The sequence below is a fragment of the Spea bombifrons genome, chromosome 1 (assembly GCF_027358695.1).
Source record: "Spea bombifrons isolate aSpeBom1 chromosome 1, aSpeBom1.2.pri, whole genome shotgun sequence".
Taxonomy (NCBI): Eukaryota; Metazoa; Chordata; class Amphibia; order Anura; family Pelobatidae; genus Spea; species Spea bombifrons.
This window is the reverse complement of record NC_071087.1, coordinates 101000296-101064828: the sequence shown is the minus strand read 5'-3', so window position 1 is coordinate 101064828 and position 64533 is coordinate 101000296. Positions and strand designations below refer to the sequence as shown.

Genomic DNA, 64533 nt, shown 5'->3' with positions numbered 1-64533 from the left:
TTTTCTTGTCAAACTAAATACATTGAAAATATTTATTTACTTATGGGATCTGGCTAGTTTTCACAATATTTGACTTCTGTGTTTGGGATATGAAAAAGTTAATTATTATTAAACCTCAGGGGTTTAAAACAGGGCTGAGTCACTTTCTTGTTGAGTCACCATTGCCTAATACTGAAAATCTATTACATTCCACAGGGAATTTAGGGCGCCAGCCAGACACTCAGATCATTTTTATACTAGCTTGTATTACAATAAAAGCTTAAAATATTCATATATATATATATATATATATATATACCGGTGTGTGTGTATATATATATATAATTACACACAAATTAACCCCTTGTGATCTGGAAATGTTATATTTGTTCATTTTAAAGACTGATTTTAAAATAAGCCAGAAGAGTTTGTTCTATGGCCATGTTAGGAGCCATGTCTCGCAAACTTTATTATAAGTACCTCCATGTGTTCCTGGACTATCTTAGTCTGGACTCTTTGTAAGTGCCCGAGTGTCACGTGTATATGAATCCCTATTGGCATGTTTTATGAAATGATTGCATGCCTTAGGTGTGATCTACTCAGCAGTCCTTCCTGTCTTAAGGGTTGACTTAGTAATAAAGTATGAGTAGTCCATTTCAAAGCACCTTTCAGATACAAACTTCTCTGCTATGTTTAAACTATTTTTCATGTCACATTGAATCTCAGTTTAACCATTTTTAAAGGAAACATTCAGCTTGTTGGGTAATTCTGATTGTACCCAAAAGTTTATCCGTAACTGTTGCACTTTATGGGCAAATAGTAATCTAATAAACTAATAGTAGACGGTTACTATCGGGGGTATTTTTATAATTAAGATAACTGATGGAAAACTGGAAAGTTGTGCCACTACCGAGTCTTGGTTGGACAAATGTGTGAAAGAAAAATGATACACAACAATGAATGGCTTAGCTTCTCAGCCCTCTATGGGATGACAGATGATTAGTACAGCATCCCTTTGAAACACACCTTAATCTTTACCAGTTGTATGGTTTTTTTATTATCCTGCCGAGTTTAAATACAATAGAGCTGACATCTCCATATAGTAACTATACGACAAAGTGAGAAATCTGCACAACCCAACAAATACATACTGCAAATGCTATTTAAAAGCACATACCCAAAACAAAAATATTGAGGAGTCCATCACAATATCTGATCATATATTACCTACATTACGTTACCTTTTACCAATACATTAAGTAGGATTTGAGTCCTTTCTAATCATAACATGGTTGTGTTGCTTATCATGTTGCTGAATCACACTGATGTTACAGTGATGGTTTTTTTTTTACTATTAGCATTGGCTTCTAAGTATTCATACATCTCGTCTAAAACAATTTATTTACTATATATATTAACAAAAATCTTAAATGTCGTAGTGAGTTCAATGCATTATGTACATATTTTTCATTATTCTGATTTATATTAAGGACATTTCATTAACACCTGTTATAGCCAAGTGCCATAAAGCCAGAGACAGCTCCTTTTGTTCTTGTTTCCAGCACCTGCACGGCTTAAATAATACAAACATATTCCATATTCACTAATGACTGCTAACAGTTTCCAGAGTGACCTAAATCTATAGGGGGAAAGAAGATGGGCCTGGGGAGCTAGTGGTATATTGTACATGTAATGCATAAATGAAGCTGTTAATATATTTTAAAATTATATAACAGCTAATATATCTTGCAAGCAAAGGCTTTGCTAATTCTTTTGTGACCTCTTGTCGTTTTGGTATCCAAAAAGTTAGTATTTTTAGTTTTAGGTATTGTGCCATAATTGACTCTACTTTCCTCTGTGGACGAATGCTCAGAGCCTTGCCATGCTTCCCATCAAACAAGCATTAAGACTTGCCACTGACTTGTGCCAATTCTCATTGCCAGTATCTTTTAATCAGTTGTCTGACGCCTCCATTTACAGAAGATAGTGGTCAGGAATTTAGAGGAATATTTTATTATTTTTTGCTGTACTGGCACTTCATCTGGTCTTTGGAGAGATAGTGAGATCCAGCAGATCACTGCACGTAGGCTGACTTATGACTCACATCGTGATTGTTGGAGATATCTTGTGCTATTTATTTGTGCAATCTGTACCAATGGTAAAAAAGACTTATTTTCAACCTCATTTTAATAGAGTAATACAGTTTCAGAAAGGAGGTCTCTCTCGTCAGACTGTGTTTTAGTAGGGCTACGCTTAGTAGCTGCTTTGCAAATGGGTTTAGTCACTAAAGCAGTCATTTGTAAGAGAGTTGCACTATGCATTATGAAGGGGCAATCACAGGTTTGCAAACGTTGCAAGAAATGGGTTAGTTGGTCCTCTATCATGCACAGCCCATTTGGAATCCCACTGATTTAGCTATGCATGATACAGGTATAGTTCAGCTATTCCAAACTTGATTAGTCTTGACCTTCAGAATATATAGAAATTGTAACTTTCCTACAAACGCACATGCCAATTCTTACTTTAGAGGATGTGAGATCCAATTACCCTACTTTTTCAGTATTGTACAGGCCTCTAATCTCTGATTCTGAGCAGCTCAGGGTCCCCTTTGCTGACCATCATTGTTCATATTGATTAGCAATGAATGACAAAAATTGTAATTCATCACCATCCTTCACCAGCTTGTGTCGTTAAACCAGTTTGAGTGGTCTTCTTTAAACACACATGAAAAGAGTACAATTTTGTTAAATAAAACATTTTTAAATTTTATCATTGATGCACACTAAACTCAATAGCATTAACTTCAATGCCATAGATACAATTCTTATTTAGAATAACAATGTCTTCTTAAGAGATGTCTTCCATATAAATGCTATTTTTACAAATGCTGATACTTAAGGGATTATTCTCATTCTTTGATCTCTTGTAAATTATTTCAATTTTCTTTCTTCTTTAGTTCAAAGTTTAGGCACAATGTTTTGCTGTGATCTTCTAAAAGAGGTCCCAAGACTATCCTTTATAGTAGGTAGCTAATTTAGATAAAACTATGAGTTTCAGATAGAAATAAGAAAAATCTACCCAAAGTTCCAGATTACTTTCAGTAGAAGTAGTTATTGTACATGTATTAGAGAGAGATCCTTAAAATTGTTTTTCAAGGCTTCCTAAAACGTAAAGACCTTCACTGAAACTGGGAACACCACTGAACCCATGTCAACATCTCAGAGACAAAATAAGCCAAATGACACAAGGTATGTGAACCATAGGCTCAGAAACGATATGGGATGCAGGACTATGTAGTGTGCCAAACACACTGTGACAGGTCTACATGACCTAGCATTGGCATGGCATTTGCTATTTTAAGTATTTTGTATTTGTGCAACACACATACGAGAATGAATTTCTGCAATATAGAAACCATATGTACCATTATGTGGAAAATGGACCCAGCCAGTCAAATGAAATACAGACTGCATGTGTTCAGTGCATATTACATCTTAATCTAAAATATGATAACATTCTTGTATATGTGTCCTGACCTGCAATATATCTAAAATGACCTCTTAGTAATGTACATGCTACCGAAAGCTCTCTTAGGAGAAACCCTGTATAGAAAAACAGGTTATATTTATGTGCCTATTCACCTTGGCTGTATGTTTTTTTTTCCATTGTTTCCATATTTTCAGTTTTGTTCAAAGCTCCACAGGGAACCATTGTCAGATTATAAAGTGCACGACTTCAAAGCCTACCAGATGCAGAAGACTTTAATAAACACAACTCAGTTTCTATTAGGCTGGTGCGTCGCTAATTCAGAAAGGCATCCACGCAGATTGGTGATGAAAGTACATCAGCCTTTTAATGCAAGAAGCATTGCCTATTCATCCATTCTGGATCCTCTTCCCTGCCAGAGGCAATGTCTCCTTTAATATCCCCATCATTATTTTTCCTGTAATGTTTAGATAAGCCATTGGTACAATTGTGAGTAAATTATTCAATATAAATTATATAACTAGGCTGACCAGATATCCCTATTCATGGCACATACTCTTATTAAATCTTCATCAGTCATATAAAATATATATATATAATATATGGGGTTATGTATATATTTGCATGCACCCATATTTCATTTAAAAATATTTTTTAGCCTTAAAGTCTACAGAAGAAATGATTGTTTTCTAGGTATGTATGTATTATTGTTTGAATCGCAATAGCAAAGAATATAAAACACATACTTTAAAATAAAATCAATAATATTAAAATAGATTACATTCATAGTGTAAATAAACACCTAATTTTCCTAAGCAGTAGTTTTGTTGCAGTAAGTACGTATAAGGTATATTTTGCAATTCATTTTTATTGCTAGTATTAAATAGAGGTCATATAATAGTGCATGCAGTGTCCATGTAAAATATTTAAAAAGTATTTGTGTTAACCAAGGTTACTCAAACTTTGAAAGGTTTTTTAAACTTAATTTAAAGAAACAACATTGAGTTTTAAGTCAAACAATATCCAAACTATGCCTATAGGTTATCTGTGATAATATCTCTAATCTCAGTTTGGATTTTATTATCCATTAGCTAGCAATTCTTATTATGTACTGATTATTTTACTATATCCAGAAAATGTTTGTATCTAAGGTTGTACATAGCACATTACTCTACTATTTTATTTTTGGGATACATAAATACAGATTGGGTTTAGGTATATAGACCGACCTGGATAATGTAAGGCTATATTACACATATTCTCATTCACAGCTACATATTACTGAGCACTGTGTTAGGTCACTCACAGCTTAGATAAAGATATAAAAGAAAAAAGAGATGGAAATCTGTGGACTGGAGATCTCAGAGGTAGGGAGAACAGATGGTTTATTTCAGAATCCGGATTATGGGTATTAAAATGATAGATTGTATGATTATCAAAACAGGTGGGTTTTGGAGAACATTTAAAGTTAGACAGAAAGAGGTAGGGAATTCCACAGAATAAGCATACCGTGAATAAAATCTTGGAGACATGAATGGGAAGGAGTTGAAGAGAGATTCAAGTTGCTGGAAGAGTGAAGAGGACAGTTAGAAGAGTATTTGTATATCATAGCAGATATATATAGAACACAATGTTGTTAAGACATCAGTAGGGAAAAAGTCAGAAGTTTAAATTTAGTTCTGGAAGGAATAAGAGGTCACTGCGGGGACTGGTACAGTGGATCAGCAGATGAAGGGAGATGTGGTAAGAAATATTTTGCAGGTGAACGTAGCACAATTTTTTGAAGAGGAGAACAGAGTTGGGTGTATTGTCAGAGTGGCAAACTTGGGTAGTTGGGGGCATTCTCAACAGTAATGGAGATTTTAGGAATTGAGGATAGAAGAGATGGGGATAACTAGAGGCTCAGTCTTGTGAGCTTCAGGTAGTGGGATGCTGTCCATGATTCTTTCTGTAGACAGTCGGTAAAGAAAGCTAGAAAACAGCCCAAGAGGCCAGGAGACATAAAATAGATTAGCATGCTGCCAGTATAGTGGTGGTACTAGAATACAAAGGAAGAGATTCGATTTCAAAAAGAGGAGGTGTAGACAGAGAAGAAAGGGCCCCAGAACTGAGCCTGAGACAAATCAACAGACTCCTGAGAAGGACTGGCACTAAAGGTATGGTGAGAAAGAGGTAGTATCTGAGCCAGGAGGCAACTGTGTCATGGATACCACCAGAATGAAGAGTTCACTAAAATGTCTTACTGAGATTGGTGGGGGCCAATACAAAATTAGATAATACGTCAAAATAGCACTGGAACTGCACAGGAGTGTTACACCAATGGAGGGTAATCAGCAAATGAACATACCATGTTTAAATAGACAGTCCCGGGAAAAAAACAGGGTCAGGAAAGGTGATAAAGGTCATCCAGATTTAGTGACATCACGTGCAGGCCCCTTGCATGAGAAAGGCAGAGACACAGTCACATGATCGCACAGAGCCATGGTAAGAGGATGGCCTGCTGCAAGATAGGGATACAGAACAAGGTAACGGGGAAACAGAATGTGGACCCTCTACCTTGGAGGAGCGCCCCACTGGAGGATGTCGCAGGACAACCATAGGAGGTCTCCCCAGTGCCCTGGGAGCGGGTGGCCGTTGAGGTCAATGCGGGGAGTGTCATAACACAATGGCTGCTTAGAGGTCAAGTAAGAAGAGGCCTCTTGTCTTAGTGGTGAGGAGACTGGAATTATGGTGAAGGCTGTCTCAATAGAGTGTTATGAACAGAAAGCAGATTGGAAAGATCAAATAGAGAGTGTTTTAACATTTCAGAGGGCACAAGTGAAGAAAGTAGTGAGGTTACAATGAACAGGTGTGAGGCTGGTGGAATTCTCATAAAAATGCAATAATGGGTACAGATAGGAATAATGGGACCAGGGTAATAAGTGAAGACAAGGTGAGATGTTTATTGCAGTGGGGTTGTTAGGAGGTGAAGGAAAAACAGTGAATTTGAGAACAAGAGGGGACATGAGAGGAATGGTAACAAGTAGGACATCATTATGAAATGCTAGAGTAAGTGAGAGGAGTAAATTAAACAGAATACTGGGTAAAAAGGGGATGGGTTTTCAGATTCCAAAATGCTGTACTAAGCAATTTTATTTTGTGCATTATCAACTTACTGATTGTCATCAATAGTCTGTGAGACTGTGGGAGGTCAAGGTCATTGTATGATTGTCACTGGGAACCGGCCCCTGCTGTCTTCCAGTTATTACAGGTAACTAAGCAGAGCAAAGTGTGATTTTACTGCATACCAATGTCTCTGTCTTTAGACTGGTCTAGTGCGATTTGCTCTAAAAACCCTTTAGAGTGCACATTAGGCATTAGACTGGACAGATAATATAAAGAAAACAATGTACACTGTTAAGCTTTGATTCATGGTAACTTAACCATGCCAGAGGGCTAGTGTTCAGATCATGAATCATTGTCTCTATCAAGTTATTGGCCTGTATAATATACAGGCAGATTTATCCCATGTAGTTTCTAAAACGGTCAGTTTCAACCTTTTTTTTTATTATTTTTTTATTTTTATCTAACAATAACAATTTGTTATGTGTGTGTTTTAATAAGCTTGCTGACAGATTAAAATGTTTTGAAAATGATTTCTGCCGTCTGGTATTCTTGTGAATTATAAGAAGCCAACATGCTGAGTGTTCATATGTTTTAAAGGGAACCAGAATCATGCCATAATCTTCGGGACAATGTATTCACTTTATCACAAACTCCCAAACACCTTCGTTGGGAGTGTGACTATAGAGTAGATTTCTAATTAGGAATATGGGATATGATGTCATATCTCGGCATACACCTTCACTACACAAGGAGACAATGTAGTTGTAATTGAGGTCTGTGCTGCAACATAGCAAAGACTAAGAGATCTTAATATGTATAGCTTGGATGATAGAAGAGAGAGAGAGAGGGAATGTTATATTAATGCTTAAATACATGAAGGGATTTAACAAAATGTTCTTATCTGCTGTCAAATTATATCTTTCTATGCTTTTATGGTGTTTGCCAGTAGGAGTGGATCATATATTTTCTATAAATACCATCTTGTTGCTTTACAGATGTTTTTTTTTTTGTAACTCAACTGAAAACATGATTGTGTAATTATATAATTTTCCTTTTTGCCTCATAATATAGCTTTGTCTAGAGATTTCCCCTGAGGGGTCAAACACCTGGATGGCAAAAAAGACAGAAATAATTTCCCTCACTCTTCTCCTATTATTACTCAAAACAGTCCCTTAAACTGGCCCAGACATTGCTAATGGGAACATACGTTGCTGCTGACTCAGGTACATAATTTACCCCCTTCCCTTGTTTCCTCAGAAGCCAAGTAGTCTAGAATAATGTTGCCATCCAAACCCCATGTGTATGTTTATCTAGATTGGACAAAGAGGAACAGGACTGGTCAAGCAATTGCCGTTTTGACTACTAGAAGCATTCCTCTCAGGGCTCCTTTTATCGACTTTCAGTGCAGATCACTGGGTCAGTATATTTCTAGGGCAATTACAAAGGGTCAATATATCAGCAATATATTATCAAGCCCTCCCCTATTAAAAAAAATCTACTATCATTCCCTGCTTCAGATTTTTGTAAATGCATTTGCCCCCCCCCCGCTAAATGGCATACAGGAGATGCATTCGGGGGAATGCACCTTGCTGCATGCGGTGTACCTACCTCCCGTTAGATCCGGTGCTGGCTCTGGTGAATGTTACACGCAGGGGTCTGTTTTGACCACAATGCTGATTAATAAAGTCTTCTATTGATTTCGATGGGAGCACTTTCCTGCCGCTGACTGAATGCTTAGGCTATAAATCAGTGACAGGAATACTACTACCACCGATTGACTGCTTAAGCAGACAATCAGTGGCAAGAAATTTGGAGGAAGATTTTGCACCATTGTGCAAATTTTTTGACCGGTAAGTGCTTTTTTTGGGCCTAGGAAGAATGCATATTAAAGTACTCACATAGTACTTTAATGTTCATTCTACTATTGTAGGGGTGTCGTTAAACTGTCCCTTTAACAATACTTCCTGAAAATGACTGTGTTATTTGTCTGAAAAATATAAAATATAAATACAGCCTCAGATGTTTTACTTAGAACTTGGTGAATCTTCTTCATGTCATAACATCCCTGTTAAGATGGAAATTAAAGTCAGGGGATTGATCCGTCTTAAGAAATGTTACAGGAAATGAGAATCAAGTGCTCATCTTCCAACTGATGAAGGGGAATTAGTTTAGCACTCACAAAATGAAAATCACAAGAATAAGATCAGAAAATAGGCGAATTAACATTTTTATCCAACCAAGGAAACTGAAATTTAAGTTGTTTCAAATAACCTTGAAAATCATTTGTAATATTGTATCGCATGAGACACATGGCTGATGGTTAGTTTAAAACATAGCAAACATGTTGGATACCTCCCAACAGTCTCTGATTTGTGGCATAGTCTTGATTTTCAGGCACTCTCCTACTGTTCTGTGTAGCTGCCTAAAGGTCCTGATTTTGCAGGCAATGGCTATCATGGGCCGATTGGGGAGGTCCTCTGATCTCCCCTGATAAGCCCAGGGAGCTGTATGTGCAAAAATCACAATTTATCATAAGAATAATATAACTCATTTTTATCTAACAATGTTCCATAGGTGACTTGAATATATAATGAAAAGCCACTGGGCAGGATGTTTGCCTGTTTATTATTTAAAACATTTTAAGCAATAAAATACACATGAACCAGTAAACTGCACGGATACCTCTTTAAAGAAATGCTTATTATGAAGTTAATTTACACACTGCCGCGACATAAGATTACAAATTACATTTTTTATTTTATTTACTGCACTTCTTAGATTAAGTATTTAATATACCAATAATTCATCTTTATTACATTGTGTCTCTGTACCACAAATAAAAGTCAATTACCGTATTTGCTCGATTATAAGACGACCCCGATTATAAGACGACCCCCCAAAATCAAAATATTAATTTAGGAAAAAAACAAAAAGCCTGAATATAAGACTACCCTATAGGGAAAAAGTTTTACCAGTAAATATGAATTAATGTAAATTTTTTTCATGTTTAATAAAAGCTATGATTGAGAAAAATATATTTTTTAAATTTCCTTTTATTTGCCAACCTGCCCCCCCCAGTTATGCCACTCTGCCCCCAGAAATGCTTTATACCCCCCTATTTGCCACTCTGCCCCATGATATGCCTTATACCCCTGTATGCCACTCTGGCATATAGGGGGTTAAAAGGCATATCATGGGGCTGAGTGGCATATAGGGGGGTATAAAGCATTTCTGGAGGTATATAGGCATATCATGGGGCTGAGTGGCATATAGGGGGTTAAAATGCATTTCTGGAGGTCCAGAAATGCATTTTAACCCCCTATATGCCACTCAGCCCCATGATATGCCTTTTAACCCAGCATGTACTGGCTGCCTTGGCTTGATAGGAGTGTGATTGCTGTTAGCAGTTTGATATATATATATATATATATCAAACTGCTAACAGCAATCACACTCCTATCAAGCCAAGGCAGCCAGTACATGCTGGAACCTGGGGATGATAGCAGTGGGATTACAGCCTCCATATGCCATGCTACAACCCCCACCCCCCTTACACATCCATGCTATCACACACACACTCACACTCATTCACAAACATTTAAATACTCATTCATTCCATTAATCACACACACTTCACACATACTCAAAAACCCTCCCCCACCCCCTCACCTGAACTGCAGATCTCCCACTCGCAGACTTCTGCAGGGGACCGGCTGTAGCAACTTCTCTGGCCCCGCCCCCAGAGGAGGGAGGGGGGAGATAGAGTTCTGTGAGGACGCTGCAAGCTTCCTGCCCTGCTTCTAACAGAAGAGACGCTGCTCGCGACCGGTAAGCAGCATTTTTTTGGGGTCTGATTATAAGACGACCCCGATTATAAGACGAGGGGTATTTTTCAGAGCATTTGCTCTGGAAAAAACCTCGTCTTATAATCGAGCAAATACGGTAAATTAAAAGTTATTCTAAAAAACTAGTTCAAGATGCCTTTTTTTTTTCTAAACCATACAAATCAACTCACATTACATGAAGACCTATTATTTCAAGCCCTATTTCAATACAATGACTGACACAGTTTGCCTGCGTTACTCATCACATGTCTGAGCAATGTCTGCTATCTTGGATACATTACATGACAAGTCCTGTCCAGTATTTATGCGTCCATACTTTTACCTGGAAAATTCACCATGCAAGTCCTGACCGAGCTTATTGACGTAGGGAACAAGAGCTTGAATATCTTCTTCCTATTTTAAATAGCTATTAATGAAGAATTCGAGTTCGGAGCCAAACATATCTGTAATTTTCTACATGGGCACAAACAGTGTATGGCAGAACACATGCCGGTGACTAAGACATAAAAACCATTCTGATCTGTACCACTCCCCTTACCATATTACTATGTTCCTGGCATGACACATACTATCTTTCCTGATTCCTGAATAATGAAATAGGTGATATAGATGATGCCATCGGCCCAAGTTGTTTCTGTTGATCACAAAAACATGCTGTTTGCTGCCTTAAATATACCTTCTGCCAACTGAGCCATGAAACTAGAAATGCATCTGACCTCATATATCCTTTTATTAACTCTCATATTTATGTCTTAGTGATAGCCCTTAATAAGGAAATTCCTGCTGCCAAGACCAGTGGAATTATTTTGCCACCCTAGGCATAAAGCTCCTCTCTCTAGCTCAGGGCTTGACAAATTTGTTGTGAATCTAGGCGCCAGGTAAAAAAGTTAGGAGCCAGGATTTTTTTAAACAGTTGGTCAGGAGTGATCTGATCATCATCAGCCCACTTACTAAACTCACAGCATTTGACCTGGAAGCACCCTGGGCTTTCAGGTCAGTGCTGGTTTTTTTTTTAACCCTTTCAATGCTGATGTTCCATTGGAGCACAGCATTGACTGATATTTAGTCCCCACAAGCTTGTGGGGACAAATGTTAACCCCTGCAATGCCACGAATGTGTCATACACAATTGTGGCATTGAAGGGGTTAACGCTGCACTGTCGCTCTCAGGGAGCGATCAGGCAGCAAGGGGGTGACTCACGGGGAGACCTAAGAACCCTCTCCCCTGTCCCTGAAGCTGCCTCTGGCAGCTAGCACTCAAATTGATGGTCTATAGACCAGCCATTGCAGGGGGAGTCTCTGGTGACTGCTGTAGGCTTCCATGCCTACAGGAGTCATCACATGGCTTGTGGGGGCTTGTTTTTGCTGTTGCTGGTCTGCCTGGAACCAGGCAGACCACCAGCAGCAGAGCCCCGTACAAAACGGGAATTAACACCTAAATGCCGCGATCGCGGCATTGAAGGGGTTAACGCTGCACTGTCGCTCTCATGGAGCGATCAGGCAGCAGGGGGGTGTTGTGTCAGGTCCCCACACTTGTGTGGGGACCCAATCAACACACAACCCCCTTCCCTGAAGCTGCCTGTGGCAGCTGAAAACGCGATTGCTGGTTTTGCAGCAACCGCGTTTTCAGCCTACAGGCTCACTCCGTGGGAGTGATCTCAGGCTCGGGGGCGGGCTCAGAGTGGCTGTGCTGTCTGCCCAGACTCCTGGGTAGACGGCAGCAGCAGCGCCCCCGTGTGGTGACTCAGCCTCTTACATCCACATTTTTTTCTGAATGTAAGAGGCTGACAAAACCTAGGCGCCAGGACAAAATTCTCTGTCGCCATGGCGACCTGGCGCCTGGGATTTGTCGAGCCCTGCTCTAGCTTATTTTAAAAATCATTTTCTGAACTCTCTCATCCATACATACTTTTTTTGAAGAAGGATACAGCTCATTTGTAGTGATTTAGAGGACTTAGGGATTATGGCGGAGAGAGTGGAGGAAAGACTATTTCATCTAATCCTCCAATACCACCAAGTTAATGTGGTCTCCCCTTGTGTTTGTGTACAAAACGCATGGTAGTGTTGCCAATTTTGCAGTATGGATTGAACCCAGTCCAAGCATTTGCCCCATGTTTGTGGCAGCCAATCCAGGCCTGGATGATATGGTACTAATAAATATTCTAGATAATGACCCCAAATTCTGGATCTATTACAACTACATCAAGGGGCAGTTTACTACCTATATCAGGTGGACCAGACATTTAAAAAAAATATGGCATGGCAATCAGTAAACAAACAAAACAAAGTAATCTTACAGCTACATAATCAAACAAAAGGTCAAACTGCTTACACCTAACCACACAGCTAAAATGGTTGGGCCGCCACCCTTGTTTAGTTAGTATTATTACATTTTTTTAAATATTAATTGCAAAAAACAAATAAATCACATTTTGTTGTGCCAATGCTTTAGTCCTATTAAATTAACTCTTCTGTCATCTGGAAAATCTACAACACAGCTCAACAGCCAAGTGGTTATGTGCGATTACATTGCAAATGTGCAATGAGTATATCATTGTGAGTGGGTCAAACTTTTTGTTACAATGTCTGTGTATGTGCAATGATACTTCACAGTCACAAAGTACAAGCGCTTGCCTTTTATTTAGGTGAAAGTGGTATTATTTCGCCATCTAGTGGTATTTCAATATAACACAACTGTGATTTCATACTGATATAATGGATTAAAAGCCAAGCACAATTTTAGTATTTTAAGGTACGTTTAGTCCTATGGTTGTTAATTCATAATGATTAAAATGTTCAGTAGATGCCAGGAATAAGACATGGCTGGAAGCGTAGCTTTATACCTAATTTCCATATGTCACTGGGTCTGCATGGGACTGTAATACCAGTGGCATTACAAAAAATGGTGCACCCCTGCAAGACTTACCATGGGGGGCTCCAAAGTTCCTCCTTTAAAGTTATGCTTAATGGGGAAAATGGGTCAGCTGACTTCACGTGATCCTGCGCACTTACATTGTAGCACAGGGTCATGTGTCTTAAGATGTCCCGTGCCTCAGCGCACGTTTCTACATCAGGTGGCCCGCAGCACTTTAAAAACTGATGAAAAAAGGCAACGTTGGCTGGAGGTAAACCGCCAGAAATGAACCACTGAAGGAGAGGTTTGCTAGTGCTGGACTACCAGGTACACCAGCGTGGAGTCCCATGGAGTGCCGCAACCTGGCCAGGAGCCCTATTAAGTAGTCTGCCTATATCCCTTATTGACACAGCTCTTTAGGTCCAATTGGAAAATTTCCTGGTGACAGTGGCATTGTTGTGTGTTATAAATTGTATTCTGTAGCTTTGACAGTATATTTAGTAGACTTGTCCATTCAGATTCCTACAAATTAAAATTTTAAAAGTACAAGGTACCCCAACGAAACAAACGAAAATGAAACAGGAAGTTCAGAATTTTAGTTTTTTTCCACTTACACTCTCTCACTTTCTCTCTCTCAAACTCTCTTGCTCTCTCACACTCTCATTCACACTCTCTACCTTCTCTGCCATAATTTTCTGTGTCCCTGTCTCCAAACAAATTAGCAGAGAAAAAGAGTTACAGAAATGCTTCTCTTTCTCCGTGAATTCATTATTCTGACCTCTCAGAATACTTCTGAAAAAGGCAGAGCCATAGCGACAGCCTCTCCCTTGTTCCTCCAATCCAAGTAGAGGGTGTGACCACAGGTTTCACGCTTTAGCGGAAGTACTCTGGGAAGCCTGGTTCATGGGGAAGTGGGCGAAGAAAGGAGACACAAGCAGAATCGGACGAAGAAAGAAGACACAAGGAGAATTGGACGAAGGAAGAAATCAGAAGAAAAGGAAGAGGAGCTGTGGGAAAAAGTGTGAACGTGAATGAGAGTGTGAGAGAGCTTGAGTGAGAATGTGAGAAAGTTTGAGAAAGTGAATGAATTTAGTTTCTGAATGAACCGAAAGGGAAGGAAACTAAATTTGCTGTCTGAAAACGTATGGACCAAAAACAAAACGGAAAATTTGCCTGAATAGTTTTTTGATTCATTTGCACAAGCCATAGTTGTAATATTGTTAAATTCAAGCAAAAGCCCAGTTGTAGTTACCTAATTTTGTTACAAATATTCTTCATGCCAGGACTGTTACTTTATAGCTACTTATTGTTTTGTATGTTGTATGTATAACTGTTTATAATATATCTGATTCTTAAGCATGAGGTTCTGGAACCTCACTAGACATCAGGAAACAGATCTTTCCAGAGTCAACATTAGCAGTAGGAGCTATGAGCAATCCTGGACCGATAATTATGGGTGACTAATGCAGTAAAGTGAGATGGGGACTGGGAACTCTGCATTTATAAACAAATTCTATTCAAGAAAGTTTGATTAACTATTTATTTCATCCAAAACGTCTAATTTATAACTGGCTATGATCATTTTGTTCCTTGGTTCTACAACAGTTTGATGACTCTTCCTAAGTGATGATAATAACTACACTATGGTGCTAGTATAAAAGATGTAAAGTTGAAAAGTAATTTGGTCACCATTGCAACCAGAGTGGCTCAGGGAATTAATTCTTTTAGTAGGCAGACCTTTATCGAGACTCTGGGGCTGAAGTATACATAACTCCCATGACATCAATGCATGGTCACATGATCCTATGAGATAGGCAGTATAGCAAGATATATTTTAGGAACTTAGGAAATCTCCTAGTTGTTGTGGTGATAAGATCATGTTTCATACTTTGTTATAAGAATCAGTTTTAATGCATTTGCCCCTTCCATCGCCCACCCTCCCCCAGCTATATTACAAGCAGAAGATGTGTTCAACTCCAGTCAACTCCAACACTTTTGCACAGGGTAGAAGTGGCACCTCATGGCTGGGCTACCTGCTCAGTGGCCCAATGCCCCCCTGCTCGTATCCCCACCTCCCACAACCCACCCAATTGCCAAAATACACACGCACACACATGTTTACTCAGGCTCTTACATACTCTATCTCTCACCACACTGGCTGTGCCTGCCATATGTGGTGACTCCATCGAGTGTCTGCATCCCACAGAAATTTGGCATAATGTTAATGCTAGACCATCTGTTCTTCCAGAAATGTGACTGGTATCTGCTTTGGCATTACAAACTCATTACAAACGTTTAATAATGGCTTAGCTGATGCCATCACCTACAGATCAAATCAATACATTCAGATGTCACCTAACATTTCATTAAACAATAATCTGTTTTCATGCCCCACACATGTAGTCATTGCCTACTTTCCTGGTAGCTATAACATATCTAATCAATGCGTGCAAGCAGTAACGTTTATCACATGCATGCATACCAGCAAAGAACAATTAGTTCTTTGTGTGTTATATCATACCATTAGCACTGGGTCATCTTTATTTCAATAAGAGCCTAGGCAATCCTGACTTGTTGGACCTATATTTTATGTATTTGCATGGACAATACATGCCTATGTGATCAAATAAACCATTCTTTATATGACAACTTACCCTAACTCATATTAACCAGACACTATCGCCATATCTCTCTAATTTTTGAAGTTACAAAGCTACATGCATGTTTAACTATGTGTATACACTATATGTATGTGTGTAATTAGTGTTATTATATTAAAAGCCTTTATATGTTTTCTCAGTGAAGCTATTTATATATAATTAGTTTAAGGAAAACCATGCATCTGATCGCATGATATATCAGCAAAAATAGAACCTTACAAAAAGCATATTTTTTTCCAAATACTAAAAGTGCCTAAAACCAAATCAATTTCTTAAAGCTAACTCATATATAATTTATCATATATATACAGTATTGCGCAAAAGGTTTAGGCAGGTGAGAAAAAATGCTGTAAAGTAAGAATGCTGTCAGAAATAGAGATATTAATGGTTTATTTTTTATCATTTAACAAAAAGCAAAGTGAATGAACAGAAGAAAAATCTAAATCAAATCTATATTTGGTGTGACCACTTGCTCACAGCTTTTTAAGGTATATGGTTCCAAACTTCTTGAAGAACCAACCAGATTTCTTCTGAGGATTTTAGTCTTAGCTGCTTCTCTCTCTCTCTCACATGTAATCCCAAACAGACTCGATGATGCTGACATCATGGCACTGTGGGGGTCATGCCATCAATTCCATGTCTCGTCGTTCCTCCTTGACTCAGTTCACTATGGCTCATCTTTTGTTGCTGTGTCACAAGCTGTATAAAGGACTGTTTGCCCTTTTTCTGACATTAGAGCGCTACAGCTTGTGTTTTAATTAAAAAGGTAGTCTTTTTTTATGCACCTGGTATGTAACTTCAACCTTGACACTAGGAACACGTTCGAGTTGCGTCCTTAAAAAATGACTAGGTATTGTTAGTTAATCACAATACATAAATCGAAATGTCCCTTCTTTTTAGAATGTTGGTTGTCCTCAAACTTCCTAAGATAGAGTGATTACTCAAACATAATGTATTAACAAGTCCCTAAAAAAGCAATGACTTTATCAATTTGGGGGAAGCGAGTATGACATGGTAGAAGATGATTTATTATTTCTCGAGGGCATGAACGCACCACATCCTCGATCATTTAATGGCTCTTTGTTTTTAACATCCAGCAACCGGATGTTCAGTTATGTGAGTGCAGAATTCCTTATGGATGATTTTTAGAAAAGTGACCCAAAACATTAAGTATACTATATGGACAAAAGTATTGGGACACATGACCATTACACCAACAGAGACTTTGATGACTTCACATTCTAAATACATTAAAATGTAGTTGCCCCCCTCTTTACAGCTATAACAGCTTCCACTCTTCTGGGAAGGATTTCCACAAGATCTTGGAGTGTTTCTGTGGGAATTTGTAAACATTCATTCAGTAGAACATTTGTGAGGTCAGGTACTGATGTTGGACGAGAAGGCCTGGCTTACAATCTCCGTCCCACTTCATTCCAAACGTGTTCGATGGGGTTGAGATCAGGGCTCTGTGTGGGTCACTCAAGTTCCTCCACACCAAGCTCATCCAACCATGTCTTTATGGGCCTTGCTATGTGCACTGGGGTGCAGTCATGCTGGAATAGAAAAGGGCCTTCCCTAAACTCTTCCCACAAAGTTGGAAGCATAGCATTGTCCAAAATGTCTCTATATGCTGAAGCATTAAGATTTTCTTTCTCTGGAATAAAGGGACGCAACCTCTTAAAAACAGCCCCATAACATTATCCCTCTTCCACCAATCTTTACAGTTGGCACAATGTAGTCAGGCAACTAAGGTTTTCTGGCATCCGCCAAACCCAAACTCGCACACTTGAGTGCTAACCAGAGAAGCATGATTCTTCACTCCACAGAACATGTTTCCACTCTTCCAGAGTCCAGTGGTGGCGAGCTTTACAGCATTCGATCCAACGCTTGGTGATGTGAGGCTTGTATGCAGCTGCTCAGCCATAGAAACCCCTTCCATGAAGCTCCTGCCGCACGTTGTTTGTGGTGATATTAATGCCAGTAGAAGTTTGGAACGCTTCAGCTATGAAATCAGAAGAGTGTTGGCGACTTTTAAGCACCATGTGCATCAGCACTCTGTGACAGAGCCGTAGCTAGTTCCTTTTGCGCCCCAGGCAAGAATGGGAAATTGTGCCCCCCAGCTATTTTTTTTTCAGAGGGTATTTTATTTACACTGACCTTACACACTGTCTTAACACACACCTGTCCATAAGCACACACATACACGCTGCCTTTACACACACCTGCCCATTAATACGCATATACGCATACACTGCCCTTACACACAACTGTCCATTAACACGCATATACGCATACACTGCTTTTACACACGACTGCCCAAAAACACACATATACGCATACACTGCCCTTACACACTGCCTTTACACACACCTGCCCATTATCTCTCAAATACACATACACTGCCCTTATAGAACCCTGCCTTTACACACATATACACACACACACCAGCTTACAAACATACAAATACCTACACTGCTCTTACACACACACACTGCCATACACACACCAGCTTACACACACATACATATATACACATACACTACGGTTACACACACCTGCCCATTAACACCCATATACACATACACTGCCCTTACACACACACCTGCCCATACACACATGTACCCATAAACACACATATACACATACACTGCCCTTACACAAGCCTGTGCAAACACACATGTATACACATACACTGTCCTCACACTCCCCTCCCCTGACACAAACACTTATATACACACACAAATACCTACACTGCTCTTACACATACACTGCCCATAAACACACACTGCCTTTACACACACAGACACTGCTCCTACACACACACACTGCCCATACACACACCAGCTTACAAACTAGATTACACAGAAATATACACAGCCCTTACAGCCCTTTCTCTCCATCTCTTACTTTTCTCATCATCCATCATCTTCTATCTTTCATCCTGTGGACAGACCTCACGCTCCCTAATGTTGGGTAAGTTAGGGGGGGATTGTGGTCTCCCCAACCAGTCCTGGAGGCTGCAGCTGCTGATCAGGCGGCTGTGCGCCCCCACACAGCTGTGCCCGTGGCAAATGCCTCTCTCGCCTCACCCTTCCAATGGCCCTGCTCGGTGACCCCGCTCTGTGACTTTACGTGACTTTGCTGCTGTTCCTAAATGCTTTCACTTTCCAATGATATCGCTTACAGTTGACCGTGGAATATCTTGTAAAAAATGAAATTTAACTTCTTGCAAAGGTGACATCCTATCACAGTACATACATTTCACAAATGTTTGGAAATGCAAACTGCAAGTACTTGATTTTATGCACCTGTGGCAATGGGTCTGATTGAAAAACTTGAATTGAATAATTAAGACGTGGGTCCAAATACTTTTGTCCATACAGTCTATGTAATTTACCAGATTAAGGGGCACAGTAATCTTTGCTTATTTTATACCTTCCTCTCTTGTCATCCCATTCAGTTTCATTGATAAACTGTATATACATTTCATCGCATATGTTATATGACATTAGTCATTTAGTTCTGAGATGGCACATGTTCCAGTTCTGCTATTGGTCAATGGATATTAATGTCTGCATTTTTTTTCTGTTAACAGGTGTAAAAACATAGGATTATCAAATGTAAAAATTCCCTTACGAAATGGGAAAACGAGAAATTTAATATACACAAAACCAAGTTGGCATGTGGATAATCACTATGGCTTGCCACTAAACCACACAGTATGGCTCATGTGTGTAGACTTAAGTACTGGTTAGATAATTATACCAATACACAAGATCAGTATGGGAAAAAAAAGATTAATCTCATTTGTGGAAATCATGACCCGCAGATCATAAAATGTAACGTATATATTTTTTATAAACACCAACACAACTACCTTTCTATATTGAGTCAGTTAAGATAGTTTAAATATTAGTAACAAGTTATTACAACTTCTCATAATACCACTATGCTTTGCAATAAGAAGAGGTTGGGGTATGACTATTTTCTTATTAAGATTCCTACACAGTGCTTTCACTTTTCATTTTATGAGAGCTCTGAGACTAGTATGTTCACATGCTTAAGGATTTTTCAATTTGTTAACATAATGTATTTTTTTGGGTTGGAATTGACATTATCCTTAAATTGCTGGATATGTGAGCAGAAGAAGAAAATCCCATCATTGGAAATTGCCAAAGAGGGACAATTTTGTTTTATGGAATGCAGAGGCAATTGTACAGTCCACTTGTGGAAGAGGAAATGTGGTCACATAACACAATGATACGTGACCCCACAGTAATAGTGTGGCTGCACAGTGTGCAAGAAGGTATAAAAAAAGGATCAGGTGAAAGTAAGGCGGTAATAATGTGATTTGTGTGATTTGTGCGATAGAGTGAGTGTTTGTTTACATGAATGTGTATGTTGCATATGTATGTGTGTGTGTTTGTATTGGCATGAGTGTGTTTATGTTAGAATGAATGTGTATGTGTGTGCATGAACCTGTAAATGTAAGTGTATGTTAGCATGAGTTTGTATGTGTGTGTAAGCTTATTAGAGTGAGGGTGTAAATGTGTGTGTGCTAGTACATATTTTTGCGTATGGTAGTAGGGAGTTCAAGAGGCCAGGGCCAGAAGGTGCCAACCTTCACCTGATGGCATGTGGCTAAAGCGGGGGCTGAAGGCAAGACTTTAGAACACTTGCATACGCATTTTGACCTTGAAAAAGAGAGGGACATCGGAGTAGAAAAAAGGAACAGAGGGATTGGGTTCTAAGGCACTTAGGTGGTATGTAATTGTATAAATGCACCGTGCCACTAATATTTCAAGCAAATAAGATACAGGCCCACAATACACTATGGTTAGAGTAGGATGTGAACCATGGCTCAGATAAAATCATGCACAGCCACACTTGTATATAAACTAAAGCTTGTAAATGTATAGTGTATGAGGTGCGTGCTCTAACAAAGTGCCACCTTATATATTATATTTAGCCCTTTATGCCAATAATAAAACTACAGGGCCGGACTGGCGATGAGCGAGGGCCCTGGCACTTTAGGGCCAGCGGCTGCCTGATGGTGTAAGCGCGGCTGATGGCTGGATCCGCGCAGCTGCGCATTATTATGGTCATGTACCGTGCAGATGCACATTATTATGGTCATGTACCGTGCAGATGCACATATCTAGCCACTGTCCGCGAGCGAGTGTGTGCCGCTGTCGGCACAGCTGCCCGCCGGGCATTTGCACAGTTTCCCAGAGAGCACATTTCATACTTGCTATACAGAAACCTTTATAGGCCAAAGTAACCAAAGCAGGCTTTATTCTCATGGCACCGCACTAATAATCAGCGCATGCATTCTTATGCCTATATACTCAGGAATATACATGAGTAATCAGTGCTGCTCGCGTCTGCCCTCCTTCAGGGAGCACTGCATGTCTTGCCAATAAACGTTTCCTACAGGAAGCGCGAGGGGGAGCGCAAGACGCAAAGGAAGCCTGCAAGCCCCTCCCCCTTCATCACATATATGTGAAGCCCCCTGCAAGAGCAGATAGGGATTTGGAGCTGAGACCCCCCGGCAGATGTCTGTGCTTCTCCCCCTTCAGTGTGTCTGTCTCTGCCCGGATTCCTGCTTTGTAACAGACCCAGCCGAGGGTGCTGGGATCAAACACAGCCAAAGAGCAACAATAAATAAAAAAACAACAACTCAATAGCTGTCGGGGCCAGAGATAAAATAAAGGCAGACAATAGGGCGGACAGACAGCTCGACAGCCCGGTTCCTTTGTTGTTCCGAGGTTGGGGTGGGGTGGCCACGGGAGACGTCACTTCGCGAAGAAAACTTCTTGCACCTATTAAGCAACCGGTGCCCCGAGTAAGAGGCGGCAGGAGCTCTGCGGCTGGCCTGTGACTGCCATGGAAAGCGCAGCCCACGGGAAACTCGGCTCACTACTGCACGTGTAACCCTACACTTCAACCACGGTGAGTGGACCCGCGGCTTTCCTCGGCTCGGGTGGGGAAGAGGGGCACGGGGTAAACTTCCGTAACCCTTTCACTGCTCGGTCCTTTTAGCTCCTCCTATGCCTGTGCTCCTTTATTAACCCCAAGAAGTCACTGTTTGAATGAACTTTAATATCAAGCCCCGCTTCTGTGCCCTTTATGATGGATTCCTTTTGTGGGTGTCACTGTGTATCCCGTTTGGTATGTAGGGGTTAATGCAGCTGCTCTCACACTGACTCATATGTATTAACAGGAACGGTGAATCAAGAGAGATTTCCGGCACCTTCATAGCGCTGACAGCCTCTGTGGAGCTGTTCAGTGGGGTTGGAGGTCCTATTGTTATATTTGATTTATATAAAAGGTACACAGCGCTTCTTCCAATACATACATACAAAGGGTGCGACAAAACTAGAACTGACAAACCGGTACACTAGGTAAAGACGGCCCTGCTTGCGCTCTGTAGGGAATAGGCTACTAGCTGAAAGATTGTACAATTCTCTGAAGTAGTATGTTTTGAGATTTTTTTTTAATATTGAGGGGGAGGCTGAAAGCAGGAGGTTAGGTGGAAGTGGATTGTAAGCTTGCCAGCAGGGCTCTCTCCACCTAATGTATCGGTTTGTCTTAGTCTGTCAATTCTTGTCTTGTCATACCCCTCGAATATATGTATTGTATTAAGCGCTGCGTAAATTGTTGGCGCTATATACATAAAAGATACTAATGATAAGTAGGTTCCAGAGTTATGGTGTAGCACTAGTGAAGTCTGGCTAGTGTGGAAAGGAATAGGTGATAGGTGAATCATAATGACCTTCAGAGACAGAGGATGTGGGGGGATGTGTACAAAGATCTCAGGTAATTACCTATTACACGAATGGCAACTTGAACTTACATGGTATAAGCATATGGCCATCTTGATAATTCGATAAGAACTGTGGGCTGGATGGTTCTTATCTGCCATTAAATTCCACGTGGCTATGTTGATAAGATGTCACCAGAATGACTTTTATGCATGACCACAGAGTCAGATGAATGCAGTGAACATGCAATCTGTGTCGGGATATCTGCGAGGAGTAGTCTTTTGTGCTTTGATCTTTTGTTTTGATTATGTCTTGTTTTTTTTTCTATCTTCTTGGTCTTCTGAAATGCATATATTATAAAGCTATGTGTAGGGCCCTTCAAAGGATGTCATATTACTAGATCAGTGGAGAGGGAATAGAAATGTATCTTATTGGCTACGGCATTGTAGCAAAGCCTGAAAAAACGGTTAAACAGAACTAAAATGTTAATACATAAAACACCACGTACGTCTACATGCTAGCCTTTCAAGGTGTTTCCAAATGTTGGCTCCGTTCTTGTTATTTTGGCAACACTCCCATTGTCCTTTTTTCCACAGTCCCGTCCTATTTGGCAATATCTAGTAATACATCCTCTGCTATTAATTGCTCAGATTACATAACTACACAGTGCTCGGAACAAAATTAAGTCTTTGCAGGAAAGTAAAAATAAATCATAATATTTTCTTTACAGATGTTTATTTTGATATAATGTTAACAACAAATTCCGAACATCAAATGTCCTGGATGACACACCGACAGTCCATTGTCTTGAAACTACCATTGACAGATTAATGTTTAGAGATGAGTCAGTTTTATTATTATGGAAGAAGTGAGTTCTGTTTACTAACTATACTTACACACTATACATAAATTGATACATTTTATCATATTCTGCTGGTGGCCAAAAACGTTTCCCCAAAGTGTTTGACTTTTCTTTCTTTTATATTCTCTACTCTGGATTTGATCGCTTTGTCATTTTAAAAGTGTGAGTTTTCAGTGAAGTATATTCTAATGTGAAAGCACGGCATCCAACCCCGGCCACTAGAATGTGTACAGATCTAGTCTTCTTGAAAATAACATATTTTTTAAGGTATCACTATAATGTATAATAACATAACCCAAACTCACCCCTAATATTGATACAGAACTAGTGAATATCGTGTTTCATAGAATTGCACAGGAACCAAGTGCTGCTGGCCCTACAAATAAACAAGGAGACAAAAAAGCAAGATGTGGAACTGACATGGTTTATCACAATTACGATATGTGTGCATCAGTCCAGTTTATGATGGCTCATGACAGTTCAACAACATTGAGACATTTTATTTTATACGAATATTAACAAAAAAAATGAATTTTGCCCCCCCCATGTTTGCAGAAGTGTGCTTGCATGACCTTATATGGAGCTGCCGTGTTCCATATTAGTATACTGTATGTTGCGTATACATTGCAGTTCTTCCGGTTTGTTCTTCAAAATTGAACACAGCAGTGATTGGGAAATCCTCAATTCTGACTGTTGCAAGTAAAATCTTCATTTAGGGCTGTCTTTTTCTTTGAAGTATATTAAACTTGAATTGGCAGCAAAGGCCGTAATGAACAAGGGGGTGAATCTAGAAGAAATCTCAGTATCTATCGGTCAGCTACTGTATCTCCTGGTTACCGATTGGCTTTACAATTGAATAAAATATATTGTTAGGTTTAAAATGAATTAATTTCATAGGAAATTTGTATTTTGTGATTGAAATAGATCCATTGTCAAGTTAGCCGGGTTTTCTTTCCCCCTGCTAATTTGTACACCTGGTCTCCCTCTGTGAGCGGTTCCCAATCTGGTTAATAATAGGTTCTCTTATTATTGCTCTTGCGTTTTGACCAGTATAAGAAAAGCAGACTGAAAGTGTTAGAAATCCCCCTAGACTATTTATTTTCTGATAATTGTAGGTTTGCAGTAGACTAGTAACCCTCTAAATTTACTGCATAACTGGGCTGAAATCTGAGGTTCTAAATGAGTGAATTGGGGGAGTAGGTCAGTAACACCCACCATTATGTTGTGATATATTTTGTTATTGTGCCATTTTATTTCACCTTTACATGTGAATGAACACTTCTTACAAAAAAAAAGAAGTGTAGTATAAGCCCATTTTACTACTTTATGTAATGCTTTCAGGGATCCAAACAGATGTTGTAATTTTGAACTTATCAAACCAGATGGTCTAGAACGCAATCAGTGGCTCCCTGGCTTCCACGAATGGTGTCCTGTTACACGGTGTAAAAGCTTTCTTCAGTTAATTATAAAAGTATATACAAAGAAAACATTCAGCAGCAGCGGGTCAAGGGATGGATTTACCAGAATATGTAGCCCTTAATACCAGGAATAATACAAATAATCTTGTATTAAAATAATATTTAAAGAAACACAATCATTAAAAACTGTATTGCATAGCTAAAATATTTTGAAAGCAAGAAACATAAGGACAGGATTGGCCATCTGGCACACTGGTGAAATACCCGGTGGGCCGCTGGCCAACAGAGCTCCATACTCACCAATTGGATATGCCTGGCCGCACGCTACATGGGTATAAAAATGTAACGTGTGGTAATTCTTAGGGCTTACCGTTGGCCACAGTTGAGATGTGTTCTGTGTTGCCGCCTCACTAATATAAATGAACCATTTCTTACCGAAAAACAGTTGGCTGGATGGCTGATCCCTGACTGGTAATGATTGCCCCTGTAATGGCCATAACATCTGCTGCTGTTCTTGCCTGTTGTCGTATCCGGAATTATAGAGGAGATACTATTTGCCATTTTTCTAAAAAAAAAAAAAAAAAAAAAATTCACTCCTGCACCTAATTCTTAATGTGTAAAATGTAAACAGACATGTAAAAATTGGCAATGTGGGATAAACAGGCTAAATGTATTTCTAAAAGCTTGGAAAATGTATTCAAACCCTTTTAATGTCAGCGTTGGACAAAGCACTGTTATTTCCACTGATGATTCAGTGTTTTCCCTCAACATATGTCAGAAGATGTGCTGGTGATTTATCTGTGTTATGGAGCTGTAATTAATGTTATTACTTGTGCTCTGGAGCATCATGTACAACCTGTCAAACTGTCTGTGAATTTATACCTTTCCTAACCGGCAGAGGATAACTATATGGGAGTAGGCTTATTACATGGACTCTAATTTCTGTGAAAGACAGACTATCCTAACCAGGTAAAGACATCATGCATGATGACTGTGTAGAACATTGGGACAACCCCTCTACCCCCCCCCCAAAAAAAAAAAAACAGTTTCATGGTAAACAAAAAAAAAAAAACAACAACCCAGTTCCAGTGCAAAATAATTGCGCTCTATATACCATATGTGAACATTGTTTACTGTAATATGAACACTGGAACTAACCTAAATCTCTGAATCTCTAGATATCTAGCATGGAATTCAACAGTAGACATTTTTTGTGTAGTGGATCTTACGTCCTATACTTTCCTTCAGAGTGATCAAATATTTAGTTCTGTAAATTGTGTGTGTGTGTTAGGCAGGTGTATTTCAGCCATTTATATGTTCCCACTGTTAACTAAGCCCAATCATCTAGACAAACTGACTCCATAGAATAGTAAACATAGAATGGTTCAGTCATAATCGCCCAGCTGGACACTCTAACAAATGAAAGCCTGTGAAGGAACGGGCTTCATTATCACTGCCATAAAGAATCAGCTCGGTATGTTTGAGCAGGGAAAGTCACTCAAAATATCACATGACTGATAATTGCAGCTTCCAGGTCTGCAGATGAAGGTAGTTTTATTGGAAGAAAATGGAGAGAAAAAAACATGTTTTTGTCAATGCTATCCTGTGTTACTATATACAGCATTGTGTTCCAAGGAGAAAAAAAAAAACAAAAAAAAAAAAATATATATATATATATATATATATATATATATATATATATATGTGTATATATATATGTATTCTCTACGTTTAAGGTTTGTGCTGGGTCTTGCTATATTTGAGGGAATAGCTTAGAGACAGCCCCACTAAAGAAGACTGCATATTAAAATAGACTGTAAATTTTTTAATAAACCTTCTTCAGAATCGGGGAAAAAAATACACTTTCCATCGCAGGCAATGTTATCTGCCTTCCTTAGTGATCCGATGATTCTTGTCACTGGCCGGTTGTCGCGGATTGCCTGCGGAATCTCCCCAAACATTTGCAAGGACCCCTCAGCATATGCATTAAAGTTCATACGATGGCTGGAGTGTCTCTCTTTAATGGAAAACCAATAGGCAACAACGTGTTTCTACCAAGCTGAGGAGAAAAAAGATAAAAAACGCTTTTATATATAGGTCATGTTTTCCAGATCAATTGTAACCTCCTAATAAAACAATTATTTTTTTGTGTTGCAAAACGCTAAATCAACAAAATCACAATTTTTTCCCTACAGATAAAATCAGTACCTTTTTTAGTAGGTTAAGCAGGCAATGTTTTGACAGCAGCATTCGTTTCCTGGTGTGTATGTGCTGGAACGCTCTGGTATTCTTTGACTAGAAGGTCACTCACGTAACAAAGGGGTCTATAGCTTTGAATCCTAATACCGGACCATAATTTTCCTACGAGAACTGAAGGAACTGCATTTTCTGACACACTGGAATAAATGACACCACAAATTGTACGTAGGAAATATTCTGATAATTATACCCTAATAAGCACTTCTCCTAAGTTTCCTTAGGGTCGTTTCCTCTGCGCCCAAGTCCCTACCTTACTGGTTGCACGCGTACCAGGTTAGCATGTTACACGTAAGCTTGCCATGTGGTTGATGCAGGCCCATACACTTATAATATAGAGTCCCATACTTTATATCATTTCGTTCTGGGGCAAAAAAAAATCTTAAAGTTCTGAGTTTAGATCATTCTTTTGTTTTTTTGTTTGAACAAGTTCCTAATTCTACTGTATTGCCTGATTCTGTGATTTCTAACAGATGTTTGGTTTTGGCCCATCGGCCAAGCTTTTTAACTGTTCAGCATCCATTGTAATATACAGAACGCCGCAAAACATGTCACATGTTTACAGTTTAAGGCATACATTTTTGTTTCAAAAAATGCATAGCTGCTATGAGCAATTTCCTATAGAATTATAGGAAGTTACTCTGTAACACGATAGCTGTTAAACTAGCTTTTGGTAGCAAGTATGTTTTGGCAGCTTTAAGAAGTTATGGTGAAGGAACATTCTGTATTCCGCTACATGTACACTGGTATAGAATTACAACAAAAACTTCAAGAAAATCACACAATAGAAAGGTCTTCTGCTTTTTTCTGTCGCTTAATGTTTTGGATCTGGTGTGGCTCTAGTTATCTAATTCCCTGAAAGTAGTTTTATTATGTTTTTTTTTAAATTCTCAGTAGGGTACCAAGCCCTGCACGGGACTGTTGTTTTAATCCCGATCCCGCTGAATTTCTGACCATTACTGGCCGCTCCCGCAAGGTGTGTGTTCCACCAACATATGTGTCCAATCCCGGCCGCTCCCTTACCTGATCTGCAGATTTCCCACGCACTCCCGCAAGGCTGCCTTCGCGTTGCTCGCACACAGCGTGTCTTCTTTTGTTCCGCCCAGGGACCCAGCGGAGTCACGTGAATTTACGTCACTTCATGTGACTCTGTTGGGTTCCTGAGCGAAACAAGAGAAGAGACGATGTGTGGGAGCGCGAAGCCAGCCTTGCAGGATTCCTGGGACCCGCAGGTACTGTGTCTGACTGCCCGTAACACCCGAAAAACCGCCCCCACTCGCAAGTTTTTTGACCGCGGGACCCGCGTCCCAATGCAGTCCTCTAGTACCAAGCAATGCATGCTAAGTGGGCTTTTGTTAACTGAAGCAGGATGATGATCCGTATGATTTTTACGTAGTACAACCGGTGTTTGCTACTGTTATATATCAACTTTTCATGCCGGACGTCAAATTCCAAGGTGCAGTATAAGACGAGCCGTACATAAAGCCAGGCTATTGTTGCAAATGCAGACATGTTTTTTTGTTTTTGTAACAATACCCGCCTTGTGTAAAGACATAATTTGCTGCATAAATATTTAGATCATTGTGTCACACTACATCACGTATGTTGCAATCAGTGTCGTGTTGCAATTGCCATATTTCTGGTACCTAGGAACTAGCTTCTCAAATAGCAGAGGATCATGGGTAAGTGACTCACACGAAACATAACAATAACCCAATACTGACCCAATACAGGGTTGCCATGGTCTAAACTGTTATACAAGGCATATTTATGGAATATGCCTGATGTATGGATTTGTATCACTGCTGGTTATCTAATGACCACACAAACCATTTCACTGCGTGTAGTTTTGTTATAACATGTTTCTTAAGGTGCTTGTTCTACTTGATGTTTGGGTTTTACTGATGTCACTATTGCAGTGTAAAGAGTGTACCAACTATGAGCTTTAGAAATTAAAGAAGCTTTGCGATGGCTTGAAATGCCATTTTTGCATCGTTCGACTGCTACAATGAAAGATTGGAAGTAAATACTTTAACTCGCCCTTCTCGGAATCTCACAGAGCATACATCCATTATGGAAAGATGGGAATACTTAAAAAGATGAAAACCTAAGTTGTTCCTGGGTAGACTAGTGATAGTTTGCATTTTAACCACATTGCAGATTTCTCACTCATGGCTCTGTTCCTCCATGAGCTAACTCTTTCCACAAGGCCTTCTGCAGCGGTGTTCCATTTCTGTAACATAATCAATGTTCTCCCTACAGCCAGGATTAACCGAAAACGCTTGGACCACTTGCCAAATGCTCAAAGCCTATTACACTGGGCAGTTCTCTCAGTACCCACTGTACATATTTGTGGGAAGTGGGGTTTTCAACAGTGTTATGGAAAATGTTGGTGCTTATGTTATTGATTAGTTAAACTCATAACAGGATTCAGATTTTAGGATATAAACCACAGCGTTCCCTTGATTTTGTTATAGTTCTATAACATAGAAGTTGAGAAAAATGTTAGAAACCAATTCATTTTAGAAGACGGTTAATGTATGTCCGTAGCTAAATAGGTTGGGTCAACGGGTTAAGAATGTATTTTCTCCACAATGGTCTTAATAGGTAATGATTTTTAGTGTCAAGAGACTTGCGTTTGACTAACACAAATTAAATTCAATTTGTCAGATTGGCTGTGGGTAACTTAAGTGCCATGTATGTCACTTCTGAGGTTTGTGGTTCTAAATTCTACAGAACATTTGGTCGGCATGTCTGTAGTGTTAAAGTATGAGGTCCCCACTGGATCTTAGGTGGCTTTCAAAATTGACCAGGTTTATTACTAACTCGTTGGCCATTGCTAAGAATTTAATTTAGGACTTGTGTATAATGATTGATGCCAAGCTTTGGGGAATTCAACAGCAACAATACCTACAGTAAAAATGAAACAACGGCTTGTTAAGCTGAATATGATCTTTCTAACCCGAACAATCAGTGATATACTCTGGTTGTCTCTCTGCTCCCAATCATTAAAACAGTACACATGCACAGATTAGACAATGCCTGGGCTGATCTTGGGCTTTTAAAGATGCATTTTGTAATAAGTGTATATCAGACACATTTCAACTTATCCATGAGTACTACTGCTGCCAGAGAAACCTTGTGTGGTCTTAATTATCTAAATGCTATAATATTCATAAGAGCATAGCTTTTTATAGAACTGGACAGCAATTTTTCTTCAATTTGCAGTTTTCATGGGGAGTAATTTTCTATCGTGTTGTTCTCTAATGAATTCACCAACCTTTTCGATGGAATGGCCATGATGTGAACTCAGAAGATGATCCCTACTGCAGCATTCACTTGATCTAAAATGTGTGCGCCTGCCCCAATACCGCTATTGTTTGTGCCCCTAGAATGGTGGTTTATGTTGCTTTTTTGTATTTTACATGTTTGTTTCTAGTATTGATTGTACACACATTCTATCCCAGTGTATTACTTGTATAAGATGCTGGGGTTTCTGCTCTATGTCGCAATTTGCCTAGTATGTAACACAAGTACTGTTCTTAAATAAACTCAATCAAATGTATGCCTCTGTACTTATCTCTTTGTGGATTGTGAGAATACTTTCCCTGTTCAGTTCCTGTGTCATTGTAGAACAAAAAAGTGTACTCGATCTCCCATATCCAACTAGCTGGATCTGTATGCACACACCCTGTAGCGTGCTTGGATAATGTGCTGTGACGTGCTAGTAAATAGAAAACGGCAGGAGAGGTAGTAATCTCTTGGAACTGATCTGTACAAAACAATTTCTTCCTGGATTTCCTCATCTAGCTTTTGGCAGTCAGCGCATTTCATATCTGGAAGCTTAGGTCCCTTTCTCTAATAGTAGGGGTATGTTTTCCCTGGACCATCATACCCCGCATCATACATCCTGGTTGAGGAAATGTGGTCTTGAGGGACTTGCACTAAAGGGTATAATTATAAAATGTAAGGTGTGTCATTTCATACAACCCACCTGCGTGCATTAACATCAACAGGCTGTGACTAAAATGAGGGCACACCTTTTACTGGGAAGTTGTGCCAGATAAGGATTGTACGTCTTTTGCCCATATGTGCGGTTCTGCTGATGTCTCTTGTGACGTATGGGATAGGTGATTGACATAAATCAAGTTGTCATGTGACACAAAAGCAGGTAAAGATGCCATAGAAACTGAAAATGCTTGTGTATTGTATTGCACAAGTGGAGCAGGTTTGAAAGCTCATCAGAATTGATCTCCGCTTTGAGGAAGTCGCATACGTGAGGTGAAACTTGTCTGCCAATACCGGATTAGTGACTAACCACTGTTATTTTTAAATAAAGGCTATTTCGTTGTACCTAGAACTATAATATAAGGTACTACATTTCTGTTAAAGTTTGTTTCGTTTACTTATCTTCTGAGGTGTAAGCTGCTGATCGTTTACTATCCCCTTAAAGACAATAGGCGGTCCCTAAGCCCATTGAAAACAATGCATTTTGAGACCGTTATGAATGGTATGAATTATTTACCCTTTATGAGGGTCATCCATCAACCTTTTAGGTAATTAAACTTTTTTCACTTTTTGTCACACTAAGCGCAATTTTTTTTTAAAAAATTGTATTCTGTACTGTTGAAAATAATTTGCGTTGCCGTTTTGTAAATCTGTTGGAAGAAATATGGTCTTGTAATAAAAACCTCTGGTTCTCATTACACTCTTCCAATCCAGTTATTGCAAAATCCCAGTTTCATGTAATTTCTGTAATGTGGAGAGCTGTTAATTTTGGAGGTGTAGGCTGGAGGCAGAATACAATAATACAATAAAACATATTGTTTGTGTTTTGGACTCTATTTTTTACATGCACTCCAGTTCATTTGAATTCATGGAAATTGGAGAACGCACTCTTTTTAAAATTAGACAATTAGATTTCTCTCTCCACTCCCCGTGTTTGAAATTCCATATGTAAAAGGGATTATTGCATCACTTTGACTCTTTTCTTCTTACAAAGCTTTGGTTCATAAATCATAATTACTGTGACTTTTTTTACTTTTTAAAATCCATTATTCCTTTCCCACAATTGTTGTTTTTTTGTAAGCACTGGGATATTGCTTTCAAGGATTATGACTCTTTATCCCACGAGTACCCAAGAGTATCTCCTAGCAGCGTATTTGTAATACTTTATCTTGCACATATGAGCATGGCTCATTGATCATCTTCCATTTTCTATGAATTATGAATACCCCAGCCTGCTTTCTATATTTGTATCAGCAGCCTTTTGTCTGGTAATGCAAATAAATTCAATATTGTATGGTATACTTGGCTTTTATCTTAGAGTGATTAATGCACTGGCTCGGCTGTCTTTGCAGGGTGATTCGAGTAAGTCAAGAGCTTGCATAAAAGGGACACTCCAGCCATCGCATGCACTTTAATCAACATGGTAGCTAAGTGATCTTTTAAAATGTAGCTGTTGTCGGACTTGCAAACGCATTGGGGGATTCTGCATTTACCCCTTTCCCCTGCTCAAAAGCTATGCTGGAGAAATTCTTGCAATGTGGTATACTTACTGGGCGTCAGCTCCAGCTCTGGTTTGGCAAATCCTCTGGAGGATCCCCCCCACACCTGGTGTGGGCATTCATGGGAAAATACTCCCACTGATTCCAAGGGGAGTTCTTCCCTGCCGCTGGGCGCTTCAAGCTGCCAATCAGTGGTGTGAATCATCGGACCACAGAGGAGGTGCTCTGCTGCAGCTTCTCCCTAAGGTAAGTATACTCAAGAATGCAGATTAATCACAAAGTAATTTTTCATGTTCATTCTACTTTGGTGACAGCCTGGGACATTAAACTGTCAACTAAATTACATTAATTACATCCTTTTTCAGAAATCAAGTTAAAATGTTACAAACTGGAACGTGGCATACTTATAAGACATTATTAAAACTATTGTTTTTATTAAAAACAAAAAAAAAAAACCAGTAACCGTGAAGTTAGGTGAAAAAGATAACTAAATATTATATTGTGACTCTCTAATTATGAATCTGTCCATTCATCCGAGAACCCTATTGTAGCCCATACTACATTATAGAAGGGATAAAATAAGTCTTAATTGCTTATAGTATATGACCTTATAATATATAGAACCACAAACTGTTTTTTGATCGGAAACAATATGTGCCTTGTTTGTTACATTTTATTGCAGAGTTTCTATACAATATATCTGTGCAGCATGAGTTTTTATTTGAAATATTTAACTTGCCCTTTTAGAGAGAGATCAGTTAGATCCCAGGCTCAAAAACCACAAAAGCTATTTTAGAGCAGGATGCAGATGCCCATTCCAGACACATTTCCTCAATGCAGTAGTGATGCCTATGGCCCATCCCATATTGTCCTCCTTTTTCTGTAGGTTTTTCTATTTATTGACCTTGAACCCTATACCTGCATTTAATTAAGGTTGTCGTGGATTGTTGTTTGAGTCCAAAGAAGATTTTTTTTTTCTTGCCATTTGTTTCAGTGTGGGTTTTTTATTTTGTCTTTTGGGTCAAATACCACAACAAGGATGTATGATAAGCTGAACTAGGTGAGCTCATGTCGTTTTGTTTTTTTCCCCTTAATCAAGAACTATGGAATGTTGTTAAAAAGTTGAATTATAGCATCAAACCCTGCATATATTTTATTCCAAAGCATTAACAACCTGCAGCCCATGAGCTGTTGCAAATGTGTTTCAATGTAATCCAATGTGTTTGGTAATCTAGCTAATGTGTATTCTTTCCAATAACACGATCTGAAATCACTTAATGTATTCAGGGACCTGCATTCCCATTGCTATGGTAGAAATGACCTCTTGGCTGATGTCAGTCAATATTGCTTGTCTGCGGCATGCATTAACCCACGGTAATCAGGGTGGGGACTTTTCTCATATATTGGTCAGCACACCAGTCTATCCTTTTTTTCGTTGCCATATTCTTTTAGAGTTATCATTCTGTTTTAGGATGAATTGGGGATTACATTTGTTGTTACTAACACATTTTTATGTAGCATTGAGAAAGACCAGTGTTGCTGTTTGTTTAAAATCCACAAGAGCAAAGTGCGTTGGGTAGCGCTCTCACTTTTACTGTATCTACATTACAGCTTTACCATATGCTCAAGAATGAGTCTTCTTTAGCTTATTCTTCAGAGAGCTATAACAGCTTGAAATTAGCAGAAAGACTTCAGCGTGACTCTTGGCCTCTCCTTTTTTTAGCAAGCTGTTCATTTGACAAACCCTGTTAATTTCCATTTTTGAATTTACATTGTCAGCATTGGTAGGAAAAACATGTTACAAGTATTAACCCTGTGATCCATGCAAGAATTAGCAGCACCGTCGTCGTTTACCTGTGTAGATGCAACCTGTAATTTAATGAGTCTATGTTCAGTAATTTAAAGGAATACAGCAAATTATCCCTTAAAAGAATTATTGGAACTAAAGAGCAATTCTAGTGAGACTAAAAGTGGAGTAATCAGTGGTAACTTTCCATTGGTTGCTGTAGTGATTGCACTTTTAATTGCTCCCTATACATAACTTATAAAGACAGTGTAGGACTCGGAAAGAACTAAGGTGCTACACCAAATAAGTTTTTTTCAATTTGCACAAAATCTTAATGTTTGTTCTTTAGACTGATTTACATTCCATTTTGTATACAGTGTAGACTAAACAGTGACCTTTTTTAAATGCAAATCGGTTACCATAAAAGTAGTCCTTTCCAAAAACACTAAATACTCTAGTTTATTGTATTAACAAATGAATACTAGTTATGGTCAAGCTACCTTTATAATGGGTGGCTACAAGCTTAGTCTACTGGTTTGATTTTGTTGGGGGCAAAATATAATTACCCTGATGTTACAATGCAAATGACTTAACCAACACCCAGGCAATACTCTATTATCCCTGTCTAGGCAGTTTTGGCCAGCACAATAACCTATAAGAGTTGGTGCTATGAGAAGTAGAGCTACATTACACAATGACCTATTTTCCATTCTATTTTCCATATTTCCATTAAGTGGATTGTTTGTGTCATTTCAGAGACATCTGAAATAAAGGCCATAGCTCATACCTTTTCCATGATGTTGATGCCCACATCTATTTTACAGGCTTCCATTACATGCCAATGTAGGGTTTAACCAGGTTCCGTTTCATGTATGTACAGTAGGATGTCCTGATCGATGGGTTTCATACCACTAAGGTAGTTATACTGGTTTGCTTCCTGTAGCCATGAAAATATGGTTTCTGCTCCATGGAAAAATGAATTATTGTTAGGTCTACAGTGACAGAAATAAAGTAATTAGCCTGGATACATAATAACTTTCCGGGCAAAACAAAAATCCAACATTTCACAATGGTAACTACCAAGCGTGTGTTTTTCGTTTGGCCATTGTTATACACCTCAAGTGGACTTTAATATACATATTGCTTCTTTTAATGAGTAAACACCATTACGTAGGTTTGCTTAGCTAACAGAACTATAACACATAGGACCAGGGGAAAAGTGAGTGACTCATCCAAATTAATACTATCTTCCTACAGGACAACAGATTGCGTAAGAAGTCTATCTCTGTGTACTGACATTTTCAGCACACTGTGTCCAAAGAAACAGGATACACTAAAGTAACCATCTGCTATGGGATCCAATGAAAATAAAGGGAAAAAGTAACTTGTATTATTATATGGAAAGTTTTCTCAGAAAATTTTGTCTAGTTGTAAAATGTATTGTCAATGTGTCATATGGACGAGACCTATTTAAGGTTTCTCTCCATGGTTATCAAAGCCACCGTGAACTCTTAATCAAATCAAATTAAGATTGTTACCCAAATACTTACTTTTTATGAACTTAAGTATACTTTGATTTTGCTTTAGTACACAGACACATCTGTCTATTAGTCTACAAGCTGATGTAAGACAGTAGGAGACAGTTTTTGCCAGGCAATCCCTGAAATGTGTTCCAAAGATAGAGTATCCAGAATTTTAAATTAAGAACAGATAGTATGTTAAACTTGGAACCTTTTCCTCATGAAAGATAATGACTAAACTTTTCTGAGAACATAGGTACTAGCATTTGCTTTTCCTAGACATAATACTCCTTTATATTAAACAAAAGTATTAAAGCTATCTATAGCTTGTATTTTCTGTTTTTTTTTCAATTATTTTAGAGATATGTGTCTACAATTCACTGTGTGTTCTGACACTTTTTATCAGAACCAGCATTAACTTTTTCCGCAATTTGCACTACAGTAGGTGGTCTGTATGATTTGACCACACGGCCAGCCTTCACCCCCATGTGCATCAATGAGCATTGGCCGCCCGTGACCCTGTCGCCGATTCGACGCTTTTGCTTCCTTGGAGCACTTTTGATAGGTACTGACCGCTGCAGAAGGGAAGCACCCCACAAGAGCTGCAGTTTTGGAGATGCTCTGACACAGTCCTCTAGCCATCACAATTTGGCGTTTGTCAAAGTCACTCAGATCCTTATTAGTTTTTCCTGCTTCTAACACATCAACTTTGAGAGCGAAATGAATAGCTGCTGCCTAATATATCCACTCCACTGACAGATGCCATGATAACAAGATTATCAGTGTTATTCACTTCACCTGCCAGTGGCCATAATGTATATAATACTCTCCCTTCGTATTATAACTGAGATTTACGTCAATTAATATGGAAAGTTGATAATCTAACACTTGTTGACATGAGTTTGGCATTTGCTGAAGCGATATCCTGGCAATCACATTTTTCTATTGTTTCGGATCATGTTCCTGTGTTGTTATCCCTTAAAGTGACCGGGTGTCTGTGGGGCAGTTGAGGATACAAACAGCCAATGATATTGATCGGTTCATCATATGTTGATTTTGTTTTGTTTTGTTTTGTTTTTGTTTGCAATGTAAGAACGATTTGATTTTCTGAGAGGGAGGTAGATAAGTGGAATGGCCTTCTACCCGAAGAGATAGAGGCTAATAAAGTTATAGTCTAAGTGTTTCTTTGCTACCATCAAATGCTTTGAAACCGTGTGCTTGGTGTTATGGCTTTGTAATAAGTGTGTGTGTATGTGTATATATATATATATATATATGTGTGTGTATATAATCTTTTTTTTTTTTTGTATAACCATAGGGCAGAAATTCTCATGTTACAAATAACAAGACCTTGATAGGTTGTCATAAAAACTGGAAAAAAAAACCTTCTTAAAATAATATATAATACAGAAATTGAAATTAACGTTGGTAAGGTGATTAGGCTTTAAGTCTGTTTTAATAATTTGTGAACCTCCATCCCGACCTTCTTCTCTGGGAGCACATATGTTTAAAAAGCTGTGTATTCTTGTTACATTTAAACAAATCTGCCAGTCTGATCTTTGTAACAGCTGAGATGATACAGAAGATGTAAGAACGAGGAGGTTTAAAGCATGCTAGCGCATGTATTCAGCACCGAATAAAAACTCTTCATCTGTTTGCTTTAAATCGAACGGCTCATTTTGCGTTTACCATTTGGCTTTTTTTTTTTTTTTTGCTGAAAATGTAGACATTCCATGCTTTGCTAACAAGAATATGTTGTCTCGCACATTAAAAGCGTCTGGGCTTGTCTCTTTTGTTTGCGATGTAACCATTGTCGCCCTCAACATATTTCACGGTATGCCAAATCAATTACCCCAGTCTACAGAATCTCTGTAAGTGGTCTGGTGTTTTATATAGAATCTGCATCACAAAAACAAAAGATAACGTTATCCTTTGCATGCCTATGGACCTGTGGTCTGAGTGGCCTGTCTCTGGAATTTTTAATAATGGTATAATGAATCCCGGGGAGGGGAGAGGGGGTCCTGCAATTAACATATCCATTACATAGACTAATTAAAGAACTCTCAAGCTCCTCCCATTCACTACACTAATTATAAACCCAGTTACCAATGAAGAAGATCTCTATACAGGGAGCGGGTAGTTTCTAGTGAACGAGAGCTGTCTAGGGTTAGTATGATGCTATATATGTTATTGTCGATATTATGTTGACATGCTGTATTTGATGAGCATGGAATGTTTGTTACCACGTGTACAGCTCTGTAGACCCCATAAATGATAAATGGCTTGCAGGATAAAACATTATAAGGAAAAACTAAGGGAGCTCAATGTTTGGAGGAAAGAAGAGAAAGAAGAGATGTGATAGAAACATTTACTTTGTGCAAAGTACAGGAGGGAAGTTTTTATTTCAAAGCTGGGGAAATGTAAGAACAAGAGGTCATGTTTGAAAACTGGAGAGTCAGAGGCATTAAATGGAATGCAAGGAAGTTTGAAATTAATGGTTCTTACCTGCTGTCAAATTCTATATTTCTATGTTAAACGGATCCACCTGAACTTTCCATAATATCTTGAAAGGGAAGAATAGACATACTATACTTTTTATATATGTGATCAATTTAATCTGTGTGTGTAGAAACCTTATACTTATGTTTGTTTATTTTCTTCTTTTTCAGTAAACACTTAGCTATTCAATCATGCAATCCAGTGATCACCGAGGGGGGTCACGTCTCTTTCTCCAACCTCAAAATGGCAGCAGTCTCCGATCCCCGGGCTACGTCCCCGGAAGAATTGTTCCACTACGTCCTCCACCACCTCCAAAGACTCCAGCATCAGCCAAATTTGATTCCACGGGGCAGGAGGTACATGCAACGTTTGGGTTTTCTTCAGACGCACAGGCCCATCACGCACAGTTACTTCGCAGGAAAAGGCACAAAAACACCCTCATATGCTTTGCTGTTTTTAGCCTTACATTTTTTATCATCCTTGCAATTGTTTTAGGAGTTTCATCACGCTATGCTCCTGATGGTAAGTTATTTTATATCTTTGTTTTTTCTTTTTGTCTGATGGGATTTATGTATTTTTTAGAATTTTAAGAAAAGCTTAAAAGCTTGTCAAATTTCCCATATTAACATAACAAAATGTAGACAAAAAGTGGACTTGTATATGTCCACAAGACATGGCGCTACATGCTAGCACCAACCTGTTCACTGCATACCAATTTCCTCACGTCTACCTCTCCGTGACATATTTCTTTTATATGGAAATATACACACACACACTCACACAACATACATAGTATACATCACGTTTTAATAATAAGAAACGTTATTAATGATATTGTTCTGTCTATTGTTTTTGGCTGTTCTATGGTTTTACACAACCTCAACAACATCAGGCTATATATTGTTTTTGAATATTTGTGGATGGATATGATGATGTTTCTGGGTATTTAGCCAAAATATTAGACAGGAAATTTTAACATAACATTTCCATTCATACTAGGATGGACTGAGCGCTGAGAGATTTGACATGCTATGTAGGAATATCCTGAAAAGGTCACATATAATTAAAACCATATTAAAAGTATTCCAAGAATCCAATTTCGAGTAGTTATTAAATGTATACAGTTCAAGAGAGCCTACTCTCTCTTCCCCATCTGTGGTCTCGTGCTTCCCATAAGAGACGGTAGTCACTTCTTATACAGAATATGAGCAGTTCCAGAGATGAAGAGGAAAAACACTTTATGGGGCTCATATCCTATATAATGATTTCAAAACAAAATGTACAGTCCCTTTTTAATCCATTGAAGTGATTCATAAGACCCTCTAAAATAGTGGCCCTAAACCAGGGCTCGACAAATCCCAGAGAATTCTGTCCTGGCGCCTAGGTTTTGTCAGCCTCTTACATCCTGAAAAAATTGTGGATGTAAGAGGCTGTCACCACACAGGGGCGCTGCTGCTGCTGTCTGCCCAGACTCCTGCCACAGAGCCCGCCCTGAGCCTGAGATCACTCCCACAGAGTGATCCTGTAGGCTGAAAACACGGTTGCTGGAAAACCAGCAATCGTGTTTTCAGCTGTCACAGGCAGCTTCAGGGAAGGGGGTTGTGTGTTGATTGGGTCCCCACACAAGTGTGGGGACCTGACTCAACACCCCCCTGCTGCCTGATCGCTCCATGAGAGCGACAGTGCAGCGTTAACCCCTTCAGTGCCGCCATTGCGGCATTTAGGGGTTAATTCCCGTTTTGTACGGGGCTCTGCTGCTGGTGGTTTGCCTGGAAGCCCAGGCAGGCCAGCAACAGCAAAAACGAGCCCCCACAAGCCCTTTGATGATTCATGTAGGCATGGAAGCCTACAGCAGTCATCAGAGACTCCCCCTGCAATGGCTGGTCTATAGACCAGCAATTGCGTCCCAGCTGCCAGAGGCAGCTTCAGGGACAGGGGGAGAGGGTTCTTTGGTCTCCACATAAGTGTGGAGACCAGCCCCAACCCTCCCCTGCTGCCTGATCGCTCCCTGAGAGCGACAGTGCAGCGTTAACCCCTTCAATGCCACAATTGTGTATGACGCATTCGTGGCATTGCAGGGGTTAACATTTGTCCCCACAAGCTTGTGGGGACTAAATATCAGTCAATGCTGTGCTCCAATGGAACATCAGCATCGAAAGTTTAAAAAAAAAAAAAAAATTAAAAAAACAAAACAAAACGGCACTGACCTGAAAGTCCAGGGTGCTTCCAGGTCAAATGCTGTGATTTTAGTAAGTGGGCTGATGATGATCAGATCACTCCTGACCAACTGTTAGTTTAAAAAAATCCTGGCTCCTAACTTTTTTACCTGGTGCCTAGATTCACAACAAATTTGTCAAGCCCTGCCCTAAACAATTGGTTAATCTGTCTGTATGAAGGAGCCATTTGTAATATATAAAGCGTTGGTCCAAACCAGATACGCCCTAGAGGATATATATATATATATATATATATATATATATATATATATATATATATATATATATATATATATATATATATATATATATATCTATCTCTATCTCAGGGTTATGTTGTCTGCCATCATGACACACAGACGCAACAGTGATCAGTAAATTGTTATATCCTGGAGACCTTTTAAAGAAAACAGTCAATACTCTTCTTAAATGTCTAAAGTTGTTACTTAGTCAGTAAGGAATGACTTCATGCAGCGCATTTTAATAGGATGCGTATTAATTGTCAACTAACCTGATTTCTGTTTTTATTTTAGAAAACTGCCCGGATCAAAATTACTTCCTTAGCAATTGGAATCCTGGTCATGACCCAACAAAAAAAGTAGTAATTAAGAAGGGAGACCTTTTTCGTTTGCAGTCAGATGCGACTGTACACTCTATAACAATTCAGGATGGAGGTATGTGCCATTTGCAGATTTGAGTGGGACACACACACACGTTTTCCCTGTTAAGTATTACTAATATTAAGGTTTGGCATAAATACATTGATTTTGTTTGCTGGTGAACCTGTTAATTAAGTCTAAACATATCCAGCAAAGGGAAATGCCTATATGTAATTAATACTATTGGGATGTCTTTGAAAGTTGAACAATGTGAGCAGTTGTAACGACTTGAGTTATCTTTCCACTATTTCTCAGTGGATCACTGTTGTTGAGGCAACCCTTTTAGGGGGGAGGGGAAGGAACTTAAGTCTCTAAATAGATTAGATAATATTAGCCAGATCTCAGCTTCCAGGTAAACTAAATGTGTGCAATTCAGTCCCACTGATTGTCAAACAAAATGCACAAGCTATAGATAAAAATAATTCATCTAGTGTTGACGAAAACTATAGTGGTGACAGTTTTCTCTTGATACTCTGCGTTCCGGATAAGATATGAATAAGAGTATTGTTCTGGGACCAGACGATAAATATGAAGGTATGCGCAACCCACAGTCTCTTTGTGGGAGACAAAGAGAGAGTTATATATTTAGAATTGTATTAAAACCCCAGTTCTATAATAATGACATAATAATAATAATAATGCTACCTCAGTATGCTCAGTATGTCATAATAATGACATACTGAGATAAATTAAGGGAAGGGAGTATTGTATTCATTTTTAAAGGGGAGCAAAAAAAAAATCTCACTATAGAATGTTTACATTTCTGTAAGCCTCTACTTTCTCTACAAACTTGTAGGTGTTTAGGATGTAGGATGTGCTGTCCAATAATATTAATTGGCTTTACATATATTTGTAGAATAAAGCATTATACATTGATTGCCAAATTATGATGTAATATTTTTGGTATTGAAGAAGATACTTTTACAAGTACAAGCAATAATCATTTCAGTAAGCTTTTAACTTTTTCTTTTCTTCTTTGCAGGTCTGCTAGTCTTTGAGGACAACACAGATGGTTCCAAAAATATCACTTTGAGGACTCGTTTTATCCTAATAAAGGATGGTGGAGCGCTTCATATTGGAGCAGAGAAATGTCGTTACAAATCCAAAGCAAATATTATTTTATATGGTAAATCAGATGAAGGCGACAGTGTGCCAATATTTGGCAAGAAGTTTATTGGGGTTTCAGCAGGTGGTACACTGGAATTACACGGATCTTCAAAGTTATCCTGGACATTGCTGGCAAAATCTTTGAATTCCTCGGGCCTGGCTTCAGGATCTTACAGTTTTGAGCGTACCTTTCATAGAGGTCTGAATGTAAGAGTTGTTGACCAGGATACGGCACAAGTATTAGAAATGGAAAGGTTTGATACCTATGAATCACAAAATGAGAGCAAGAGATTTCAAGATTTCCTTAAAGCCCTGAAGCCAGGCAGGATCGTTGCCATTGCAGTCGGGGACTCTGTTGAGAAAAATCTTTTGGAGGAAACACGAATGACTATTCAGATGCTTCTTGGTAGCAAGCTAATCAAAGGATTGCGCTATAGGTATTTTTTCATTATGTTTGCATATGGACCCATATGAAAGCTTACTTACCTGATCAATCTTTAGTATTTCAGTTAATATGGGTATCTGTCTGTTTGGTTGATAGGCATCCCAAGGAACTTCATAGAGCAAGCTACCCAGAGTTTACCCTCTTCTGGAGGGATGGCCTTACAAGGGGGAGGTGGTAGCTGGCAGTTTAGGCAGGGCTAGGGCACAAGGGTAAACACTGTACACCCTGTCCCGGAGAAAGAGAGAAGTGACCAGGATACCCAGGAAGCAACAGTTTACCTAGAGGCTCTTGGTCAAGCCAAATGAGTTCCCAGATATGTTCATAGAATGCTGTTTTATTAAATGCTACATTATGTTTTTATTTATAGGCAGCCCTGGGCTTTTGTTGGTGTAATCGATGGAGGCAACACTTCCTATAGCGAGGCTGTCAGGGATTATGAAAATCATAGTTCTGGGGGTAAGGCATTGGCAGTGAAAGAATTCTACACCCTCGACGGGCAAAAGTTTGCTGTAAAAGCCTACAGTGAATGGAAAGAAGGTTGGTACATGTCTAACGATTTGTTTTACGTTCTACAAGGTAGCAAATGTACTGTAATTATGTACACATTCCCATAGAAAACATTTGTATGTGCTTTTGATTATAAGAAAAGTATAAATCCAGAGAAAAATGGAATGAAAAAAGTGTTCCAATGGTTTTCATCTATTGTATATAGTGAGTTGTGTGGGAAATATTTATGTAGTGTAAGAATTTGAGTCCCTATAATCATAGTTTCCAGCCAGGGCAACCATAAAGCAGTACTTTTGGATTCAGCTATTAAAGGTCACAAGAAGGTTCTCTGTCTCTTTGATATTGATGACCTTGTCAATCAGAGCACTTTAAAGGGAAAGGTATTTTTGTCAGGTAACAATGTAGTCTGTAATCTGGTAGGGCTTCCAGCGTCCAGCGTTATAAGGGCACGGCCGAGTAGCAGTTAATCAATGTACCAGTTTATGATGGTCTCTCTTTTACCTTTTGAGTTTAAGCTTGTTCATTTAAAACTGGATTGCTTCACACAGGTAAATCAATTTGTGGATTTGTCGTGGAGGCTGTGGGAGGTATTCTGTTGGATGTCGTGGAAGATGTTAGCACTTGGCAACCTGGAGACCAAATTGTGGTTTCAAGCACAGATTACTCTATGTACCAGGCCGAAGAATTTACAATCCTTCCTTGTCCAGAATGCACCAAATATCAAGTCAAAATTAAAGGTAACACAAATTGCAAAATACAAGTATTTGTCACACTGTTGTTTGAATTAAAGTGGATCCTAATTTTTAAAGATCTCTACACTCGGTAAACCCATGTGTGTTTAGCAATACATAAATACATATTAAAAATGCACCTTATGTGTATAAAATGAATATTTGTATATTCATTTCCTGTATGATAACCCCTCCATATTAGGTTGATTGCTTGTGACCTTTGTATAAGGAGGAGAGGGGGACAGGGAACTTTACCACAATAAATTGACTAGATGGTACTAGCTCTGCTGCCCTAAGACACAGTTATTCGCTTCCATGCATTTAATCTTGAAATTAGTTGTCTCCAAAAACAAGGGGTTTTAATTATGAATGATTTTACTTGGGCCAGATGCAGTGATGGTGACGGCTCCCCTTTAAAATGAGATCCAAACTGTATCTATTTTCTCTCTCACGGCTGGATGTTTTGGAAGTGTTACATTGAAAACAATATTTAACCATGTTACCAGCAAAATACCATAACAATATCTGTCCTTCAATAAAAATTAGGCGTATCTTGGACTATTTTGCCATGTTTATTTTTTATTAATGTATTTTGAAGATTGTGATCCATTAATTTATTTTCTTACCTGGCACACATTACTTAATTTGTGGCTAGAACTCATTTTAACCTTTATAAGTGATCTATTTGATCCTGCCATTCTATTTATTAATCATAATACCAGTATCAGAAGAAGAAAAGAAAGGCGATTCTTAAAAAAAAAAAAAAAAAAAAAAAAGAAAAAAGGAAAAAAAAATACGAAGTTGCAAGCCATTGTATCATGTCATAACTTGACCTACATTCTGCCCATTCTAGAAAAACCTCTGTACTTCCATATGGGAGAAATTATTGATGGAATTGACATGAGAGCTGAGGTTGGAGTCCTTACAAGGAACATCTTTATTCAAGGAGAAATGGAGAACGCATGCTATGCAAACAACCAATGCCAGTACTTTGGTTATGACACATTCGGAGGCCATATTAAGGTCAGGGATATGTTCATTTTGACTTCATGTTTTATGCTTAACCACTTGAAACCTTAAAGTAGTGCTGTATAGGCACTGCGTTCTGTGCAAACACATTACCTTTACTAGATCTATTCAACTGCAAAAAAAAAAAACATTTGGTGTGCATGGTTTTGTACCGCATCTGATTATGGTTTACTTAATTAGTTTAATTTTTTTAATTTAAAATACCCCATTGTTCCTTTACTCCATTTGCAAAGTTGGTATTCAATGTGTTTGTGTTCCAATAAGCATGCGTTTATTCGGACAACATGAAATGAACTATTTTGTAGATTACGACAGATTTTTTGAAACAAAATTGTAATTTTTTTTTTAGTTTTTCTATATGAGATCTACATTATGATGTATGGCATTTTTTCTCCTCTATTAACATCTATAGCTCCTTTTTATTTTCATCGTTTGCAGATCCTACGGAACTTCACTTCTGTTCATCTCTCTAATGTGGAATTAAAACACATGGGCCAGCAGATAATGGGTCGCTACCCTATTCACTTTCACCTGTGCGGTGATGTAGATGAAGTAGGTGGCTACAGTTCAGCAACCTATGTTGATGGAGTCTCAATTCATCACAGCTTCTCCCGATGCGTCACTGTCCATGCAACAAATGGCTTGCTGGTGAGTATAGTGATGACGTACATGTGTATTGTACAGAACTGTGGAACATGATGGCAGCCATATTATAAATGAATAAGTAGGTATAATAATTTTTTTTCCCCAGAAGTAAATACAAATAAAAATAGTTTTTCTACATTATATGTAATTATATAATATATTTATAATGTGTTCACAACTATGCATGGAGGTATATTTTATAGCATTGCACACAGAATGTTTTAGCAGTAAGAGCTTAACAGTGACAAGTAGCGGTGACTACTACTACTTTTTTTTCATCAACAAATGGTAAAATGACCAATTTTGTGAAAAAAGAAACTCATAGATAGTAACATATTTTGGAAACAAAATCCATTATATTACTCACCACTCCCTTTTATTAATGTAGAGGATGTTATAGTTTGACAGCAGTTCAATTTTTCTTCTGGTAATAGTTTGCATTCAGTTGGTAAATTACCGAAATAAATAAAAGGCTGCAGCATTTTTTGTTTTGAACTCTATTTTTACATAGATCAAAGATACGATTGGTTATGATGCTCTGGGCCATTGTTTCTTCCTGGAAGATGGGATTGAACAAAGAAACACGCTGTATCACAACCTTGGACTGGTTACCAAACCAGGCACGCTATTACCCACTGATCGAAATAACACCATGTGTGTAAGCATAAGGGACAAAGTATATGGCAACTATATCCCCAATCCATCCACTGACTGCATGTGAGTATATCACACTTTTTATATTGGAGACCTCTGTGACCCCTGCGCCACATCACATTTCTAGGTGAATACCTGAGACTGGAAAGTCATTTTCCAGTATCAAACAATAGCAAGCTACATAAAACAATATATATCGCTCCAAATCTGGGGGGGGGGGGTTGGGGGGATGTCACCAGACTTCAGTCTAAGCCAAAACCAATACAAAACTAACATGCGGAGAAAATAATCCAACACTACAAAACCAAGACCGCCAAACCGAACTCTAATTCTAATAATACTTAAGAGGACTTTATTAGGTGGCTATAAAAATGGGAGGACAATAGACAGGGAATAGAAAAATAGCCTAACGTGTTTCGAGCCCTCATGATTAAGAGCCAAAAGCCAAAATATATACAGTAAGGAACAATTCTGGTGCAAAGCTGTAAAAAGCAGAGCAGTCAGGAAGAACATTCAGTTAGTTGCTTTTCTCTTGAATTGATGGTGTAAATAGACCACAAAATGTTTAAAATATCAAAACATGATGGTAAATAATCCTGAATTATCCCTGGTGTTGGGATAAATGGGTGTTTCAGAGAGACACTTGAACCTGGTACCAAGTAGTCGTCCCCCTTTGTTTGCCCTTTTCAATTAATCACTATTTTCATAAGCTTAGTACAACAGTTCTATGTGCTGCAAAATGTAGTTTTCCTCAGGGAGGCTGTCATTCCAGAAGCAATGTGTGATCTCATAATGTTCTATCATGATTTTATATATGTATTATAACTCGTTGTTTTGCATTTTAGGGCAGTCTCAACATTTTGGATTGCAAATCCCCAAAATAACCTTATAAACAATGCAGCTGCTGGCTCTCAGGTGTGTTGCACAGATTTATTGTGGTTTCTTTGTTTTTGATGATTCTGCTTCGAGGCAAATCTGTATCATTTGAGTATAATTTTAAGTCTTGTACTGTGGTGGCACGTGCTTGCACCTCATGTACGGGACACACTGGAAGCTTATGTAGCCATGCCGTAAGATGCAGACATGTGAATACAATGTCTTTTTAAAAACAGCTTGATCTCTATCTTTACTGCCACTGGCTACAGCAATGTATAGACGAAAAATAATTTTGTTTCAACCCATTTTGCACACCACTGTTCTTGGAGAGAGAGAAAAAGACAGAACAGTTGGGAAAGTGAGCTCATTGATCCATATGCAATAGAGTTGGCATGATTAAGTCTCAACTTAATTTGAGAATCAGTGCAAACGGCGACGTTTTATGCAGTTGGCCCCCTCATGCATTTAATCCTCTTACAAGAGTCGGACCTTTCTTGCGGAGGATAATTTTGTTGCTGAACATAAAGAACATATTGAATGTATGTGATTTTTTTAAGGTATTGAGAGTATTTTGGTCCTCTGGAATAGTTTTCCAGGTTGCAGTGCTCTGATTCCCCATTCGTGTAATACAGAATAATGCAAGTATATTAATACCCTGCCTGATAATTTTGTTTTAAAAAACACATTTTAGTATTTTGGTGACTTATAGTTTATTTTGCCAGAAATGTGCATGTAAAAACTAGTTAATTCCTTGATCCACTTCATTTAGAATTTTTAGTGTCATCCTGAAAAGTTTTTTGTTTTTCATGCAATAACACATACAGTTGTCCCCGGGCACAGTGGGTGACATGAATAAAGGATATTCAGTTGTTCAGAGTAAATCCTTTGTTCGTTATACAAAAAAAGGAACATTTGGAGAGCGCAGTATGACAGTATGACATGCATAGCTATTACCACAAGATCTGATTCCAGGAGCCATTCCCGTAAACCAAAATTTCCCATCCCACTATCACCACAATGTGCGCAGTCACTAAACTCTTAAATTAAAGCAAGGGTCATAAGGGAGAAGCTTGGACCAAGGAGCTTATGATGAGCTGACATTTTTGTTTCATATGTTTCTAAAGGAAATGGATATTTATTCTGTAAGAATTACCCTGTAAAAAAAATGTTATGAATCATAAATGAAATATCAATTACAAATACAATCTCTTTTTTTTTTTTTTTTTTTACATCAGGATACTGGGATATGGTATGTATTTCACAAGATGTCAACTGGAGACTCCCATGGGCTGTATCTAGATACCAAAGCTGAGCTCACACCTCTGGGCGTTTTTTACAACAACAGAGCGCATTCTAATTTTAAGGTAATTCTGGTTTACACTGTGTATGCTTTCTACAGCAAACTAGGCTTAAAGGGTTTATATGATCTAAATGGGTTCTGTGCTGTTGTAAAGAAATATTAATTCTCCTTCTATTATCTATTATGGTGAGGCATGTTGATTATCAATATGTTTGCTTTAAAAAGGCTACAGTCTGTCAGTGGAGACTAGCTCCTTTAGAAGGATACATCAACCACATAATTGCTACTATTACAGCAATTACAGTACCTAACACAGTCCAGGCCTTTTGATTAGATGTGGAATGCCTGGTCTCCAGCTAAACTGAAGGGCATCATTTGATATTGAGGGACCATGTAATCCCACAAGGTAATTAAGGCTTTAGATATGTAGTACCTGGTTCTAAACCTGCTCTTGTTACTGGTTAACACCTGTGGACACCATTTTTTTTTACAATGTTGTATCATATGATCATAGGATACAAGCATGAATCCAGTTGAGGCATGGTAATTTAGCTCCAGTGGAACACGTTATTGCATTTATTTATGATGAATAGTTTGGTCCAATATGGTTTGGGTTTCAGAATGTAGCTGCCACAGAATAGGATTCTAAAAATCATATGCACACGATAAGAAAGTCGCCTAAAAGGAAGTAATTAACCTTTGAAATCTTTTAACAATTCTGTTTAGGCTGGCTTATTTATCGACAAAGGTGTAAAAACCACACAAGCTAGTGCTGATGACCCCAGAGAGTATCTGTGCCTGAACAACAATGCCAGGTAAGCATGCATTTACATTTCTTACACAAACTCGCATTTCTCTAGACTTGATATTGATAACTTATTACTACCAAGATGAAGAAAGGGTGTACTGGATCATCTTGTAGTAAACACTTGATTAGCTCTACAGTGATTCCTTTTATATCAGTTTCTTTTGCCTATTAAGGGGGAATATAAGCTCCACTTTTCCATACAAGTGACTGAAAAAGGTCCAACACATCGGCATCTTGTTTGTAAACTTTCTTCTCAGAGCAGTAACCATAACACCTGACAAATGATCAGTGTTCCTCATATTATTATTAAAGCAGCGCTGATCAAGCCTTTCTAGCCATCCCCATGCTTGGTAGTGCTGGTAATTCCAGAGCTTCCATTCATGGCTTTGAAACTTCAACCTTTCTTCTTATCTGATGCTCCTTAAGGAGGAGAGATTTTGCCTTAGGAAACATGAGAAGTATAAAATACAGTAAATTGGCAAATGTTTTGTTGGATTACATTTTTTTGTTTTCTCTTATTAACCATGCAGTTTTCTCCCAAACACTGCAGCAGCTTTTAACTGTGTCAAGTGTTGTTTTTTTTTTTCCAGTGAAGCCTATTTAGCCAGATTCCATGAGAAATCCATACTAAACAAAACTGATACACCAGGAATCCAACTGCTTAAACAATAAACTATGCCAATATATCTTCATTCCAGCCTAACCTTTCTTCTTTCATTCTTTTGCACAGATTTCGTCCTCATGTGGATGCTGATCCTAGAAAGCCACGGGTGGCAGCTTTAATAGACCGACTTATTGCCTTTAAAAACAATGACCATGGTGCTTGGGTGCGAGGAGGCGATATTATTATACAAAACTCTGGGTATGTGTGCATGTGTAACACATGTGTATGTGTAATAAGTCGTACATTTTTGCTAGTATAACAATAAAACTCGCTAGTGAAGTCTTGAAGCTGAGTATGGTGTTTAATCTACATTTTTTTTGTTTTTCTGGCAGATTTTCAGATAACGGAATTGGGTTGACATTTGCTAGGTAAGTAAAGTGTCTCCTTGCTGTATCAACACTGTAACCTTTCCTTTTAATTTAACACAGCAGCCACATTTATAGGCCATGCCATTCTATAATGCTTATTATCATGATCTACAAAATATGCTACTTTTTTATAGATTTAATTTTAAAATGCGTCTATATAATGATGTTGAGGTAGAAATACTGAATTGTTTTTGTGATCACCTGTGCTCTTTTTATATTTTGTTTTGGTTTGATTGAAACGTTATGTCCAATTCCCATAATATTATGCTGGCAATATTCCTGTTATTTCAGCAGATTTATAGCTTTATAAAGATGTGCTACGGTTTTTTAATGCCACCTCCCTGAGCAAATGTATGATTCTAACAAATATTACGTAAAGAAGTGCTAATTTTCCCTTTTTTTTTCCCACAGCGATGGAAGCTTCCCTAAAGATGAAGGCTCCAGTCAGGAAGTATCTGAATCTCTGTTTATTGGTGAAAGCCGAAATTATGGATTTTTAGGAGGCCAAAACAAATACTGGGGAACTGGAGGAGTGGAGAATAAAACACGCACTCTGCCAAGAAACAGGTACACTTACCAGACATGGATATAATGAAGTGTTTCAGCTCCTCTTCTTTTTACAGTTGAGAAAAAAGTTAAACGTCTCTATTAACTTATAGTAGGGATTGTGGAATAGACTGATTATCGTTCATGAAAATAAAGGCAAATATTTAGCCAAGAGGCAGTAACGATGGAGGATTGAATGTCCCAAAAATAAACCTTTTGCAGAAGTTTGTACTGAATATCATTGTTATTATTAATTTGAACCATCATATTCCACAAAGCTGTACAGTGCCTTAACAGGGCATAACAAATTGTGCATCACAATTTGAATTTACAGAAACAAAATGTGAGGAGGGCACTGCTTAAATTGCAGCCAAGAACAAGTTTGGCACACGCATCAACTCCGATTCAGCTCGCTTCTCGCCAACAAATACACAGAGTAAAAAGAACACGGTGAATTCAGTAATGAACATACTTTATATAAAATATCTTTGTTATTACAGGTGCTACCTGTTGTGATATGTTTCATTATCAGTTTTCTGAATTCTTAAGGTGTCTCTATAGGGAATTCGTCATTGCTTTAAAAATAGCCACTATTGCTTGTATGCGACAGAGTATTTTTTCCCTGAACAACTGTGTCGTGTATCTAAACCTGGATCTTATCTGAGACCCCACAATATAACATAAGCTAACAATTTAAAGCACACATATCCACGAGTGCTAAACACTTAACTTGTCTATATTAGGAATATTTTGTCTCCATTTAACAATTTTTCTATACTACAGTAAATAGAAATGACAAGGAGGACATGTGGTAATCATTGACTTTGTGAAATGTTTTTTTTTTCTTCACTTTTAGTGTATTGTAAAAACTCTCAAGATGTGTTTTCACAAATTTACCGTTCCATATCAATTTACTCTTTTCTTTAAGGACATTTCCAATTAGGGGATTTCAGATTTATGATGGACCAGTTCGCCTTACAAAAAGCACATTTAAAAACTTTGTACCCACACCTGACCGCGTCACCAGTGCCATTGGCTTCTTACTGAAAAACCCCTGGCAACTCACTCCCAGGAACAATGTGTCTTTTCTTAAATTTGGGGCAAATGTAAGTATAGCTGTACCAATATCCTATGTTCTACCTCTGTTATGTGGGGCTAGATCCTATTATCCGACGTAAACTTGCTGTTTTCTTTGTCTGTTGTTATTGAAAGAGATTTGTTATACTATTACCAGGGATACATTTTTCAGAAACTGACCAATGGGCGTCTGAAAATGTTCCACCTAGGTTGCAGTGTTTTTGCAATGAGGGTTTTATAGATGCTTTATGTTGAAGAAAGTTATGTGACTTTGTAATATGTAGTTGGAAGTGTAGGGTTTCATCTACTACTGCCAAGTTTTGCAGATTTCACATAGTTCTCTTCCAACCCTAAAAAAAGAATCTATCACGTACGTTATGCTAATTCTGCAAATGTTATAAATTACTAATCATATCTACACAGACACCTAAATGTTTAGTACAAATATTGGTATTAATCGTTTATGTTCAGTTTTTCACAGTTTAGTTTTTTGCATAGCAACCGTAGCCTAACCGATGAGATGCTGCAGAATCTAGTTAATCCAAGTACCTCTGGAAACTTATATGGGGTTTTATGATTTCTACCTCTGTACTCCATTGCTTTCCTTCCGTCTAGCTTATCTGCTAACCCTTAAGCATATCATGTATAATGCAAAGTGATGTCAGAGAAAATAGTGTAGTATTCGAGAAACCCCTGAAGACTTGCTGAGGAAATGTTTTGAGTCATGCTAGTACCTACAGTGCAGGATTGGCGTTCATCCTTGTTCTGTTTTACGATGACTATGAATGTACCATTGTCTCCTTATTGTAGCTAATGTGAATTCCTATAACCACTGACTGTGCAAAAACAAAACATATTTTAGGTGGGGATCTAAGTCATCTGGAATCGTGTTTTTTCACTTTATTATGCATTCTCAATGCTTAACAGATGTATGGATCATCATTTTGAGATGTCCTGGCAGGAGTGTATAAAGGGGAAGTGCCATTTTATTTTTTTGTATTCTCCGTTCTATATGTAAAGCTTTCCTTTAAGTACGCCAAACTCTGTATAGATTGATGGTTGTTGGGTTTTTGGTTTGTTAAAGGAACACTCTAGTCATCGTGTGTACTGTAATGCATATGATGCCAGAGCGGTCCCTTTAAAAACTTTGTGGTGTCCCCATTGCAAATGCAGGAGGGGATTCTACAGAATCCCCTAATATGCATTTTCTCTCTTCCCCACCCCCAGCTACCCCCCCCTCCAGATCTGTCTCGGTGAGCGTTTCAAGCTGGGGCTAACAAGACCCATGTGCGCATGTCCAGTAAGCATGTCCAGTAAGCACTCCAGAGCCCCAGCATTCTGAAGCATCTACTTTGTTCACCTCAGATATTGTTTAAAAACAATCGATTACAGACAAAAAAAAATTCAGCTTGAATTCACTATATCAGAATTCAACTGGGTAAAAAAACATACATACAGTAATTGCTTAGCTTGAATCAAATGCTTCGGGTATCTTCTAGATTGTTTAATTATACAGTCAACTTGGAGTTTGTGTGTATATGTATGTGAGGGTGGGCAGAGTAAAAGTGAGAAAGAAGATAAAAAGTGGGAGGAAAGAAAAGAACGGAAGGAAAAAAGACCATAAGAATAGGCAGAAAGGTGTTTTTTTTTTTTATTTTTTTTTATTTTTAGCGTTTTCCTTGTTTTTGTGAGTTAACCTCTACTCTTGCATTAAAGGATTTATGGTAGCTGTCCGTGGATTAACCTCAACAAAGCCTCAGTTGCCAAGCTTTTCACACAATAATTATCAATATCATAGGTTTGTATAGCAGTCCCAAGGTGTTTCTATGTATTATAGCAATCTGGAGCAATGATGGTAGCGATTGTCTGTGATCCTGGAGGCTCATCTAAGTGGCATAAGAGTTAAATGAAAAAACACTGCATTTTTGTCAAATTCTTTAGAGAGTTCCGAACTATGAAATATATCATTTTAAAAAGAGCCGGTGTACGAATGTAAAAGAGCTAGATCCTTCCACGTATCATACTTGAATACATTAAGTGCACTGGTAGAGTATACACATTTTATAATATCTAATAAAAAGGTACTGAAACAACATTAATTCCATTGCATGTGGTTAGGCATAGATGTGAAGGAACAGTGTGCCACCCTGTGGCCATATAATACCAACTACTGCTGTGGAATATATATATATATATATATATATATTTTAAATCTGCCGTTGATTGGCACATAGCAACATTTAGCTAAAGAGCACACATCTTAACAACTGGTAGTACAGGGTTATCACGATGCATTTACAAAGGAAGCCATGATTTCCTCCAGAACATCACCATACTCTTCGATTGGATTGTTTTTCTATCTTTCATGTTTTGTATGGTTTGTACAGTATAAAAGCAGGAGCAGACAAATAGTTGTCTGTAACATAAATAGAACTTTTCACATAAGAGGTCCCTTTAAATGTCTCCTTGCAAATGCTTGATGGAGTTCTGCAGAATGCTTCCTTGAGCATGTACATCTTTCCATGTACACCAGGCACTTGGCATCCAAGAGAAGTGTGTAGCCAAACACATCTCCAGCTCGGAGTACTGGCTCAGCAAGTGTTTTCAGGGGATTTTAGGGGTATCTAATTGGACCCCTTTTGTGCGTTTACAGAAATTTCAATGGCGGACACTTTCTTGCCACTGGCAAGAATGGGACCACAATGGAGATGTTGTCCTGTGACTCCTGTCTCTTTGCAGCTGCTTCTTTCCCTTTTTATTATTTTTTAAAACAGATGGAAGAGTGTATATTAAAGTGCTTTAAAAAGTAATTTAAAATGCATTCTTTGTCGCATGGGAAAGTGTCCATTTTATTACGCGTTTTCTATAGACCAGTTTTTGAACCGTTTGCATTTTCAAAAATATATTTAAAAACCTATTTAGTAAGAGATCATAAAATAAACTTAATTGTCTTCTGATGCACTTTTGACACAATAATAGTCAGAGGGTTTACAAAAAATTAAACTAACCAACAACTATATGTGAATTGCTGACCACAAACTAACACTTCTAACTCAATTGCTTTGTAATAACTTCTAGCGGTCTAGCATACTCAAACTACTGAGGACCAGAAAATAAAATGCAGCTTAGCTTTACTGGACCACTTACTGGGCTCTATCTGTATTGTTCCCATTAATCACATTTTGTACCTTGGATCATGTCAAGCTGTCTGTTTAATTTAGCCGCAGTGCATGCCATCCTTATTTGGTACGCTCTAAATGGTTGTGCTTGCATTTGTGTGTCTTAAATATCAATCTTGCCAACCATTTAACAATTAGATTTTTCTAATCGAGCCTCTGCTTCTGTTTCTCGGAGAGTGAAAGTATGGTTGCTCATTTTAAATCCATATCTGCGTTGTGCTTGGACATATTGACTGTTAATCTTATGAGCTCTGGTCTATGCTATAGTTTACCAATGTGTCTGTACGATACATATTACCCCTGAAATGCTGCTTTAATGCAGGCAACATAAAGATTTATAATCGGCAAAGCTATTCATGTGTAGATTCTTTTTTCGACCTGGGTGGCTAGTCATTCCTTGCTCTTTTTTGTATTTGTACTTTGAGGCATATTTGCTTGGGTTAACATGATTACAATGACATCACCCTTCCAGAAGAATGTTTTCCATCCTAACAGAACGTGTTTCAATGTTTCTGTTTTCATTTTTTTCTGTAGGTTTCTCTAAGAGCATTCTTTGGCCAGCCTGGTCCTTGGTTTGAAGATGGAGATCTGGATGGCGATAAAAATTCTATTTTTCATGACGTGGATGGCTCTGTATCAGGTTATAATGACACTTACGTCGCTAGAGCGGACAATTATCTTGTCAGGCATCCCAATTGCGTGAACACAACAGAATGGAATGGAGTCATTTGTAGTGGCACGTATGCACAGGTTAGATATATCAATGGAATCTGCTCATCCTCTTCATACATAAACCAAATAATTGATGTGTCTGTTGTTGACGTTTATCTCAAAAAGTATTTAAATGCATTTGGTACATGAATTATATTTTAGCAATGCAAGTACAACACAGTTATCCATTAATGCACACTCTAGGTCTTTTAGTATTGGTCCACTCTTTCACTCCTTGCAAGGACTTGTGCTTCTGTGATTATGTATGATGATGCCACTTAATTTATACTGATTACTTATGTCCCAAGGTATATGTGCAGACATGGAACCCACAGAACCTCACTATGAGCATCACAAGGGATGAATATCCATCTAGACCAATGACCCTTAGAGGAATTAACCAGAAAGCTGCTTACCAACAATATCAGCCTGTGGTGATGTTGCAAAAAGGATACACTGTCCACTGGAATGGACAGGCTCCGCAAACTACCTACTTTTACCTTGTAAACTTTGATAAGTAAGCTATTCTTCTTTTGTATCACCAAATTGCAGTCTAATCGATCTGGCTTATGTTCTTCACTGATATATGTGCAATGTTATTTCTTGCAGAGGTGACTGGATTAGAATTGGTCTCTGCTATCCAGGAGATACCACCTTCCAGGTAAAATCACATCTTGTTAAAAATCAAACATTTCCTGTGGATGAATACCAAGCTGTGCCCACCATAGGAGAACTGGAGAAGAACCGATCGGCTGCAAGATTCTATTTTGACAATAGTACAGGGTAAGGGAAACAAGTCTGGTGTCTTCTCACATTCTGATTTTGAAACCTAGCAATGTTAACAACTAGTTTCTTTTAGTTACTCACTTTTGGGCTCATACCACTCATACCAAATAACATACCACTTTTCTGTATTTTCTTGTAAAAAAAAAAAAACAAAACAAAAAAACCCACGCATTTCAGCGGGGCCTCTGAATTAGCCAGACATCACAGAAAGGCATTACCTTTAAGCTATTTTAATCACTCTCGTCACACCTATCACACAGAACACCTCGCTCAATCACACTTGCCATCACTGTATAGATGCGGATCTGTAAAACTTTGCTATTTCACGTGCAGAAACATGGAATTGTAGATGGGAGTGGGTGTATACGATCAGACTGCTGTGATTACATATGGCAGTGCTTTGCAGGAAGATAGGACTCTGTTTGTAGGCAACTGCAGTATTTCAGTAAACTTTTAAACACATTTTTAAGAGACGGAGCAGTACAGAGGAAAAAAATAAAATAAAATGACAGCTTTCTTTTACTTCTTTCTATGATGCAGGGGATTTTATTTTAAGAGACCCCTAGGTGGAAAAACACCTTTACTGTGTTTGTCCAAAAACTTTGACAGATGTCTTTTAATTTTATTGTTTTGTTTTTGTCTTTTCAGTATGCTCTTCCTCTTTCTTCAAGCCAAATATGGTAGGGAAGGCCACAGCTATTGCTCAACTCAGGGCTGCGAAAGGGTAATGATTCAAGCTACAGTTCGATCCAAAGCTCCAAGCAACTGTATGGCCAAAGCATACCCAAAATACGCCAAAGCACCCACTGCGACCAAGCCAATGCCTGCTAGGACAGCTGAACCTTGTGATAACTGTGGAGCTTCTCCGGTAGGTCATTTTAAAAGACAATATTAATAACTTACACTTTAGTGTGACATTAATTCTAAATAAATCCAAAAACTGTACTATGAAATACAACATAGAAGCATTTTTTATTTTGTGAATGTGCCTTTTAAGAGAATTGTTTGCTATTCAGAAGCTTCTTTTAATACAAAGAAACGATTGACAAAAGAATTGTTGGGCAATAGAGGCAGCAGCATTTTTCTTATTTTACGAGTTTGACCTTAAGTTGTTTACAGAGAATCGCTAGCCTTGTAAAAGTGAGATTTTTAAATGCTTCATGGGAAATGGGAGGTGGGTGAGCCTAAACACCCCCCCCCGAAACCAGAATGCCATATTAATGGTGTTGCTTCAAACAAGCACAACCTGATGTTGATTGGCCCATTATTATTTCTATCAGAACTACGTAGAATGAATATCATCCAGCACTTGCAGAGGTTAACCCCGCAGTGGAATTATCAAATAAGCTTTTTTTATAAAAAAAAAAAAAAAAAAAATTGTGGTTGGGTGTACTGACCACTATTTCCTCCCCCTGCCGTGTGTACTACAAATAATTAGTTTTACAGAGAATCTACTGTTCAGAATTTTGTCGAAAATAATTTGATCTGGAGTGTGGCAGGACGCCAGGCAGATGATCTCTGAAAGCACGTGGCTTCTTTACAAACAAATCAATCGTATGCCAGCACTACTGAGTCTCATCTGGCAGAGCCTGCAAAATATATTAGGCACAAAAATATGTCTCTCCTTTTTTCTAGTTTAGCGAATGTCCCATACCAGATATGATTCACACTCTGCAATATATTAATGTGAAAATAAATACATTAATATAGAAACAACGTTTGACGCAAGATAAGAACCATTCAGCCAACCTAGTCTGCCCCTTTTGTTGCATCACAGCTTTTAGCTACCCATAGATTGTGCTTTTAGTTTTGGAAACGACACCATTTTTTTGGAATTATTTGGTGTAAAAGAAAGGGATTGTTTTACCTTTTTAAAAACTAAAATCCTTACTTTGTATATAACACCATTACTGGCATTAAAGCTACCTCAATCTAGTACTGTTTCTGATCAGACATGTTTATTTCTAAAGGAACATTCGTTTTTCAGGCCTCTTTTGTTTATTTTACATAAATGAGTAACTACTCTGTCTTTTGATGAAGGAATTGCTAGGTTTATAACTGACTCCAGGCTAAACTGGAGAAAAAGCGTGTCGCGAGAAGCACACTCTTTCCAATCACCGCTTTCCCGATAGACACGAGAGATGGTGAATGCGGAAAACGGACCAGGTGCCAGGCATGTAGGTGAAGCCAAAAACAGAGTTTAAGACAAACAAAAGTAAGGATGTGCAAGGAATTGAGAATAAGTTAATTTGTAGGATAAAAGGAGCCAGGCATAGTATAGGTCCTCGTGCAAAGCAGGTTTCAAAACCTGGCCCTTTGGTAATAGATGGTGGTTGCAATTATCTGCAAAGTGTGTGCTTTCAGCCAGGCAATAAGTGGTAGGTAACCTAACATGCACTCATGTGCATCAGCACCGCTGAGTGACACATGTCAGAAGTTGCCGCATATGTTAATATGGAGATGGTTTGCTTCGCTGATCCCTGGAACTGAGTGTGACTAGCCCTTAAGTTTGTGTATGTTTGTTCTCATTCTAGATGGTGTTCACCAGCGACCCTCATAATGTCTACCTCCCTGTGCAGCTTCAGTCGCTTAGCAAGAAAGAAATCCAGCAAGGGGCCACAGAATCGTTCATTTCCGTAAGTAGACGCGCAGCACACAAGATGGTATATGCCTTGTATAAAGCCCTAATCAATTGGGTAACCAGGCTAACAGATGCAACGATATTCCATGATCGAGTAAAATCAGAAATGTATACACAAAGGAAACCCTGTTGTGTTATGAAGCACTTATACAGCTAATAAAAATACAGCTGATTTTATATGTGCAGTTAAAAGAAAGTAATGTTTTTGCAATATGTTAGAAAAAATATTTGTTGACTCAAACATTTTTGGCTATCAATCTGTCCAATAATTCTATTTTAGGATTCCCCTAGAGTGAAAGAAATCCAAGTCCATTTGAATACTAGTGTACTAAAAGATTAAAGAGGACTTTTCATTTTCTGAAATGACATCATTCCTCATACTTTTGGTCAGGAAGGTTAATGAAAGAAAACTGTTTGTTTGATATTGGCAAATCCCTCTGTTATATCTGGCAAACTCAAGTGCTGCCTTTGTGTGTTTTCAGGTTAATGACACTAAATTTTCATTCCAAAACGAGGGGTTATTCCTTGTCGTCGTCGACGCTTGCACTGGAACGGTGAAAGACAGCCTGTTTTTTTCACAAGAAGACATTGAGCCATTGGAAACTCATTTAAGAAATAAAATCCCGAAGAGGTACTTTAATACTTTTTATAAATGTTATTAATAAAACTATTAGGTTTTTTGGCAGTTGAGGAGTGTAAGGATTAATCCAAACCATATATCATAGAGAATAGATTTAATGTTACATGCATTCTTTTTATGTATATTTCAGTACGGTATTTACAACAGATGAACCCAAAGAGCTAACATTACGTTTCAAATAATTGTTTCCACCGTTTTGTTTTAACTTTAAGGCATATTTATTGTATTGTATTGTCCCCTGTATATGGTATAATATATGGAATGATTTGTGTAGGGGACATATACAAATTAATAAAAACGTATTCGGATTTAATAGTTTTATGTAAGCGTGTCTTTTTCATTATCACCCGTCAGGTCAATCGTTTTGTTAGCTTCAAGAGGATACATCACGCATTTTGGTAGAATTCCAGAAGAATTACGAATTCTAGGGACAGCTAAGGCACCAGATCTACAAAATAAAGGTGAGTATGTAAGCTTCTTTACATATGCATAGAATAAGTATATTGTTGTGGTTGGAGACTGCCCTCAGCCGGCCCTCCTGACCTACTTCCACAATGTCCTATCCCCATCCCTTCAACCTGATCATCCAAGAAGCTGGTCTGTCTTGCAGAAGACCTGTCAGCCTATGACATAATACCCCACCAGTACAATTATGCCTCAAATGTCACTTAATGATAACGTTCTCTGAGCAAGGCAATACAATTACTGTATTTTTAATTAGAAATCATTATTAAACAGTCAAATAATTTTCCCTTCTATGATGGTACTGATCATTACAGCTCAACAAGGTTATTACCTCCTGGTTTTGTCAGGGGTATAACACCAGGCTTCAGCACCAGGGAGACTCTTGTGGCTTATTGTATGCTAAAATTATACCTTATGTTTGCCCCATAAAATAACAGTACATAAATGAGTACTGGTTTCACATGTGCGGAGTAATATCCTCCAAGAGTCATTTAGAGTAGAGGGTCATACCAGCTTCTAGCAGTAGGGGCAGCATATTGCATTAGTGACTGTAGTTGTTGATGAAACAACGGTCTAGATTTATCAATAGAATTACATACAGGCATATGTATAAAGGCAAAATTCATTTATTTGTCAAGTTAATCATTCTGCGTCTTTCCCTTTTTGAGAAAAGAAAACCGTTTTGTATGTCCATTACTTTGGATGTACGTATTTTTTTTTCATCTGATGTGTAACGAAACATCATTTCTAGCAGTCCTCTTATAAAAATGTTTGAAATCACATTAATTGTAAATAAACATATAAACTGGGTGAAAGCTCTTCTTTTTAATTTGCAAATCAAACATATTTATGAATCTAACCAGTAAAATGTGTATCTATGTGCAGAGTTACAAATCTCTTCTGTAAAGGTTCTGCTTCTATATATGCACCGTAAGCTTCTTCGTGATTTTGTCCTGTATCACATCTATTTTTATAGTTAATGCTTTTCTTTTTTTGTTTCAGAGAGCATTGCGTTCTCAGGGTACAAGGGGAGCTTTAAACCATCATGGACAAAGCTGTTCACCAGTTCTGCTGGCCAGGGACTGGGACTACTAGAGAGATATATCCCTTTGCAGCTTGCAGACTATGAGTGCAGCAGATCCGGCACAAGGAGAAGAAAAGATGTGGACCTATTAAAGAAAGCTTTAAAGATGCATTAGATAACTGTATGCCTCACACGGAGTAAAAGGAAAATGTGAACTAAATTATTTAATTTATGGCGATTATACTGATATCCAGCGGGAGCCCTTTATTGGTTATTACAGCAGTGGGTATAAAATCCAAGCCCTAATGCCAATGCACCTTTTAGTTGTATAAAATCATGAATGAATTTATTACTGTTTTGTAAAGATAGGTTATGCAGATGATATGGGTGTTTTTGTGGTTTGTTTTCATATGTGCTGTTAACTGTATTTTTTTATACTTTTGTATTACTGGTATTGTATGGTGTTTTTCTCTTTTTTTTTTTGTTATTTTGTGGATCAGACTGGAAGTTAACAGGAGTTTTTTTGCACCATGATTTACTTGAAAGAGGTTTAACATTAAAATCTTTCTACATGGTTGAAGGTGTCGTTGTTTGACAGTATGTTTTTGCCTACAACAGAGCCATAGGCTAAAATGCTAGTATTTCTTTCCGTGTTTTGAATAGAAAATGTGTAGTATATCATTTTAAAAAGGTTTAAGTATAAAAGCCACAAGACTAATTGAGTGGACATGATTAGGAATAGTGCTGATGTTCATTCATTCACTATGAGTTGAAGCAAGGCCAGCCCTATGATTTTTGGCACCCATCTACTTGCTTACATGTCACAACCATCATCTGCACAAATAAATGGGTTGTTGCCTAATTGGCCTTTGTGGTAGAGACACCACTACATTTCCTTATCAAGTACTTGGCTCCGTAAAGTATATACAGTACAAAGAGGCCATTGTAATACAATAAGTGGCCATTTTGCGTTATTTTAATGCAACTCCCCATGACAGGAGAGTTAACATTTCTTTTTCTGTCTGTGAAGGTACAAATGGTCTTTAGTACAGAGTGACACTCTGTAGTGCCAGTGAGCCACATGTGTATTAACATTCTAAAGAAAGTAATCACTTCACGATGAACTCATCTACTCCTACTTTTTACACTTCATTTATTTAAATTCAGTACAACAATGAATCATTTTTTTACTGTTTCGGTACCCATCAAATTTGAGATGCATGGTTGGCAAAGAGGATACTTTATGGTCCCCTTTCCAGAGGCACTTGTGATAATGGTCAGTGTTTGGATGCCTGGAAATGACAGGTTTAATTTTGTGGGTGCTCTAAAACACTCTGGTAATAGGATTAAGAAGTACAAGGTGTTTTCTTTTTTTGGGTAACAACAGATTATTTCAACCTTTCTTAATTAACGAAAAGCACTTTTACTTAGTAAAATAAAGTTTAATTATGCAGTGAAGGAAAAAATATTTGATCCCCTGCTCATTTTGTACATTTGCCCACTGACAAACACACAATTTCAAATATGTTATAAATTTATTTGCATTTTACTCAGTGAAATAAGTATTTGACCCCTTTGTAAAACATGACTTAGTACTTGGTGGCAAAACTTTTGTTGGCAACCAGAGGTCAGTCGTTTTTTTTGTTGTAGTTGGCCGGCAGGTTGGCGCACATCTCAGGAGGGATTTTGTCCCACTCCTTTTTGCAGATCCTCTCCAAGTAATTAAGTTTTTGAGGCTGATATCTGGCAACTGGGTCATTGTCATCCTGGAATACCCATCAATGACACATTTGGATAGCTCCTTTTTTCTTGGCCATGGTAGAGAGTTTGGAATCTGATTGATTGCTTCTGTGGACAGGTGTCTTTTATACAGGTAACAATCTCAGCTCGTTACTTGTATAAAAACACCTAGGAGCCAGACATCTTGCTGATTGATAGGGGATCAAATACTTATTTCACAGAATAAAATGCAAATCAATTTCTAACTTATTTGAAATGCATTATTCTGGATTTGTTATTCTGTCTCTCACTGTTCAAATAAACCTACCATTAAAATTATAGACTGATCATGTCTTTGTCAGTGGGCAAACGTACAAAATCAGCAAGGGATCAAATATTTTTTTCCTTCACTGTAAGTACTCTCCAATGAGGTTCTGGGAAACTTATTTATTTTATTTTTTTAAGTAATTTTCTTTGAAATCTGTAGTAAAGAGGTGCTCGTAGACGGCACAAGAAGTTGCATGGGACCAATCCTCTCTGCTTCTTACTCACAGGAACATGGGGTTCAACAGTTAGTCTGTTGCTGTTGTAGGGGTAGACACTGCTTTGCCAGCCTTCATATCTTGTGGAAAAGCTTGGGCAATGTTTTTACCAACTTGGTACATATCTACAGTTTTCCATGAAGGCCAATACATTGAGAGTAAAGTTTTTATGTCTCCAGCAGAGGAAGGTAGATGGAGTATGAACCATCCAGATTTCTCCGTTGCAGTCCTTGATTATTATCAGAATTATCCCGCGATGTCGGTGGCTAGAAAATCAAGGGTATGTTTTAAAGGGGAAACTATTGCATTCCATTTATCCCCGAATCCTTTCTTTTTTTTTTAACCCATAGACAGCAAATGTGTCAGATTTATCATCTTGGCCTGCACCACATTTTAAAAATAAACCACAGCTTTTAACTTAAGATAATTTATTAAAGCTACATATAGCTTGGTCTGTTTTTTTTTTTCTTTTTTTCTTTCAATAACTGAATTGTTTTGGAGACACTTGGTTTTTAATTTAGGGGGATATTGTACCACGGTGAAGCTGATATTTGTGGCAAAGCTTTAACTTTAATATATTTTTGATAATAGCTTTACAGGGGAATTGCATAATGTCCTAGATGATTTTGAGACTAAAATAATGCAAGTGTATGC

The 64533-nt window shown here is 38.2% G+C and overlaps 1 protein-coding gene across 1 annotated transcript; it reads left to right on the top strand.

Annotated features, from left to right (window-relative positions):
• Positions 1-21426: 21426 nt before the first annotated feature.
• On the top strand, positions 21427-62198 carry CEMIP2 (cell migration inducing hyaluronidase 2). Its single transcript, XM_053466632.1, has 24 exons — positions 21427-21880; positions 38711-39062; positions 41290-41430; positions 42398-42959; positions 43335-43504; positions 44023-44211; positions 45059-45228; positions 45673-45882; positions 46391-46596; positions 47379-47448; positions 48645-48773; positions 49436-49524; positions 50248-50379; positions 50514-50549; positions 50961-51116; positions 52024-52201; positions 55886-56101; positions 56371-56579; positions 56672-56845; positions 57497-57716; positions 59383-59484; positions 59972-60120; positions 60484-60590; positions 61597-62198. Exons 2-24 carry the CDS (start codon positions 38732-38734, stop codon positions 61791-61793), a joined length of 4143 nt encoding a protein of 1380 aa, XP_053322607.1. The 5' UTR covers positions 21427-21880; positions 38711-38731; the 3' UTR covers positions 61794-62198.
• Positions 62199-64533: the final 2335 nt, after the last annotated feature.

Coding starts and splice junctions, on each gene's coding strand:
- CEMIP2 (XM_053466632.1), top strand. CDS start 38,732: ATGCAATCCAGTGATCACCGAGGGGGGTCACGTCTCTTTCTCCAACCT. Junction 39,063..41,289: donor ATCACGCTATGCTCCTGATG/GTAAGTTATTTT, acceptor TTTTTATTTTAG/AAAACTGCCCGGATCAAAAT. Junction 42,960..43,334: donor ATCAAAGGATTGCGCTATAG/GTATTTTTTCAT, acceptor TTTTATTTATAG/GCAGCCCTGGGCTTTTGTTG.